This window comes from Nicotiana tomentosiformis, chromosome 4 (genome assembly GCF_000390325.3).
Source record: "Nicotiana tomentosiformis chromosome 4, ASM39032v3, whole genome shotgun sequence".
Lineage (NCBI taxonomy): Eukaryota > Viridiplantae > Streptophyta > Magnoliopsida > Solanales > Solanaceae > Nicotiana > Nicotiana tomentosiformis.
The window spans coordinates 83,919,013-83,991,101 of NC_090815.1; the positions used below are offsets into that span (position 1 = coordinate 83,919,013).

Below are 72,089 nucleotides of genomic sequence, written 5' to 3' on the forward strand. Positions count from 1 at the left end.
AATTTATGAGGCATTCTTTCCTTTTATTCTGTCCCAAAACAATGTCATACTTCCTTATTTAAAAACAATTTTAACTTTAAACTTCCCATTTTACCCTTAATGAAATAATTTATAGCCGCACAAATGTCTATGACTTGATGCAGACCACAAGTTTCAAAAGTTTATCTTTCTTAAACTTTGTGCTCAGTCAAACACGCCACATAAATTGGGGCAGAGGGAGTAATACTTTTCTTTCAAGATTTTAAGCTACTACGTGATATAGTATTATCATATTATAGCAGAAAAATTATATATTGTTTTTGTGTATAGATCGTCTCGTGCAAACTGAAGTTCACCCATTAAAAGAATACATACTAGATAGCTATCAGGTCTACAATTGTGGTTTTATGGAATATAATGGTCTTCTACGACTAATCTGTTCTTACTGCAAGTTTCTTATAGTATTTGAATGTTGAAATATTTGAGGTTTGCTAATGGATCTGCAAACTATTGTGGTTGTGCAAATGTGATGTTTGTTTTTTCCCAAGAGTTTGTTGCTTATATGTATCCCCTGTAACATTAAAGGACTTGTAAGGATAACTTGGATAGAGACTTTGCTGATTGCTCGATTGCACAAGAAAAATCAAATTCAGAAATTAATGCTGAGCTGGAAATATCGGATGCCTCTGGTGAGGAAGATGCCCTCAGTAGACACTTGAATTCAAATCAATCAGGACAGAAGAAGGCACTTGGTATTTAATGATTGTAGTATTGCAATGGCGCTGGTGTTGACTATGAGTAAATTTTCATTGAAGACATTTGTGCTAATTTTCTTATCTTCCTTGCATGTCTGCGTTGCAGTTGCCCATCAATCATCTTGGACTCTGATCAGGAGAAACTTATTCTTGCATCGTAGCCGCAAAAGTCAAACTATTGATGAGGTGAATGGTTGATCCACTCTGCATTATTACCTCATACACTCTGGGCCTGCATCTTGAATAAAAAATAACAGGAAAATAAAGGCCCATGTTGCAGTGGTTTTGGAGCAGACTAGTCTCTAAATATAAAAATTCATCAGGAAAGAGTAAATGTAAAGCTGGCTTTACCCTAACACGCACCAAATAATTAACCTACCACTTTTTCTCTTAAAAACTAAAGTTATTTTCAGCAGAGTTGCTTCACTCTTAGTAGAGTTGCTTCATTGTCACTGTTGTTGTCCATTTCACAAATTTAAAACATTTCCCTCTTCTCCAGGCGTGGCAAGATGATTAGATGTTGAAATAAGAATAATAATTCGGGGAGTCATGTTTTTGAAAACATATAGTTATGTGTATTAGGAAGGGGAGCCTTGGCGTAACTGGTAAAGTTTTTGCCATGTGACCAGGAGGTCATAGGTTCAAGCCGTGGAAACAGCCTCTTGCAGAAATGCAGGATAAGGCTGCGTATAATAGACTCTTGTGGTCCGGCCCTTCCCCTTATTGTTAACTTGCTTGATTTATAACTTTCTGCTTGCTTTGGAATTCTCCGGCCTTTGGAGTTGGTTATTCCTTGAGATTAGCTGTTGAATGTTGCTTCCTACATTACATAACTCTTATCAATCTTCTCCTTTAGCATTGTCGAAGTCTTCTTGAAAAATATTTGGTCAAATGTAACTCTAAACTACCAAAATCATTTCTATTTTGTCTCTTATATGCTCCTTTTCGCATTCTCTGTCTGTCTTTCCTTGATGTTGTCTTAGCTTTAAGCATACTTTTGGCTTGAAAAGCTGTTTTAGGTACTTAATTTGAAAGAATATTGTTTGTGCCTACTCTATGGTTCCCTAAAATAATGACCTGGTTAGTGGGGTGCCTCAATGTTTACGAAATCTTTAAAGCCGACAAAATTTAACCCTGGATGTAGACATTACTTGTATGAACTAGTTCACTTTAAGAATATTGCATGTTGACAAGGGGGCTGGTGCTTCTGGGTGTCCCTTCAATGATGTCATCAAAAGGCAGTCTTCGATATTATCAGTATCCTTAAGTTGAATGCTAAAATGCATTAAAAATAATAGAGCAGTAATTTACTTCTAAACGAAAGCAACTTCGATTCACACTCAGGATGTAAGAGTTATATAGTAGGTGCCCAAAAGAAAAGGACCGCAATCCCCGAGTTAATTTCTCCTTAGCAACACTCTTTTCTGGGTTGAGCTTTCCAACAAAAAGGTGTTTTGTACTCTTTCAGTATTAATTGTGGTTTCTTTGCATTTTCAAACTTATTATCTAGTATGAGGGAAGCAGGACTTCTGAGCATTGTGTTAGCAAGTTCGAGTTTGTAAAGATAGAAATTTTAAGGGTTTGTAAAGATTCCTTAGTGATTTCTGCAGCACCAAATCATTTGTTTATACTATTGCAGCTGAAAAATAAGAATTTTTAGTTGTCAATACAGAGGCGAAATACTTGACTGACATTTTATAGGCCTTTCGTGACCATTTTTAATCTGAATCAAAAGTATATGATGCACGACATTGTCATAGTTTGTCCTGCTCCTGAGGTAACATATTTGTACATGTCATAAGGAATCTTTAGCTTCTAACATCCTTACCTATCTGTATTTCTTTGCATAATGGCAAATTTATGAATATGTTCGGAGTTGCTTCCTTCTCTATCTTCTATATCTTCCCCTGTTATCCTTTTCTGTTAGATCATGGTCTGCCATTGCAACCCTCCTTCACATGGCCGAATGGGCTGCGGAGATGGATGCCTGAATCGGATGCTCAACGTTGAGTGTGTTCGAGGGTCTTGTCCATGTGGAGAGCGCTGTTCGAATCAGCAGGTTCTTAAACTTGCATGGCTTTCAAGTTTACTGTATATTGCTTATATTATGCAGGTTGTGTAACCTCCATTTATGTCTGCTTACAGTTCCAGAAGCGTAAGTATGCTAAATTGAAGTGCTTCAAATGTGGAAAGAAGGGTTATGGCCTGCAGCTGCTTGAGGATGTCTCCGAAGGGCAGTTTCTTATAGAATATGTTGGGGAGGTGAGTCTGCGATTCACAATATTTGACCATCTGTGCGAGGTAAAGATGGAAAAGGAGATATAAGACATTTGTTTTTCCCACACTAGTCTTAACGAGGTTATCCTATAATCACTTCTTTTATCTCTATAATATTGTCCTTAAGTCTTGGTTTTGCAATGGTTCTCTTCCTGCCATGTTTTATTATCCTACAATATAATTGTTTTGTCACTCTCTCTAACCTTTTCGCCTGTTCAGTTAGTCTCTTCTAGATACACGATATTATCTCTTCCTCTTTAGAGTATCTACTAACGTTCACTTTCCTGTGAACGAGCATATATATTCCAACTACCTATCTGAGTTCCAACTCTGTCGGACTAGCTTCTTTACCCTCTTACCCTCATCCGTCCATGATGCGGAAGCCTTTTATGTCTTATAGCAATTTGCAAATCCGAGTGTCAATGTGGTCGGATTGACTTTTCACTCTCACCGTCTCCGTGATGTGGAGACCATCGACTCATACTCCTGCACACCCAGATGTTGTAATGGAACCCTATGCCCATTTTGCAGCACACCATGGTATTGCTGTAGTGTGCACTCCTAGGACAGGGCATCCTGACACATTCATTATTATGGCATTCCTCATAACTTACCTTTTTTTAAGTTGGCACCAACCGCACCTTTATATGGTGTGGCCTCTTGGTGCTAGAGATGCAAAGCTAATAGGTTGTGAATTTCACATAGCAGAATTTATTCGTAATATAGTATTAAAAAGTAGGATTGGAAGAGGATACCAACCTGTTGGCTACCATCCATCTATGTTTTGGCAGGATAGCAATTTGATAATTCTTTTGACTTCTATATGTTGCCTGTTCATCTGTTTGTGTGAGGTAGCGCAGTTTCCCATTGCATATTTTATATATAACAGGTGTAATTATAACTTTTCTAGGTCCTGGATCTGCATGCGCACGAGGCAAGACAAAAGGAGTATGCCCTGAAGGGTCATAAGCATTTTTACTTTATGACACTTAATGGCAGTGAGGTATTAATGTTTGCCTTGGTTCTTTTTTTTTTTTTGTGTTTGGGGGGGGGGGGGGGGGGGGGAGATGAAGTTATGAATTGTCTTAACTGGGTACATATCCTGTTATCCAGTCGTCTATACTTTGTGACATTCTCTGTATGTACTAACTTAATCTTGCTATCACTTTCCAGTGACTAGTGTGGCATTTTAATTGTTCAGTTTTCTCTCACCTACATCACCTTATTGTGTAATGTTCTTTTCATGCCTCATATTTCAGGTTATAGATGCGTGTGCTAAAGGGAATTTGGGCCGTTTCATTAACCATAGCTGTGATCCTAATTGCCGTACAGAAAAGGTGATTGCAGTTTCAACTGCGCTTTACACTTTGTCCAAAATTTTGCTTTCATGTTCTATTCAGTTTTCGTAAAGTACGGCAATCTCTTCTAAAAAGGTTTTGTACGAAAACCAGGAATTCCTTTCCCTCTATTGGCCCTTCTGCTGCCTCATTTTGTGTATAGTTGCCTTGATTGGACATGTATTGTTTATATAGGAGATTAATATTAACCCTCAGGGTTAGCCTGGTAGCAATTGACTTGAGCCTTGGGGTTTGCTCCCTTTCAAGGTCTCAAGTTCGAAACCCACTGGGTGCAAACAATTTCTGAGGGCCATCGGACTGGGTAAAACCTGAATTAACCGTGGTGCACTTGCGGTAAACTCCTTGCCGAGGGCCTGTGCACCCCTGGGATTAGTCGGGGCTCAAAGAGACTCGGACACCCGGTGCAAATAAAAAATAAATAAATATAGGAGATTAATATTGTTTGTAAAGCTGAATGGTGCTTTTCTTTTATTTTTCATTGGGAAAAAAGTGCTGCAATATGCAAAAAAGGAAAAAGAGTTTTGTGCTAATGCATTTGGATTACATGATTTCAACTATGTCTATCTCGTGACATGTGCACTTTCAAGGCACATATTTTTACTTATATGAGATGCATTTTAGAATGAAATCGTCATTTATATGGTAGCAAATGTTCCCATGTATCATTTGGTTTGATTCAGTTCTAAATTACACCACCTGTAGAGTTCTTTGTCATTGGGGATACAATTCTCTTTGACTTCTTCTGTGGGTAATGCAATATTTGGCATTTTGCCCCAAGTTATTACAGTCACGAGCCAGACCTTTTCTAGTACCTGTTGCTGCTGAATTATATCCTCATTGTGGAATCATCCTTTGCTACTTACTGTCAGAGACCTGTAATGCCACTTTCTTATAGCTTTAGTGAAACATTGTACAGATGCTAACCTGTCTTGCTTTGGATTGAGCCTATGGTTGTGGATTTCTGTGGTTGTCACTTTAAGATCTGTATTATTAATTTTAACCATTCATTATATATTTTTCAAGCTTCCAGTGATGTACGGAAACCTAGTGTTCTTTTTCCTTTAGAACTATGTTTAATAGGTTAAACATGTGGGTGTATTCTTATAGTGTATCACCAGAGGATACAACCACCTCTATGCAAGTCACAAGCTCAAATAGTGAAATACAGAAAAATATGCAGAGAACTGTAAAAAATACCTTGAATGTTCTTTCAGAATTGTGCTAGTCCTGATAGGAATTCTGCTTCTCCATGAAGCGAGCAGAATGCGGAAGAAGTCAAACATCACGTAGGATTTAATTATAATAAGAGCAAAAATTTACTTGCCATGAAATGCCTCCATCTTCTTCCCATCGGATGTACCAAAATAGTCTTCCTGTAACATCATATCGCCACACTATATGCGGGTCCTAAGAGAAAATTGGATATTTTTCACCTGTGAAAAATTATCCATCCTCTTTTCTTTATTTTGTCTTGTATGTTCTGCTTATTACAGTGCGACACCAAAACCATCATCATGCACTTCTATAGTTCTACTTTAATGCTCGAGCAAATTAGCAACGTGATACTATTTTTTTCTAAAATATTCTGAAGTTTGCAGAGTTATTCATTGAAAGTAAAATTCTAGAGAAGTTTAAGTGCAGAACTGACAGGTTTAAATACCAAAAAATTGGATATAATATTACCATATATTTACTCTGATAAGGTACTATTCTAGTATCTGATGTACCTCTAATGAATTATGCTTCTAAATCAGTGCAGCTTAATTGATATTAATCATCATGATCTAATTCAGGAGTATTGCTTTGTTTACTCAGTCTACACATAAGTATAGTAGGCCACTTCTTATTGGCTATGGAATGGCTAATTATTGAAGCTAGGACTGTCATTGGCTGCTTACTGTAAAACAACGATAGGAATAGAGCTTTCTTATTAACATTTTCTATCTATTAGACTTGTATTGCAAAATACTAAGATTATTATTTTACCTTGTTGGTTGGTCTCTCAACTATCCGTGATTGACTACAGCCAATTTTGTGTTTGCAATTTCATCCTATATTCTATCACTGGTGATAAGTAGATAAGTGCATCTAAAGAGTGCACCTTAATGTGAATTAGATCTTTCGCTAATTGCATGAAGATCAGTCCAGTCCCGTCCCCCTCCACCCTCCACCCTCCCCCTGCTCTTAATGTCTTCAGCAGAAATGCTTGATATGTTTTTAAAGCTTGTTCTCTGTACACATTAACATAGATTGAGTACTGTTGTGACTCAACTTTCTTTCGTTGCTGAGACAGTGGATGGTCAATGGAGAGGTTTGCATTGGACTCTTTGCTCTAAGGGATATCAAGAAGGTAAAGTGTCTCGTTCTGATTGTGATTTTGCTGCAAATGTTTTACAATTTACAGGATGGTTGTTGCTTTTTCCTAGTTAGTGAAGTAGAAAAATGGATTCTTCTCATGTCTTACTGGACATTCCAGTTATATGTAAGGGCAACGAATACATAAGGAGTAGTTCTGAGATCTTTAACACCTAAGCTGGGGAATTTGCATTATGGTCCCCGTGGTAGTTATTGGCGTGTTGTTACAATCACCATAACATTCCATTATCACATTTAGCAAGTGCTTTGGAGATTGTTTATATACTTCTTATTTTAGTAGGTTGTCAGTGAATACATGCATACTGCTTGCAGAGAGAAGTTACTCTTCCAAAAAAGTACAATCAGCCAAAAAAGACATTGTTATGAATTAAGATTTGCCACTTAAAGGGCAATTCATGGTAGAATTGTTGGTAGAATCTGGGTCTAATTTTAGATGGGTCATTTAGTTGTTCTGGCCTTTGGGCCTTGATTATAGAGATGTGTTTGGGTTGCATTCCCTATTACTTTGTTCTTGTAAAAAAGGAATTTCATGTGGAAATATGTTGAGATTATGTTCACAGATAATGAGTTTCAAACTTCTGAAAACATTACTTATCTGCACGTGGACTCGATCCCTATTGCAGATTTGAACAGGGGATTGTGAAAACTCTATGTAGGCACTCTTGAAGAGGTGTATTAACTATTCTTAGTTGTGCTAAATGCATGGTTTTCGAGAGTTAGCACTCCCTTCTAAGCTGCAGATTAACTGTTAAAGCTTTTTAACCCAAGACTTGCCCTTCAGTTATGTTGCACTATTTATAGGATTTATATATTCCTATGAAATGAGTTCAAGTCTGTGTAGGTGCAATGAAGAGAGTCTTTTAACTATTGCCTGTTGCTAGGTAAGTACTTGTTGGTGTTTCGAAGTTCACTAAAAATGCTTTAATTTTCTATCCTAACTGTAGCAAGTGGCATCCATGTGTCAAAGAAACTGTAGCAAGTGGCATCTACGTATCAAAGAAACTGTAGCAAGTGGCATCTACTTATAAGTTTTGCTGTAGCAAAAGTGGCATATGAGCAAGCAATGTTCATTTGAACCCGGATCTTAGCACAATGAGAATAGTGATGCTTGAGCTTTCCTTACATAATCTAGTTAAGTTAATTTTACAGATAATTTCCCAGAAGAAAATTGTAGTCTAGGTCTAATTTGTTGAAAGCTACTTAATGGATGAACAGAAAGTTAAGTGCTTTCATTGGACACCGATAATTTTGTGATAGGTCATCTGCCTGTGATGATTTTAATAGTACTCCAGTTTTCACTTGTTATCAAGGAAAAGGTCTTATTTTTTCTCCTTCTGGAAAAAATAAATAACAATGTAGTTTTAGTAGTACACTTGTATTAGCTGCTGAATTCTTGAAGGAAGTTTAAGTAGTTTTGACTCGGAAATATAGTTTAGGTTTTTTCCTTTTCTTCTCCCCTACTCCCTCTATGGAAAAGGATTTACATTATATATACACGTTTCACTTTGTTTTTTTAGATGGGCGTTTCGCTTTGTTTTATCATCTAATTTTTTAACCAACATCGTTGAAGTGCAGCAAATTAAGTGCTTGGATATGGGCTATCACCTGCTACCCTTAAGTTTGTTAAATGCAATAAACCAAATGAAACCTCTTGGCCTCTTTCTACTGTTGGAATGTTTTCCATCTTTCTATTCTGCTCTCTTTTTTCTTTTTCGCCTTTTCCTTAGCAGAAGCCTGTTTCTTTCTCTGCTTTTCATGTTTCTGGTGAGAGGCGGGTGGGAGTGATGGGAAGAAGTAAATAGGCATGCTTATCCAACTGGTTCCTGGAATCTATTTGCTTCACAAGTTGCTAGCTGTTTCCTGACTAGGCATTTTGATTGTGTCACCTGTATGGATCACATCTTGAGTTGTCAAAAATTAGCAATCTATATAAATGTTTTTTAATTTGTTTCTGTTATGTTCCCAACTAATACGTGCTTTGGTTTGCTTATTCAGGGGGAGGAGGTTACATTTGACTACAATTATGTGCGTGTTTTCGGGGCTGCAGCGAAAAAATGTGTCTGTGGCTCGCCTCACTGTCGGGGCTATATAGGCGGCGACCTACTGAATGCAGAAGTGATAGTGCAGGATGATTCAGATGATGACTATCCTGAACCCGTTGTTTTCTGCGAGGATGGTGACATGGGTGATGAACTAAACAACATTATATCTGCAAGAAGTTCATTTAATGTCGCAGAAATTAGAACTAAAGAAACACCTAAAAACAAATATAAACTGGATGAACCTGTTACTGGAAACCTGGAGAATTCCACCCAAACACACACACGGGATATAATGGAACATGAAAATACCAAAATGGCTAACTCTGCTGCTGTTTTTAGCTTTAAAATCAATGAGGAAATCAACAAGTTCCATAATGAATCCCCTTCATCATCTCTGAAGAAGCTGGAATCATCTGAGGCAATAGAGGGGCTAGAAATCTTGTTGCATTCTTCTGTACGACCTGCAGGAAATTCCTTGCCTTCGGAAGATATGATCATTGAAACTATATCTGAAGTAAAAAAAGAGTGCTTAGATGCTGAAAAAGTTTCTTCTACACTGGACATGGCATTTCCATCACCAAATGCAATGCTTAGCAAGTCTTTGAGGAAGAAATCAGGCAATGGAGGAGCCAGTAATGAATCGTCAAAATCTTCTCGTCGATCTTCTTCAGTTAAAAAGGGAAAATCTAAGAATAGTGCTGTGAATTTAACATCACTATCTGATATGGACAACAAATTGCAAATTCCACAACCTAAATTCAGGAAACCACCTTATGATTCCTCAAATGCTCGTGCTGAAGCAGGTATATCATTTTTATCAAGTTTGTGGTATCTGTAGATTTGGAAGTATCATTGAATAAACACTTGCATCTGAATTTGCAGTCGAAGAGAAACTTAATGAGTTGCTGGATCATGATGGCGGAATAAGCAAACGCAGGGTAAGTAGTTCCAAGCTACAGGATGTACTCTATATTGCCTGCTTTTCTTCTTCTCAGTGATCGGAAGTAATGGCTGCTTTGTTTATTCGCCAGGTTCTGTTTCTAGTGCTTAGGTCATAGATTTTGGAAAAAAACTAATCATTTTGGAAGTCTTTTGTTTCCTTCTGGAGTGCACATTTTCCCAGCTTTCTGTCCATCCTTCCACTGCACTTTGGTGTGGCCTCTTTGTTGTGTATTAATGAAAAACCATAGACTAAACTGTGAAAGGAGGCCTGGAGGGTGCTCATAGAAGGGGGTGAAAGTAGGCTTATGATTTGGCACCTTTTTTTTTTTGTTTTTGCTAATGATGATTTGGCACTTGAGATAGGTTTAGTAACGTGTCCATATGCTATGGTTAATGTACGCGATTAATGATAGGTCACTCTACATTCGAATATGTCCTTTAAACTTTAACTTTTTTTTCCCAACCAGGATGCATCTAGGTGCTACTTGAAGCTCCTCCTTTTAACTGCTGCTTCAGGAGATAGCTGCAATGGTGAAGCTATTCAGAGGTAATAAATGGATATCCTATTGGAAACTCTTTCAGGTGCTAGAAGTTGCATGTTTAGTGGTGATACCTTTTGTTCATTAATCTATTTCTCTTCCTCCACACCTTTTGTTCATTAATCTATTTCTCTTCCTCCTCCTTTAATATATCTTTTTGTGCAGTAACCGGGATCTCTCTATGATCCTTGATGCGCTTTTGAAGACCAAGTCGCGCACTGTTTTGGTGGATATTATTAATAAGAATGGTAGTGATGTGGTGCATGCATGCTTCAATTCCTCCCACCCCCCCCACACACACACAAAACCCCCGCAACCCCCAAAATAGATTACTGATTGTTTCTTTGCTTGTTAGGTTTGCAGATGTTACACAACATAATGAAACGATACCGGAGGGAATTCAATAAGATCCCAATTCTCAGAAAGTTGCTTAAGGTAACTTCTTTAGAATTCTGCAGTCCTAGTAATTAAACTTACTGAATTGACGAACATGCTGTTTTAGCAGTACCAAATTTTGAGAGGCTGTGGAGAAAACTTTTTAACTGTTAGTTAATCTTGATGGAATTGGTGTGAGCAAAAGTTTAAGTCTCTTGAAAATGTATTCATTCACCATGCAGCCTCTTTAGATGTCAGTCTTATGTGCATATAAGTTCATATATGATGAAGCATCGAAGAGCCACCATAACAATTTAGGATATGCAATTGAGCACTGTATCTGTAGCTTCATTAGGTCACATTCTTCCAAAAGGGGAGGACAGAATTGTTTCTAGCATTTTATTTGGACTAAATTACTTCTGCTCAGAGTGTTCTTTGTAGAAATACTCAGTAGACTCGATGTGGCTTGAAGATGTATTCATTCACCATGCAGCCTCTTTGGATGTCAGTCTTATGTGCATATAAGTTCATATATGATGAAGCATTGAATAGCCAGCATAACAATTGAGGATATGTAATTGAGCATTGTACCCGTAGCTTCATTAGATCACATTCTTCCAGAAGGGGAGGACAGAATTGATTCTAGCATTTTTTATGGACGTGTCTGGTAAGATTTATCAAGCTTTTTTGCTACATAATATGTCAACTGTTGTCCTTTTGACAGGTTTTAGAGTATCTGGCTGTGAGAGAGATTCTTTCGCATGAGCACATTAACGGAGGTCCCTCTAGACCCGGAGTAGAGAGGTCGGTATATACTGTTGGATTTCACTTACATGGACCTTTTCACCTTTTGTCTTGATCTTTTGATTGGATGTTTTGCTTGTAGACTGTTGCTTTTTCAACTTACTCTATATTTATTACTGCATTGTTGGGGATTAAAGTAACTCCAGTTTAAACCTTACATGAATAACAGGATGAACAAAAAGCACAAAAATTTAACTAGACACTGCATAAATTGATCTCTTATATAGTTTTAAAAAATGGAAAGAGCTAAAAGCAGGATGACTACAGAACTCACTAGATCGGAGATTCTAAATATTCAAGGAGTTACCACTTGGATTGTTTATTAATTTTAAATTGGAGATGAACTGCTAAAATTGCATGTCTCACCCTTTGCTATATTATGCTCCTATTTGCAATAAACCTTAAGATGTCCATTCCCCCTCACCTGATTTCCCCATAAAATTGGAAAAGAAAAGAAAAAACAAAGAAGTGTTTCATAGTTGCAGCGTTGTTAAAAGCCATTGCATGATGAACCCTTGCAGTGCGAGGGCTTATCACTTCATAGGTGAAGCCATGTGCTTCAACGAAGTGCGATTCAAACAATGACGTGCAAAGTGATCCAAAAACAATTGCTACTTGAATCTCAACATTGAGCAATTGTAATAACATTGGCATTATTATATGTTGGAGTTTGGATGCCGAAATGGTTATTTCAGTTATAGTTTGATTTTTATATTGCTAAATTTAGATGTTTAATATTTTTAAATGCTCCGTGAGTTGTGCACTTCACTTCTAGCTTTTCGCTTCAAGTCCCATGAACCTTGTCGCCTTTCTGCATTGTTCGCTTTTAAAAACACTGTAATAGTTGACTTAAGTATTTAATCTGAAGATACTCACCAACCCCCAAGGAATAAAAATAGCAATTTTCGAGTTAAACATGTAGATAAATGATTTTGTATCTGGACTGCTTATATTGGTCACGTCTCATGGAAACAACTCGTTGTTCCTCTGAATGAATTCGTATTTCTATCTACTTTATTTTTTTTGGGGGGGGGGGGGATTTACTTTGATCCTCCCACGTGCATGTTAATTTTGTCCGGTGGAATGAGAGGAAAGCACTCGTGTTGAATAGATAATTGGTGTCATAGGCTATGTTTAATAATGTAAACAATTATTCTCCGACAGCTTTTGCCCAAAAAAATCTCCTACCGTACATAAAGTTATAGAATTACCTATGTGGATATTCTACCAAATATTTTCTGCTCACGATCGATAAATCTAGATATGTTGTAAATCTACTGGAATTTTAAAGTATAACTCCATTAAACCTCTTGAGTTCCAGCATGCCCCTCAAACTCAAGGTGGTGAAGCATGTGGCACTGATAATTGGAGGATGATGTGGTAGTGGACTAGAGAGTGGCATGGCGGTGTTGGGTGGACATTAATGTCCATTGAACGATAATCTGGCACCGGCTGAAATAATGTGGACTGTGGATTTGACAGGTTAACAGTCTTAGATTGTTATTCTAGACAAGTTAGCTGTGGGCTGGTAACTCAGCTTTTTATAGTGACATGTCACTGGATTGTGACACTGACGTGTTTTTACCAGCAAATTGGAGAATGTTGGTTTGACTGACTGATCAACATGCATACACTACTAACAGGACAGGTCAGCTATCCAGTGCTACTTTGAAAGGTCTGCTAACATGAACTGTGAATCAGTCGCAAAAAAAAAAAAAAAGAATATTGAAAGGTGAATATGCTGAGCTAGATAGGTCTGCTAAATTGAAACGTGAAAAAAAAACGTGAATGTGCTGCATGTGTCTCATGAATAATGACCAGAAGAGGATTAAGGCCTCATTTGTTTTTTTTAAGATTAAGACGTCTGAATCTGAATACACGTCTGAATATCAAAATGTGTATTAAGATAAAGATATCTGAATCTGAATACATGTCTGAATGTCAAGATGTGTATTAAGATCTGAATACTAAATGATTAAGACTGTTTGATTTTTAAGATCTGAATGTATAAAATTTACGTTTATTTGAAAATTAATAAACATAAAATTCAAATAAAATACTAATTAATCTAATATTACATCACTAAAATATATAGCATTTTAAAATATGATAGTTGCTGGTGGTGATGACTAACGGTAGTGCTTGTGAATGCCGACTAAAAGCGGTGGTTGGTGGTAGTTTAGGGTAGAAGCTAGTGGTGATTGGTAGCGGTAGCTATTATGATTGAGGATGGTGGTGGTGGTAGTGATATTTAATAATGGCGGGTGGTGGTGGTGTTAGTTGTGATTGAGGAAGATGGTGGTGAGTGGTGGTAGTTTATAATGATGAGCAGTGCCAACTTTGGTTGTTGATGGTGATGGGGTGGTTAGTTGTGGCAGTTGAGGTAGATGAGTGTTGGTTGTCGTTAATGATGGTGGTGGGAATGGTGGGGATGATGGGTGGTGGTAGTCGACAATGGTGGCGGCTATGATTGAGGATGATGGTGGTGGTGGGTGACATAGTGGTAGTTGATAATGGTAGGCGGCGACGGCAGTTAATAATGAATATGGATGATAGCATCTTAATGAAATTAAGTCTAATGATACAGACCTATTCAGACCCATTAAGTGGTTGTGAAGTTAAAAAAACAAACACACTTAACGATTAAGTTCTGAATAATTAAGATTCACACTTTGAAAACAAACGCACTTAATGTCTAAGATATGAATGATTAAGATTCAGACCTCCATTAAGTGCAAACAAATGAGGCCTAAGTCTCGAAGCTCTTATACCATGTGAGACAAGAGAAAAGAAGGGAAAAACTCTTTGCTGAGTTGCTTGTTTGGCAATTAACAGGACTCCCTATATAGTCATACATACGTACAATAAATTACATGATTTTCTCAAGTTACAAATAAAGTAATCTCCTATGTTAAGTACAAAATATTCTAGAGTACCTACAGAATCTGGTATTAGTATTCTTGGTGGTATATTGCAATAGTATCTTCAGCTATAGTTTCAATGAAGTATAACTTATTATCTCTTGACGTACAATAGTGCTTTGACCTTGGATAACATATTATGAATCTTCTTAATTCAAGTCATTCATGCAATGCATTTTTCAGAGTCGCAGAGCATAAAATCTCTTCAAATGCTGACTGCTAAGATAATATTGCTTCTTTCTTCTAGGACACTTCTTATTGTTAACCTCCTTTTGCATTTGATGTATATTCTATTCCATTTTTGTGCATATTTTATGAAGTGAAAACTTGAGATTTTGAAATTGACGTTTTTGTTACTCTTGCAGCTTTAGGGACTCAATTTTGCGATTGACAGATCACACAGACAAACAGGTAATCTATTCTTGCCTTACGCACCGTATCATTTCATCAAGTGGTTAAATGGTAATATCAATTATTCTAACAAAATATATTCAGTTTATTGACTCTTTTGTATTGCGCTCCCCCCCTTATTTTTCTTGCTTTAACGTGTGAGTTGAAATGCTTCCCATTTTGTGCTCGCGTGATGATTGGAGAGACCTATGGATGTATGATGTATGTGAAGAAAAAGGACCGAGTTCTTCTTGCCTAATTAACATTATAATCTATACAAAAGTTAATATCGAAATGAGGTGAATATAATAATAACCAAGGGTGTGGTCTAGTGGTCAATGAAGTGGGTTAAGAACCATGAGGTCTGAGGTTCAAATCCCAGCGGAGGCAAAAATCACTAGGCGATTTTTCTCATCTATCCAAGCCTAGTTGGACAAAATTTTCCTGTAAATTTACTGGTGGGAGGTAGCAGGTAAGCTGTGGAATTAGTTGAGGTGCGCGCAAGCTAGCCCGGACACCATGCTTATCCCAAAAAAAAAGGTGAATACAAAGGGGAGGGCACACATGACCAATGTCACCACTTCTTATCCGTCTGAGAAAATCTTTAGAAACTGTAGACCAACACCTAGACAGTACCCCGTATGACAAGCAGCTCTACTAATGTGACATTCAGGGGGAAGCATGCATAAGCCTATATTCTTTGTTCATCACCTTGTTTCAAGGGAGGTGACAGATATGAGATGCCTTACACCCTAAACAAGATTGTACCCATATTGTGTGTTGAGCTTGCTTTGTTTTTAAGTTGTCACAAATAACTGAGGCTACCGATGACCTATTCTCTAGTACAGGTTATGATTGAAAATATCTTGTTTATGTTAAAAAAAAAAGTGCATTTGGTGATGAGTAATTTGTTTACTGAAGAAAGTGTGATAATACTTCGCAAGTACTTAAATGAGAATTAGGGGGAGGGGAAGAGGCAACTCTAGCTTTTCCAGATTGAGCATTCTCCCAGAGCTGCCCCAAAAATTTATGGAGTGGTTGACAGAGAAAGAGAACTAGTTTTTAGAGAAAAGGATAGCCCCGGATCTTTCATGTCAATATTGATGAACAATATTTCCACTGATGATCTTAGTTAGAGAAAAATTTCGTTATTAGAACTTGATTAAGGAGATCAAGCTAACTTGGAATGGAGTCTTGGCTTTTCCAAAAATAGAAGGAAATTTCTAGAAAACGTGGAGACTATTTGCTTTCTTGTTGAGCTCCTTGCTTTAGATTGGGCTACAGGGTCTTATTGGCTCTTCTCTGGCAGGCTAGATCTATATTTTTATGTGAAGCGCGCTAGGTACTCCTATAGAGATTACATGCATATAACAATTGATTCTACTTTTTCCTTGGATCTTCCGTTGTTCTGCTAGTCTGATTACTACCATGAAAATGATTTTTCACGGGCTTGCAATGTTTCTGTTTTTTCTTTTTGTTTTATTTTTTGGGGGCTAATTCTAGTCTTTGAATCATCGGTAGCCTGAGATGGTGGTCTTGGTTTCATGTATATCACCATTGTGCCATAATGTTTTTGACAATAGTCTAATTGATTTACTGTGTTTACGGTGTCTCAGGTTCATCAAATTGCAAGGAACTTCAGAGATAGGTGGATACCTAGACCTCCCAGAAAAAGTAGCTGCATTGACAGAGATGACAGCCAGATTGAGCATCTTTCTTCACGGTACAATAGGTGTACACCATTACAAGACCATTGTGGTGATTGGAGTATGGAACCTTCAGAAACAGAAGAATGTACCTGCCATATAATGGTAGAATCTACTACAGCAGGTGCTGGTATCCTTGATGGCTCATCTACGTCATCTGTTGTTGGGGCACCCAATGGGGCAAGGAAACGTAAGCGTAAGAGTCGATGGGATCAGGAGGCAGAATCAAGTTTAGATCAAAGAACTGAAACCAACATGGCTGATGATCGAACACAGGACATAAATGATGTCCCCCCTGGATTTTCAGTCCCCATAAAGGCTTCTAGAGTCTCATGTGGTGCTTCCTCAGGTGCAGCTTGTAGTCTACAAGAACATAGTTGCAAGAAGCATCCACATCCAATGGTCACAGGGTATTTGCAGCAGAGGTTTATTTCACGATTGCCAGTCTCTTATGGAATTCCATTTTCCAAAGTGCAGCAGTTTGGGTCATTTCAAAAAGAAAGACGTGATGTTTGGGATGTTGCCCCAGGAGTACCTTTCCATCCTTTTCCTCCTTTGCCTACTTATCCCCGTGATAGAAGAGATTCCATGTCTTCTGTTGCTAGTGCTGGAATTTTTAGCGAGCCACCTCAAAATGCTGGACAAGATCGCCATTCTTGTTCTCCGGGCCACTCTGCTCATAATCCTCCATGCCTATCCGGGTCAAACCTCTCGCAAGACGTTGCAAATACCCAATTTGGTTTTGAACGAACTGGGGGATATCATAATTTGGGAAGGAAATATTTTCGGCAGCAAAAGTGTATTAACTCAAAAAGGCCTCCCTGGGGAAGAAGTGGCTGGGGGTGCACAGGAAACAACTTAAAAGATAGTATGTGCAGTGTAGGTGTAGCAAGCAAAGAGAATGAATCTAGGAGTTCCCATAACCCTAAAATGGAGAATTTGGGGCATACTTCTCAACAGAATAATTCACAACAGACATAGCTTTAACTTCCATAGGCAAAAGACCTCAGGAGCCTCCAAGTTTTTCTCCAGTGCTCCTTTGTACTTGTATTCTTTGCCACCAACAGAATTGTAAAGCACTTATTCACTTTTAGTTGTTAAGGTTAAGGATAAAAAGATACTCTGAACGACGATGTGCTGCATTGGCAATATCATTATTCATGCCTTACAGAGGTACCCTTCCTAATTCTTTTTATTATTACTTGATGGGAAGTACTGTCAGAGAAAATTGATTTATTTATGTTGCTACATTGTAATTGTTGCTGTAGTTTTGTGGGATGCCCAACTGGCTTATGGTATTGTGGAAATATATGTTGTTTACACTGAAAACTGATCCTGCTACAGGCATTTTAGTAGTATAATCTCAGTTGCAGTGCTTTCCTTTTCTTCTTTTATTCGAGAACTCATTCTAATGCTACAAATGTGGGTTACACTAGTAGAAGGGGGAAAGATCTCCTTTTAGATTGTTCCTTCAACCTGTACTTGCAGCGGGGCTAACTTGATTAGATATTGTTCTTTCATGCATCCTTGAAAAAGAGCACCAGGTAAATAAAACCTTCGATGAAGTGCACTAGTCAGCATATCAAGATGTTTCTATATTGCTATAACTTGATACGACCAGAATATTTTAGTCATTCTTGACGATGTTCGAAGAAGTCAGACTGTCTACATGTTATAGCAAAGAAGAATATTATAATCTCAACAATGAGCAGACTTTTCATATCTATTAACAATTGCAAAGAACTTTCTTTTCTCTGCTACAACAAAGTGCAAATGGAAACATCGCAAAATATTAGATCATCTTAACAATTATTGCCGTTACACTACCCCCTCCCAACCCAAAAAAAAGAAAAAAAAAAAGAGACAGTAAACTGACAACAAGAAAAGAGTTTAGCTGCACTATTCAAGTAATTTTCCCCTGTGACCTGCATATTGAGCTCTCAATATTTTCGCAGCATGCTTCTGATACGGATGAAACACCATGTTTTCAGCAATGTTTTCCGTCTTTTCCATCCATCAAAGTACCTGCCAATCACCTTCTTATAACTAGGTCTCTGCTTAACCAACATCCAATAATCTGCTGTGTTTGGACGACTATTTATGTACTCGTCTTCCAAGTTCAAGAGTTGTAATCTAGCCAGAACAGGAATGAGCACTACATCAGCTAGACTGAACTCTTCCCCGGCTAGATATGATGTTTCACCAAGTTTAACTTCTACCTCATCCAGAAGCCTTACTAGATGATCCTCACATCGTCTCAAAACGTCAGCATTCTTCAACTTGTCGTCGGTATCATATGCATCTCTTAACTTACAGTGGTAGGCACTTGCTAAGTCAGGAGATTCAGCCATTCGGGCAATTATTACACGTCTCAAGAATTTCGAAACATATAACCGATACTTGTCAGGGACATGGAAAAGGGTAAAGTACATTGAGTCCCATTCTTGTATTTTATGCATCCATTCAACAACTTCTCTGCTGCTGAGGTTTAGATTGTTTCCACCAGAAGACACTTTTTCTGCAATTCTTTCGATATACCTGTGCATGATGAAACAGTTTAACACTAAATATGATTAATGATAATAGGAAGCAACTGCACAAGTCCTTTTTAACTGTTGATGCTTACTGAATAATCTCAACTGTATCATATATGATGTGAGAACCATTCTGAAAGACAGGAATTTTTGCACTTGGATTCATACTGAAGAAAAATGTATCCATGTTCTTGCCCGTTAAAGGGTTCACATGATGCGACGTGTAATCAATGCCTTTCTCCTCCAAAGTAAGTCTCACCTTCTGACTGTCCAAGGACAAAGGATGATGATATAGCTGCATGTTACACCTGCACCTCATTACCATCTCTTAAACAACTTCTAAATGTCTTAAGAACCTTTCTCTAAAACTGAAACACAACGAAAATAATCTCCTAGGCAGATGCAACCACATAGATAACATAGTCTCAGATCATATCCTACCAATACGCTTACTTGTTTATTTCATCTGATGACTAATGACAACCCATTCTGCAATTAAATCACAGCAATATAGGATCACTTATGCAATTGTCTAAACTTCACAAGTTATTTCACATCCTCAATCTATACTTTCTAATTTCTATCTATAAGCAAAACTGATGCCACAAAGATGGATACACACACTAAGCTATTATAATTAAAAATCACTATTTCATTTTTTTTTAAATTTCTAGTACATAGGGAAAGAGGAAGGGAAGGGGGAAAGGGGCAGTGAGAATGAACCCACAACTATTGTGTAAAAAAGTTCAAATCAGTATCACTAAACTGTAAGCTTGAACAAAAATCAGAATTCAATTATCAGAACCCATAATTTCCAGAAACTAATAGAGCAATCCAGAAAACCCAGGAATCACAACATAAACCAATAAATTAGTAAACTTGGCCAATTGAATCACCATAAAAAGAAGAACTTTTAAAGGATTAAACTTAAAAGAAGCAAAAAGAAACAGAAACAGGACATACCAAAGAAACCTTATGGAATCAGTAGAGAATTCAAGACACAAACTTTGATTTTAGAGAATTGGGGTCACAAAGAAAAAGAGGACAAACTCTATGACGAAAGCTTAAAGGGGTTTATGCCTTTCTGTGGAGAGAGTGTGTGTGGAAAAAGGTTCTGTGAAAGAATTTGACAACTAAGAAAAGCAGTTTTTCGAGTTGCTTTTTTCAATTGATTTTTATGGAAATTGCAAAGGGACTGTTATTTAATTAATTTTTTCAAGCATGGTTTTATAAATTTCAGTGAAAAAGGTGTGAAAAGAAAAGAGAGTACTATCAAAAGTTATGATGAAATAACAAATATTCATTTTTTATTAAATATTTTGGGTTCTAGCTTTAAATATGCAATCCTTTACCCAAAATAAAAAATTTTCTACTCGAATTAGTTGAGCCCCAAAATGAATATAGCACCCAAAAAAAAAAAAAAAAAGAAGAGAGTAGAATATACCGTCAATAATGTAGTCAATTTCAAGTCTTGTGCCAACCTCCGCCGCCCACTGCCACTTTTTAATTATTTGTATTTGTATAAATATATTTGTTATATAAAAATAGAGACTTGCTTTATCCGTCAGCCACGCAGAATGGGGTGTGATATGTGAGGAAACAACTACTTGTCGGATTTGGCAAATTTTTCCTTGACAGGTTTTGAACAAACTTAACCCAAAGCGTTCACATGTGAATCAGATCTACGTAAGTATAACTATTTCTATAGAGTCAAACAAGAAGATTTGTCAAATTTTATACACAAAGTTTTCGAATAACTTGTCTTGTCCGAAGGAGCAAAGAAGATTTTAATATTGAAAATTCACTGCCTTGGGCCTATGACTTCATTTTCGTGAGATTTTGATGAGGTTAGTGGTCATATCTGTTTGTGTAACTTTTAATGACAATTGCTTTACTACTTACTAGTAGTTAAAAATTTAGAGTAAATTTCACTTGACCTTTAATAATTAGGAAATAATACCCCTTCGCAGCTCTGTCTTTTGAATGGATTTACAACCGCTTGAACAATATTTTTCGATAAGGTGCTTATATTTGCTAAACTTTAAATGACTCTAGGAAGCCGCTTTGAGCACTCCTATTTGAAATATATTTAGTAAATTATTTAAAGTCACTGTCATTTAAATATATTTTTAATTCTTTTTACTCTTAGCCAAGAGCTCACCACTTTGCTATTAGGTGATTCGAAATTGCAACCTTAGCCTTGGAGGTCGAGGTACTTACCACTCGAGCACCTTTTTTTTTTCAATTCAAATTTACAGTCTGAATTAGAACTACATTTAAAAATTAGAACTACAGCAGGAAAAAAGTGTTCCCCTTTTTATTTAATGAATCAAGTGTGGACAAAAATACTATTCATATTAAACCACCAGCTCTTAAATATCCGCACAACAACACCTTACACTTACAGAGGCCGATTTGAAATTTTAACTTGATCAGCTTAATTTTTATGATTTTATCATTGAACCCATTGTACTTTTAAAATTATGAGTTTAAAACATACAAAATAAAATCTAGTGTATCCCACAAATAGGGGGTTTGGGAGGGTATTATGTATGCAACCTTACCCCTGCCTTATGCAGGTAGAGATGCTGTTTCCGGTAGACCCTCGGCTCCAAGCAACCATGCAAATCACAACAGTATAGAGAGAAAAAAATACAGTAGTGTAAAAATCAAAAAAATATTAACAGCTGGAAAGTAGAGCAACCAAAACACAGTCGATACCAGGTAGTGATCAAATTTTAAACATATGAAAAATACTAAAATACGCAACCACTAATGAAAGGAAAAGGGGAACGTGCACTGTCTACTAGCCTTCTACCGTAATTCTCGCCCTCCACGTACGCCTATCACGTGTCATGTCCTCGGTGAGCTGAAGATGCACCATGTCATGTCTAATCACCTCACCCTAATACTTCTTCGGCCTACCTCAACCTTTTCTCAGACCCGCCATCGTTAATCTCTCACACCTCCTCACTGGAGCGTTCGAACACCTCCTCATCACATGTCCGAACCATCTCAACCTCGCTTCCCTCATCTTCTCATCGACGGATGCTACGCCTACCTTTTCTCGAATATCTCTAGTCCTAATCATGTCTCTCATGTTATGCCCACACATCCATCTCAACATCCTCATCTCCGCAATCTTCATCTTTTGGACAACTAGCCAATACTCCGCCCCATACAACATAGTTGGTCTAACCACCACCTTGTAGAACTTACCTTTAAGTCTTGGTGGCACGTTCTTATCACACAAAACACCGGATGCAAGCTTCCATTTCATCCACACCGCTCCAATACGATGTGTGATATCATCGTCGATCTCCCTATTGCCTTGGATTACTGACCCAAGGTGCTTGAAGCTGCCTCTCTTAGGGATGACTTGTTAATCCAGCCTCACTTCCACGTCAATTTCCTGGGTGGTATTGCTGAACTTGCACTCCGAGTAGTCTGTCTTAGTCCTGCTCAACTTGAAACCTTTAGACTCCAGGGTCTGTCTCAAAACTTCCAGCCTAGTGTTGACCCCGCCCCGCGTCTCGTCAATCAGTACTATATCATCTGCAAATAATATACACCACGACACCTCCCCTTGGATGTGGCGCATCAATACATCCATCACCAAGGCAAACAAAAATTGACTAAGAGCTGAACCCTGGTGTAAACCCATCATGACAGAAAAGTGTCTCGAGTCACCTCTTACTGTCCTAACCCGGGTTTTGGTTCCATCATACCTGTCCTTAATCACCCTAATATAAGCTACAAATACACTTTTTGCCTCCAAAATTTTTCATAAAACCTCTCCAGGGATTTGTCGTATGCTTTTTCTAGGTCAATAAATACCATATGCAAATCCTTCTTCCTCTCCCTATACCGCTCCACCAATCTCCTCACCAGATGAATGGCTTCCATCGTCGACCCCCCCGGGCATGAATCTGAATTGATTCTCGAAAATGGACACACTTCTCCTCACCCGGGTCTCCACCACCCTTTTCCAAACCTTTATAGTATGGCTTAGCAACTTGATGCCCCTATAGTTGTTATAATTTTGAATATCACCCTTGTTTTTGTACAACGTGACCATCGTACTCCACCTCCATTATTCGGTCATCATCGCCGTGCTAAAAATGATATTAAACAACCTGGTCAACCACTCCAAACCTGCCCTACCTGTGCTTTTCTAAAATTCCACCGGAATCTCTTTTGGCCCGGTCGCTTTTCCCTTGCCCATCTTGCACATTGCCTCCTCCACCTTCTTGACCTTAATACACATACAATACCCAAAGTCATGTCGACTCTCGGAGTGCTCCAAATCACCTAGAGCAATTATCTTGTTTCCCTCTTCATTTAAGAGTTTATGGAAGTATGCCTGCCATCTTCCTCTAATATGTGCCTCCTCCAGTAGCACTTTACCTTCCTCGTCTTTGATGCACTTCACTTGATCCAAGTAACTAGCCTTCTCCTCTCTCTCCCTAGCTAGCATGTACAACTTCTTGTCCCCAAGTGCTTTATACAAGCATTCGAACGCTGTTGTCTTAGCTGCCGTAATCGCTAACTTTGCCTTCTTCTTCGCGGTCTTGTATCTCTCCTGATTCGCCCTCCTCTTTTACTCGTCTTTGCTCTCCCTTACCTTCAAATATGCCGCCTTCTTCGCCTCCACTTTCCTCTGCACCTCCTTATTCCACCACCAGTCCTCTTTATACCCGTCACGGTAATTCTTCGAGGCCTCTAACACCTCTCTAGCTACTTCCCTAATGCAGTCCGATGTCCTAGCCCATATACAACTCGCAGTCCGATGATTTAAAACATAATACTTATTAAAATTTTAGCAATTTTACAAACATATCTAAACATCGTAAAAATTATTGGATTCAATTAAACCCGTAGCTTGGTAGCTATATTTGTCCCTGCGCTCTTAGCCAACGAAGGAATGTATGAAGCTGATAAAGGTTAAATGAAGACTCTATAGACACGTACAGCAAAAATAGAAAGAATTTTAGCCTATTAAATTCCATACTACAATCAAGTCTCTTCTGTATTGAATCTCACTTTCCTTGTTGATTGATAGCTTGCGAAAATCATCTACTCCAGTAGCCATAGCATTTGCAGTGCCACTGTTCCTTGTCGCAAATTCGCCCTCTTTTTTTGTTTTGTTTTGATTCCACACGAGTCACATTATCCTTTTAATTCTTGTTTATAAATGATTAGTATGACTTTGTGCTAGACTTATTTTACTTATATTATTCAATTGTTTATAAATTTTATAGGATTGCCATGACTTTGTGCTAGACCCATTTTGTCTATATTATTCAATTGTTCATAAATTCTACCGAATTTGCATGACTTTGTGCTTGTTAAATTATTCACAAAATCCTTATGAATTGGTATGACTTTTGTGCTATATCCATTCTGCATATATAGTTTAATTGTTTGTAAATTTTATCGGATTAGCATGGCTTTGTGATTGTTCAATAGTTCACAAAATTCTACCAGATTAGCATAAATTTTTGCTATATTCATTCTACCTATATTATTCAATTGTTCACAAATCCTAGCGGATTAGCTTGACTTTGTACTTATTTAATTGTTCACACCAGATTGGCATGATTTGTGCTATATTTATTTTGTTTATTTAAATTGATCACAAATCCTATCGGATTGGCAAAACTTTGTGTTTGTTCAATTGTTCTTAATATACTACCGGATTGACATAATTTTATGCTTTATTCATTCTACCGATGGAGAAGTAACTACCCCTTTATTATCTAAAATAAGATATATCTACCATGCATTTTAGTTTTTTATTAAACGGCAAATGACCAAATATACCCCTCTACTTTCGAAAATGGTCTAAGAATACCCCTCGTTATACTATTGGATTATCTATACCCCTGCAGTCATACTTTGGGCTCAAATATACCCCTAATTTAAACGGAGGGACACGTGTCATCGTCCTGTTGGTCAATTCTAAATATCTCCTAATTAATTAAAAAGACCCATTATCCATACCGAAAAATATTTATTTTTTGTAAAAACTGGAAAAAACAAAAAAAATATTTTTACTAAAAATTGAAAAAACGAAAATATTTTTTTTTTCAGTTTTTACAAAAAACTACTTTAAAAAAAGTGAAAAATATTTTCTAAAACAATATTTTTGTAAAAACTGAAAAAAAAACTGAAAAGCAATTTTCTAAAACAATTAAAAACTGAAAAAAACTGAAATATTTTAAACTAAAAACAGAAAAAAAGAAGAAAAAAATTATTTTTTCAGTTTTTACAAAAGCACTGCTTTAGAAATTTTCTTTTTAGTTTTTTTTTTTTTTTCAGTTTTTACAAAAATATTATTTTAGAAAATATTTTTTAGCTTTTTTGAAAGCAATTTTTTTGTAAAAACTGAAAAAAAGCATTTTCTTTTTTTCCAGTTTTTAGTAAAAAACTTTCAGTTTTTACCAAAAATAATGCTTTAGAAAATTGATTTTCAGCTTTTTTTTTTTCAGTTTTTTTCAAAAACATTGTTTTAGAAAATATTTTTCAGTTTTTTCTAAAGCAGTTTTTTTGTAAAAACTGGAAAAAAAAATATTTTGGCTTTTTCCAGTTTTTACTTTAAAAAATTACTTTTCGAGTATGATTAATGAGTCTTTTTAATTAATTAAAAGATATTTACAATTGACCAACATGACGATGACACGTGTCTCTCCGTTTAAATGAGGGATATATTTGAACTCAAAGTATGGCTATAGGGGTATAAATAACCCAATAGTATAACGATGAGTATTCTTAGACCATTTGCAAAAGTAGAAAAGTATATTTGGCCTTTGCCGTTTATTAAAAGTACTCCGGCCCTTGTACTTCGGGTTATAAATTGGCCCTCGGGCGTTAAATCCGCATTCAAAATGGCACGACCTGATTGAGCGTAAAAGACCATCCCACTTTCTATTTAACCAACCCGATCCAACATATTTACCCGCCCCACCCCAAACCCCTCACATGTTCCCGTCCCACCCAAATCCCCACTCGAAGGAAACACCTGATCTTCAATTTATCAACAATGATGGTCTCGAAATCTAACAACCAAACTCTCCAAAAGTAATAACCATTTTTCTCTTTCTAAGTTCAATAAGTGATTCTCACTCAATTTTCTATCTTCAAAACACCAGAGATCTTAAATCTCAAAATTCAATTGTCATACCAAATTTCAAAGATTGCAATGATGATGGTGTCATTTTCTATTCTCTCTTTTAAATACAAACTCATAGCAACAATTACTTCGCAAAGGAGAGTTGTGAGTTTCAACCAAACAATTAAAGGTTGAACTTTTCTTCCTCAATAAGTTCTTCGTCTTTGCTTCAAATTTTTCGGTCCAAACTCAACCAAAATTTTCATTAAACTGATTCAAATCGTAACAACAACGTCTCAATATTAATCCCAACAAACCCCAGCCACCAGTTTGGCTCAAACTTGATCAAATTACAATATTCATTTTATGTTCGCAAGCTTTCTTATAAATCCTTTAATGGTGATTTTTTTTTTCTTCAAATCTTTGAATACCAATGTTATTCTTTTCGGTTTATGTAACGATCCGATCGGTCGTTTGAACTCTAGCACGTTGTTCGGCGGTTTGATACCTCGAGTAGGTTCACTTCATGATTTATGACTTGTACGCGTAGTCAGAATCGAATTTCGGGAAGTTCAGAGTTGATTTCGGATGGAAAAAATTCTAATTTTGAAAGTTTTAAGTTGGAAGAATTAGCTAAGATTTGACTTTTGAGTAAATGAAATCGGAATTAGGATTTGAAGGTTCCAATATATTTGTATGATGATTTCTGACTTGGGCGTATGTTCGGGTTGAGTGTCAGGTGGTCCGGGAGCATTTCAACGCTTATTATGGAAAGTTGGCATTTTGAAGGATTTAAAAATTTCTTAAGTTTGGTTTGAAGTGGACTTTGGTGTTATCGATGCCCGATTGAGGTTCCGAGACTTGGAATAGGTTCGTATCGTGATTTGTAACTTGTACGTAAAGTTTGGCGTCATTCCGGAATATTTTGATATGATTCAGACGCGTTCGTCGAAATTTGGAAGTTTAAAATTTGAAAGAAAGATTTTGATTGTCGATTCATGATTTTGATATTATTTGTGGCATTTCGAGCCATTGGATAAGTTTGTATAAAGTATTGAGACTTGTTGGTGTGATTGGACGAGGTCCCTAGGGCCTCGGGTGTGATTCGGGATGGTTTCAGATCAAGTTTGGGTGTTTTGATGCCGCTGGTTGATGGTGCTGGTGTCATGCTTCGTGATCGCGAAGAAGAATTTTTGGACGGTTGGGAAATGTTCATCGCGAACGTGACGAGGAGGTCGCGAACGCGGAGAAGGCGCTGAGTTTCCCTTCGCGAACGCGATAGGGAGTCGCGAATGCGTAGAAGGATGAGGGCTGGGGGACCTGGAGCCGTTAAGCCTTCGCGAACGCGGATCTTTTACCGCGAACATGAAGTAGTAGGATCTGAAAGCATCGCGAACACGGCTTAGGTGATGCGAACGCGAAGAGGAATTTTGGAGGCAGTGATTTTAAGCCTTCGCGATCGCGAAGATGCTCCCGCGATTGCGATGATTTTAAGTCGGGGTTTTTTCCCATTTCAGCCATTTTTTACTTGGTTGGGCGACTTTTGGAGTTCTTGAAGAGGAGATTTTTGTCATCTATTATGAGGTAATCTATTCCCACCTATTGTGAGTTAAATACATGAGTTATATATGTATTTATACATGAAAATTTATGAAAATTATGGAATTTTGAAAGAAATCTAGAAATTAGTATTTTTGGATTTTGACCACGAAATTGGATATGAACTTGGGAATAAATCATATATTTGAGTTCGTAATGTTATAGGTAAATTTTATCTTCGAAAATTTTCAAAATCCGGGTATGTGGGCCCGAGGGTTGACTTTATTGACTTTTCGAGCGAAGTTGGGAATTGTTATAAATTAATTAATTATTGGTAATAGAGTATATATTTATGAATTTGTACATTGTTTGATTAGTTTTGGAGAGACGCACATCGGTTTGAAGTGTTTGAGTGGCATTGGAGACGATTATGGAGTTTCAGAGCGAGGTAAGTCTCATGTCTAACTTTGTGAGGGGAAAACTACCCCATAGGTGATGTAATTGTTACGTGCTAATAGTTGTGGGTGCTACGCACGTACGAGGTGACGAGAGTCCGTATGTAGCTAAAGCATGTTTATGTCCGGGTAGACTTAGAACCTTACCATGTAATATTTGAAATACTTGAATCCATCCTGATGGCTTAATTAATTGAAATTATAATCGAATTGATTTAGACATACATGCATATAGGCCGAGCCTTATTACCTTGAATTGTTGGCAAATTATTTGAGAAACGGTAAGGGTTGTATTCACTTTGTGCTCATGTACTATATTATAAATGCGTGTCTCGTAATTCAATAATTTTCTTCCTGTCTTGTGGAGCGGGCTGAATACCTCAGCAGTATAATAGATGCATCTATGGTTCGTGCCGCTCGACCCTCGATAGTGTACACATTATTCTGGATCGAGCTGAACGACCTCGGCATAATCGTGCGTTATATCGCTGGTAGTCCGAACATTCACGAGATTACCTTTCCATTGATGACCGGCATTTTGCATGGTACTTCTTATCCGTTTGTTACTACTAGTACTTAATACTTCTGAGCTGATGAGGCAGATTACAAGACCGAGAAATTTATACTTTAAAAGAAATATTTGGAAGATTAGGTAACTTATAGATTTACCCATTATGGCTGCGTGCTTCACATCTGCTTATTATTTTATTATATTACTTTGTTGGACATCTAGTAAATGTCGATGTCGATCCATCGTCACTACTTCTCCGGGGTTAGGCTAGATACTTACTGGGTACGCGTTGATTTACGTACTCATGCTGCACTTCATCACTAAATGTGCAGGATCTGACAGGTTCATTTGGGGATCATCTTGGCGCATAGGCGCAACTGTTGAGGAGACTTTACGTGAGCTGCATCTCAGACTACGTATCGCAGTCCACAGAGTCTCTATCGTACTATTTATCTTATCCTGTTTCATTTACATTCTAGACAAGTGTTGTATTATTATTGTACTCCTTAGTAAATGCTCATGCACTAGTGATACCGGATTTTGAGATATACTAGTTGGTGCTTACGGTTATGTATATTAGCATCACCTTTCATTTCTCTTACAAACTATAAATTTTGTACATTCCCGCAGATTTAAAAGTGTAAATTTCCTTTCTTATTAAAACTTATGATTTTAAAAGTAATAAAAATGAGCAATTAAGTTGATCAATCACCGTTGGCTTGCATGCCGGCGGCGTTAGGCGCCATCACGACCTCTAGTGGATTTTGGATCGTGATAATTTAAACTCCAATACTTGGTTTTTTCACTCGTTTCAGTAGGAAATAAGCAACAAAATTTCATGTTCTTGTGTCCTTTTTTATCAATGCTTCCAACTTCTACTAGTATGACATTTATTTATATTGTTCAACAATATATTTTTTAAATTTACAATTTTATTTTCGATAAAACCACCATAAATTTGTGCTAAATAATCTCAAATTTAAAATAAATCCCACCCACCAACATAAATGATCCCTAATCACCAATTGAGTTAAACAACACCAAACCAAAAAGATCCACTGAAAATGCTACTGGTTAGAGAGGGAATTAAGGAGATTTTATTATTCTAATAAAGCTTCCGTAAGCTCTTCTGATAGCTTTATTTCTATTTCGATAAAAAAATGTGAAAGAAGTACAAATAAACTTTTTATATATTGGTCTTTGTTATTCACGAGAACTTGTACCAGTCTTCTTCTTCTGGACAAGCAATAAATGATCAAAATCAAAGATGAAAACTTTAACCATGATTAGTTGAAGAGAAAAATGTAGAAGAAATAAGAGCCATAGTATGAGGTCCAACCCCATATCCTATGTGTGAAAGTTTGAAGAAAATTGTGTGCGTTCCTTGAATATAGAAGAATAGAAGATAAACTTTTCTTCTGTTTATACTATAGTTCACACAAGATGTGATGTCATGGATGACATTTTGTGAGTCGTTGCATTGTTATAAATAGCAAGCTTTTGTTTCAGTTGAGTACACACCAAACAGATATAGTAAGAGAGAGTTCACAGAGTAAGAAGAAAAATACTCTGTAAGAAAATCAATATAGAGAGTTTGGCGGTATTATTGTGAGGTGGAAAAATTAAAAGTTATTTCTCTTGAGTGTGTAGTGATTGTAAAGTATTTTATTCCATACCACAAATTGTAAAATGCTTGCTATAGTAAAATTTATTGTTCCTCTCGGGTCGTGGTTTTTTCATGTAAAAATCTTGGTGTCCTTATTTCTCTTATTATTATCGTCGATTACTGTATTTTAGTAATCCACATTTATTATAATTGTATACCATGAATATTATTTCTATGAGAATTATTTTTTCAACAATTGGTATCAGAGCACATGTTCTGTTTGTTCACAGAAATACTCTTCACGGTCGGTAGTACTATACGCGGTGGAAAAATAAAATGTCCAAGTAAAGTACGAAGTAGTAAAATCAACGGAGATAGCGGTTTCTCAACATGGCAAAGAAGGATGAGGGATCTGCTCATCCAACAAGAATTACACAAGGTATTATATAGTGATGCCAAGAAGCTTGATACCATGAAAGCTAAAAATTGGACTGACTTGAATGAAAAGGCTGCTAGTGCAATCAGGTTGCACTTATCAGATGATGTGGTAAATAACATAACTGATGAAGACGCTGTATGTAGCATTTGGACAAGGTTATAAAGCTTATACATGTCCAAAATGCTGACAAATAAAATTGTACCTGAAGAAGCAATTATATGCCATGCATATGGGTAAAGGTACAAATTTTTGTCACATTTAAATTTGTTTAACGGACTAATCACGCAACTTGCCAACCTCAGAGTAAAGATCGAGGAAGAGGAAAAATCCATCTTGCTCTTGAACTCATTTACATCTTCGTACGATAATTTGTCAACAACCATCATGCACGGTAAAATCACTATCGAGTTGAAGGACGTCACATTGACTTTTCTACTCAATGAGAAGATGAGGAAGAAGCCTGAAAATCAAGGACATTCTCTCATCATAGAAGGTAGAGGCTGGAGTTACCAAAGGAGTTCGAGCAATTATTGTAGATTTGGAGGTCGTGGGAAGTCCAAGAACCGTTCCAAATCAAAAGCCAAAAATTGCTACAAGTGCGATCAACTGGATCACTTCAAAAGCAATTGTCCAAATCTAAGAAAGGTCAAAGGTGAAAGCAGTGGTCAGAAGAATGACGACTACACAACTACCATGGTGCAAGACAATGATAATGTTATGATCTCTTTATAAATGAAGAAAAGGAATGCATGCACTTGACAGGTCCAAAGTCTGAATGGAACCACACACCGATATCTTACCATGCCATACCAGTAAGATAATGTTTTTACAGATATATAGCAGGTAATTTTTGCACTGTGAGAATAGGTAACATGAGTTACTCAAAGACTGCGGGGATCAGTGACATTTGTATCAAGAAAAATATCGAATGCACATTTGTTCTAAGGGACGTGCGACATGTACCTGATTTGTGAATAAAATTAATCTCGGGATAGCTTTGGACCGAGATGTATATGAGAACTATTTTGCTAATCAAAAGTGAAGATTCACCAAGGGATCTTTGGTGATTGCAAAGGGAATTGCTCGTGGCACTTTGTACAGGACAAATGCATAAATATGCTGAGGTGAATTGAACGTGGCACAACATGATATTTCTGCAGATTTATGGCACAAAATAATGGGCCATATGAGTGAAAAGGAATTATAGATTCTTATCAGGAAATTACTGATCTCTTTTGCCAAAGGTACAAAGGTAAAACCTTGTGACTATTGTTTATTTGGTAAGCAACATAGAATCTCATTGCAGACATCGTCTGAAAGAAATTGAATATACTTGATTTGGTATATTCTGATGTTTGTGGTCCAATAAAAATTGAATTGTTGGGAGGTAATAATTATTTTATTACTTTTATTGATGATGCTTCACGAAATTTGTAGGTTTATAGCTTAAAAACCAAATATATGTGTTTTAAGTTTACTAGAAGTTTTATGTTCTAGTAGAAAGGGAGACAGGTCGAAAGCTAAAGTGTCTCCGAACTGGCAATAGAGATGAGTATACTTCAAGGGAATTTGAAGAGTACTATTTGATCCATGGGATCAGACATGAAAAGACAGTTCCTGAAACCCCGCAACACAATAGTGTAACTGAGAGAATGAACACCACCATTGTTGAGAAAGTGAGAAGCATGTTCAGAATAGCTAAACTGCCTAAGTCATTCGGGGGTGAAGCAATTCAGATAGCCTATAACTTATCAATAGGAGTCCATTAGTTCCATTAGAGTTTGACATCCTAGAGAGAGCTTGGGCCAACATGGAGGTATTCTACTCACATATAAAGATGTTCGGTTGCAGAGTTTTTGCACATGTACCAAAGGAGCAAAGAACAAAGCTAGATGATAAATTTGTTCCCTGCATATTCATCGGGTATGAAGATGAAGAGTTCGGGTACATATTATGAGATTCTATGAAGAAGAAGTTCATCAGAAGTAGAGATGTAATCTTTCGAGAAAGTGAAGTTGGAACTGCAGATGATCATTCAAAGAAAGCCAAAAATGGTATAATCCCTAACCTTGTTACTATTCCTTCTACTTCTAACAATCCCACAAGTGCAAAAAGTAGAAACGATGAGGATGCCGAGCAGGGGGAGCAACCTGGTGATTTTATTGAGCAGGGGGAGCAACTTAATAATGATGTTGAGCACGTGGAGTACCTCAATTAGGGAGAAGAACAAACTCAGCCTTTGAGGAGATCAGAAAGGCAAGGGTAGAGTCATGCAGACACCCTTTCACAAAGTATGTCCTCATTAGTAATGAGGGAGAGCCAGAAGGTCTTAAGGAGGTGTTGTCCTATCCAGAAAGAACCAGGGGATGAAATCCATGCAAGAAGAGATGAAATCTCTACAGAAAAATGGCACGTACAAATTGGTTGAACTTCCAAAGGGTAAAAGACCACTTAAATGCAAATGGATATTTAAACTTAAGAAATATGGAAATGGCAAACTGGTTAGATACAAAGCTCGATTGGTGGTAAAAGGTTTCGAACAAAAGAAAGGTATTAATTTTGACAAAATTTTCTCACTTGTTGTCAAAATGACTTCTAGTCAAACAATTTTGAGCTTGGTAGCTAGCCTAGATCTTGAAGTGGAGCAGTTGGACGTAAAAATTGCATTTCTGCATGGAGATTTGGAAGAAGAGATCTATATGGAGCAACCAGAAGGTTTTGAAGTAAAGGCGAAGAAATACATGATGTGCAAGTTGAAAAAGAGTCTTTTTGGGGTTAAATTAGGCACCAAGGCAGTGGTACAAAAAGTTTGACTCATTCATGAAAAGTCAAACTTACATGAAGACCTATTCCGATCCATGTGTATACTTCAAAAGATTTTTTGACAACTACTATATTATTTTGTTGTTGTACTTGGATGATATGTTAATTGTAGAAAAAGATAAGGAGCTGATTGTAGAGTTGAAGATAGATTTATCCAAGTCATTTGATATGAAAGTTTGGGCCCAACACAATAAATTATGCGGATAAAGATAGTTCGAGAGCGAACAAACAGAAAGTTTTGGTTGTCTCAAGAAAAGTACATTGAACGTGTACTGGAATGCTTCAACATGAAGAGTGCTAAGCCAGTCAGCACACCTCTTTCTAGTTATCTGAAGTTGAGCAAGAATATGTATTCTACAACAAATGAGGAAAAAGAGAGCATAGTTAGAGTTTCTTATTCTTTAGTAGTCGGAAGCCCGATGTATGCAATGACAAGCACTAGACTTGATATAGTTCAGGCAGTTGGTGTTGTTAGCAGATTTCTTGAAAATCCTGGAAAAGAACACTGAAAAGCAGTCAAGTGGATAATCAGGTACCTGAGAGGTGCCATAGGAGACTGTTTGTGTTTTGGAGGATCTGATCCATTCTTAAAGGGCTATGTAGACGCTGATATGGCAGGTGATATTGATAATAAAAAATTCACTCCTGGATATTTATTTACATTTTCAGGGGAAGCTATATTATGGAAATCGAGGTTGCAGAAGTGTGTCGCACTCTCTACAACTGAAGCAGAGTACATTAATGATACTGAAGCTGGCAAGGAGATGATATGGCTTAAATGGTTTCTTCAAGAGCTTGAATTGTATCAAAAGGAGTATGTCGTCTATTGTGACAGTCAAAATTCAATAGACTTGAGCAAGAACTCCATGTACCATGTAAGAACAAAACATATCGACGTGAGATATTATTGGATTCGTGAGTAGGTAAAGAGCGAATCTTTGCATGTCAAAAAGATTCACACGAGTGAAAAACCTGAGGATATATTGACCCAGACGATACCAAGAGACAAGTTCGATCTATGCAAAGAACTTGTCGGAATGAGCTCTATATGAGAAATTGGAAATTCCTCCTTCAGGTAAATGGGATTGGAGGAGGAGATTTGTGGGGTCCAGTCCCATATATTATGTATGAAAGTTTGAAGGAAAGAGAGTTATTTCTTTTGAGTGTGTAGTGGTTTTAGAGTATTTTACTCGGTACCACAAATTGTAAAATCCTTGCTATAGTGAAATCAGTTGCTCATCTCGTACCGTGATTTTTCCCTTGTCAGAAGGGTTGTCCGCGTAAAAGTCACGATATCCTTTTTTCTCTTATTATTACCCTTGATTACTGTATTTTAGTAATCCACAGTTATTATAGTTGCATACCGTAAATATTATTTCTGTAGGGATTATTTTCCAACACGTAGAAGAACAAACGTGGAAGAAAAAGCTGACAGAGTTAGAGAAGGAGGAGGAGAGTGGTAGGGTAATAAGGTTATTTTTGTCTATAAGAATAAAGGAGCCTATTTTGTACTACTTTTAAAAATGGAGACAAAAATTTAATATCAGCCCCTCAAAGGGACACGGGGCACATAATTAATCAAATCTATCACTTAATAATTTATATGAGAAGAAATAAATTATACAAAAACTTTCAATATATAATAATCGGTTTGACGTGTGGATATAGTATCTATTATGGTAGTTAATGTTTTCAATATAAGAAATGTCATAAATTCTTTAAGTTGTTCCTTTGAGTTCATTTTTTCAACCATAATTCAATTAATTAAAACACTCACATATCTTATAGATAACTTTGTCTACTTTGGAAAAACATTAGATTTCGGATTGAGAAAAATATAATCTTGAGTAAAATTATATCTAAAGGTTTCGGAGGAAAAACTCTTTAAAAGATACCTCATGAAATACGGTTAAAACCGACCCTCGATCATGAAGATCGATCGAGGATGGCATTTCAGTCAAGGAGTATCTTCATGGAGAACCCGAACGAATTCCGAGATGGGAACGTCGAGCTCGGGGTGTCCGAATCGACCGAGGTAATATCGACCGATACAGGTCCCGAATATCGATGCCCGAAAGTGATCACCAAGCTCGAAACCAAGGCCGAGGTTCCGATCCGACACCGAGCTCGAGTCGGTATCGAGCTCACAGACAAAAAGCTGTTACAACCGCACCAAAGGAGAGAATCTTGGCGGGAATTAAGGAGGAGACACACCATCATGGGTCCTCCACTAGTAATATTATTCCATTATGTTGCTATAGATAAAGTAGTGATCCTTGGCTATAAAAGGCAAGATAGATTGTAATAGAAGACATCTTCCTTGGGATTAAGAATTCATTATGTTTATCTTTCTAAAGTTCACTAAGTATCTTTGTTCATCATTTTCTATTTTGCATCATAAATACGTGTATTGTTATCTTCAGATCAAAGGAATCTACTTACCCTTAGAACCATACATAAATTCAACGTTATTCGATTTTTCGGGTAAACAGTTTGGCGCTCACCGTGGGGCTAAGGATAACAAGTGATTATTTGATACAAATATACAGTACACTCCAGCTTACAACTTCATACCTGCAATGGCTCTGCCAATCGACCTCGAAGCCGGCCTTCAGGTTGAAACCAACAACTTGGTGCCCGTGGCCGAAAGGCTACCCAACAACGGCAACGAGGCTCGAATCGAGGAACCCGAAATTCGAGCCGAAGTACCAGTAGATATCAATTCACGAATAGCTCTAGAAGGGAATCAGCGTTCCGAGCAGGAAAAAAGCGTTCAGGGTGGCGCTCGACCCATAGCCCGAGACACCCACAACACGGGGGAAATCGGGGTCAGCTTGCGTATGATTTTCGAAATGCTACAAGCCCAACAAGTAGCGATAGCTCAGTTGCAGAGCCAAACTCATATGCAAAGTAATCCAAACTCCAATCCACTTCTTCGAGAAGTAACCCCCAGAACGGAGCCCGACACAGTGAAATCGAACGAGCGAGAATCAGGAACCGCTCTTGAAATTGCTAAACTGCTCGAGGAACTCACAAAACGAGTCGAAGCCAACGACAAAAAATTCGAAACATATGATGCTAGGATCGATCAGATCCCGGGGGCTCCGCCCATGATGAAAGGGCTAGATTCGAAGAAATTCATACAAAAGCCTTTTCCATCGAGCGCGGCCCCGAAACCGATCCCCAAAAAGTTCTGTATGCCCGTAATTCCCAAATATAACGGTACGACCGATCCTAACGAACATCTCACCTCTTATACATGTGCCATCAAAGGAAACAATTTGGAAGATGATGAGATCGAGTCCGTATTATTGAAAACGTTCGGAGAGACCCTCGCAAAAAGAGTAATGATCTGGTATCACAACTTGCCACCAAATTCTATCGATTCTTTTGCCATGTTAGCAGATTCGTTCGTAAAAGCACATGCTGGTGCCATAAAGGTCGCAACGAGGAAATCAGATCTATTCAAAGTAAAACAAAGGGGTGACGAAATACTGAGGGAATTCATATCCCGGCTTCAAATGGAACGCATGGATTTGCCACCAGTCACAGACGACTGAGTCGTACAAGCTTTCACCCAAGGGTTGAACGGACTGAGTTCGACAGCATCACGTCAGCTGAAACAAAGCTTGATCGAATACCCTGCAATAACTTGGGCGGATATACACAATCGGTATCAATCGAAAATCAGGGTCGAAGATGATCAATTGGGATTTCCGTATAAACCCAGGCGTCAGAACCGCGCAACCACTAAAATTCTGAAGGAAACCAACAGAGAACAAAGGTCAAACAGAGACCGATACCAGCCGTACGTCACAGATCGGGTGAACCACGGTTCGGCACATGAGACAGTTAGGAATAACCGCAGGTATGATCGGGGGGCAAAATTCTCGGGGACTTATGAGCAAGAGAGGCTTTGATAAATATGCCGATCATATAGAAGTTCCTCGATTATCGGAATATAACTTCAACATCGATGCATCCGCCCTCGTATCGGCTATCGGACGCATCAAAGATACCAGATGGCTTCGACCCATGCAGACCGATCCGGCCCAAAGGAATCCCAATAAAATATGCGAGTATCATGGCACCCATGGCCACAAAACGGAAGAATGCAGACAACTAAGAGATGAAGTAGCCTGCTTGTTCAACAAAGGGCACCTTAGGGAATTTTTGAGTGATAGGGCGAAGAACCATTTTAAAAACAAGGACTTCGGCAAGCAAAACGAAGAAGAAGAACCACAGCACATCATTCACATGATCATCGGCGGCGTTGATACCCCTCAGGTACCTATGCTCAAACGCACTAAAACGTCGATTGTGAGGGAAAATCGATCTCGAATTCAAGATTACACTCCCTCAGGGACTTTATCGTTCAATGATGAAGATGCAGAGGGAATCATCCAACTCCATAACGATGCACTGGTAATATCCGTACTCATGAATAAAATTAAAATTAAGCGTGTGGTAATTGATCCAGGTAGCTCGGCCAATATCATCAGATCGAAGGTCGTAAAACAGCTCGGCCTACAAAACCGGGTCGTATCCACAACTTTGGTTTTAAACGGATTCAATATGGCATACAAGGCGAGATAAACCTACCGATAAACGTCGCCGGAACAATTCAGGAAACAAAGTTTCACGTGATCGAAGGCGATATGAGATATAACGCCCTTTTCGGAAGGCCGTGGATCCATAACATGAGAGCTGTACCTTCGACCCTACACCAGGTCCTCAAATTCCCAACACCGATAGGTGTCAAAATAGTGTACGGAGAACAACCAGCCGCAAAGGAAATGTTCTCCGTTGAGGAAGCAAAACCAACATCTTCGTCTTCGCCGGTGAATGGATCGGGTTCAAAAGGAGGCACAGTCGAAGACCGGAACGCCAAATAGCAACCAAAGACATCAACCTCGACCCAGCCAGATAAGCAGAGCATCGAAGACGATAATGATCAGTGGATCCCTCGATCCTTCGTGACCCCCGATGACTCTGATGCCACCAAATCAACTATTGAGGAATTGGAGCAAATCATTTTGATCGAACACTGGCCCGAACGAAAGGTATACCTGGGAAGGGGTTTGAGCCCCGAACTCACGAAGAAAATCATTCAATTTCTTATCGATAACATCGATTGATTTGCTTGGTCCCATTTAGATATAACAGGAATCCCGCCGGACATAACGACACATCGACTAAGTGTGCCCTAGATTCAGACTGGTGAAGCAAAAAAGAAGACCCCAATCGGAGGTGAAGTACACATTCATAAAAGATGAGGAGCTACTTATCAACGCCTAGTAAATAGAATGTTCGAAGAACAAATAGGTAAATCAATGGAAGTCTATATTGATGACATGCTAGTCAAGTCCCTGCGCGCAGAGGACCATTTGACCCATTTGCAGGAAACATTCGATATTCTGAGGAAATACAACATGAGGCTCAACCCCGAAAAATGTGCTTTTGGAGTCGGCTCGGGTAAGTTCCTCGGCTTCATGGTGTCAAATCGGGGAATCGAGATTAACCCAGACAAAATCAAGTCCATTGAAGACATCACCATCGTGAACATCGTGAAAGCTGTACAAAGGTTAATAGGAAGAATAGTAGCCTTAGGCCGATTCATTTCGAGATCATCAAATCGAAGCCACAAATATTTCTCTCTACTCAAAAAGAAGAACGACTTCGCTTGGACACCGGAATGCCAACTAGAGTTACAAGAACTGAAATGATATCTATCGAACCCACCAGTACTGCACACTCCAAAAACCGACAAAAAACTTTACCTGTACTTGGCAGTATCAGAAGTCGCCATAAGCAGTGTCCTGGTTTGAGAAGAGGAAGGTACACAATTTCCTGTTTACTACGTAAGTCGGACCTTAGGGGAAGCGGAAACTAGATATCCGCACTTGGAAAAATTGGCGCTTGCGCTGATTAGCGCCTCTAGGAAGTTACGACCGTACTTCCAATGCCACCCCATAAGCGTATTAACAACCTGCCCACTTCGTAATATTTTACATAGGCCTGAACTATCGGGCCGATTGGCCAAATGGGCCATCGAACTCAGCGGGTATGATATCGAATATCGACCTCGAACGGCCATCAAGTCTCAAATTTTAGCAGACTTCGTGGCCGATTTCACGCCGACCCTTGTACCCGAAGTCGAAAAAGAACTACTGTTAAAATCAAATTTATCGACGAGGGCATGGATCCTCTTTACGGACGGAGCTTCGAACGTAAAGGGGTCCGGGCTAAGCATAGTTTTAAAATCTCCCACGGGTAACATTATAAGGCAAGCTATTAAAACTATCAGGTTAACTAACAACGAGGCCGAGTATGAAGCCATAATTGCAGGTCTCGAGCTAGCTAGAAATTTGGGAGCGGAGGTCGTTGAGGCCAGTTGCGACTCTTTGCTGGTGGTGAGTCAAGTAAACAAAACCTTCGAAGTCCGAGAAGGCAGAATGCAAAGGTATTTTGACAAACTGCTTATCACTTTGAACTATTTCAAACAATGGAGTCTACGACATGTTCCACGAGAACAGAATAACGAGGCCGATGTGCTTGCTAATTTTAGATCATCGGTCGAGGTGAATGATTTGAACTCGGAAACCGTCGTTCAACTTTCAAGATCTGTAATCGAAGAAGGGTACGCCGAAATAAATTCTACTAGCTTAACCTGGAATTGGAGAAACAAGTATATTGAATACTTAAAAAACGGAAAGTTCCCTTCAGACCACAAAGAGTCCAGGACCTTTCGAGCTAAAGCTGCTCGATTTACTTTGACTGCGAACAAAACGTTATATCGAAGAACATTCGATGGATCGATGGCGGTATGCATAGGTCCGGGAGATACCAATTACATCCTCCGGGAAGTACATGAGGGCACTTGTGGCAATCACTCCGGTGCCAACATGTTAGTTCGAAAAGTGATCAGAGCAGGGTATTATCGGATCGATATGAGCAAAGACGCAAAAGAATTTGTTCGTAAATGCGATAAATGTCAAAAGTTTGCTCCAATGATCCATCAACTCGGAGAACAACTTCACTCGATCCTATCCCCATGGCCATTCATGAAATGGGGAATGGACATCGTCGGCCCCCTACCATCGACCCCAGGTAAAGCTAGATTTATTTTGTTTATGGACTATTTTTCTAAATGGGTTGAAGCGCAGGCGTTCGAGAAAGTAAGAGAAAAAGAGGTTATCGACTTTTTGTGGGATCATATCATATGTCGATTCGGGATACCATCCGAAATAGTATGTGATAATGGGAAGCAATTCATTGGCAACAAAATCACAAAATTCTTCAAAGACTACAAAATAAGAAGGATACTAGCAACCCCGTACCACCCCAGCGGAAACGGACAAGCCGAATCAACAAACAAAACTATTCTTCAAAACCTGAAGAAGAGATTGAACGACGCTAAGGGAAAATGGAGAGAAATCCTGCCCGAAGTCCTTTGGGCATACCGAACAACATCGAAATCCAGTACAGGGGCGACCCCATTCTCCTTAGTATATGGCTCCGAGGCATTGATACCAGTCGAAGTCGGAGAGCCTAGTCTCAGATTTCGATTCATGATGGAAGAATCAAATAACAAGGCTATGAACACCAGCCTTGAATTATCGGACGAAGGACGAGAAGCTGCCCTCATCCGGTTGGCCGCACAAAAGCAACGAATTGAAAGGTATTACAATCAAAGAACTAAACTTCGCCACTTCAAGCTAGGGGACTTGTTCGAACAAAGAACAGAAGTATTCTTTTACTCAAAAGCACGTGTTGCACTTTTTTTTCCTTAGACTGGTTTTTTCCCAAATGGGTTTTCGCGGCAAGGTTTTTAATGAGGCAACCATCGATCGTGCTGCGCTTTTAAAATAGTATCCGAGGCTTTTGACCCTTAGCCCGAACAGCCTCGAATACCGGGGGGCACCAGGCCCTCAAATACATCGAGTTCAGATGCAACAAAGTCTTCTCACAACAATAGAGGAAAAATTGTAAGAGCCAAAATGGTCAAAATGAACCATGCTCATATAGATTGCCCCAAAACATATGTACAATGACTTGAGATTTATTATGCAACCAGCCTACGGGCATATCGAGTTATCTCGAGTTCGAAATAAACACTCGAATATTAAGCTTACGGGCTACTTCTATATCGAGTTCGAAATACTCAATCGACCGTTGAGCCTACGGGCTACTTCAACATCGAGTTCAAAATAATCACTCGAATATTAAACCTACGGGCTTCCACATTATCTCGAGTTCAAAATAATCACTCGAATATTAAGCCTACGGGCTACCACATTATCTCGAGTTCGAAATAAACACTTGAATATTAAGCCCACGGGCTACTTCTATATCGAGTTCGAAATAAACACTCAAATGTTAAAGCCTACGGGCTGCCGAGTTCGAACAAGGACCCAATCGAGTTTGAAACATTGAAAAAGCTACGTTTACTCAGAGTTTACGTTAACCACCACATTATCATCAACTCAACAAGCAAAACGTCACTCCAAATCTGATCGATCAAAATCGACCTTGTTATATATATACAAAATTGCCTACGAAATTAATTTATAGATATAGAGAATTAGACTCTTAAGCTTTTGGGTCGGGGTCTTCCCCACCCTAGGACCCACTTTTGCTACCATCATCGTTATCATCGTCATCATCATCAGAAGCCAAGGCTTCAGCTTTCGCTTCAAGCTCTTTTGCCTTTCTTACCTCTTCGGTAAGGTCGAAACCTCGAGCATGTATCTCCTCGAGGGTCTCCCTCCGAGATCTACACTTAACAAGTTCGGCAACCCAATGAGCTCGAGCATCGGCAATCTTCACCGCTTCCCGGGCCTCCACCTGAGTGGCCTCAGCATCAACTCGATATACAGCAATAGACTTATCTGCCAAAACTTTTGACGACTCAACCTCCACCTTAGCCTCAGCAAGTCGTATCTCAAGCTCATCGATTTTCTTAGCCTGAACCGACACCTTTTGCTTGACGTTTCAAAGCTGAACGTCGGCTGATAATAACTTTGTTAAGATGGTTTCTTTCTCCACTGCCAGGCGGTCAATAGTCTCCTTCCACTGGTTGCATTCGGCCCGGATTTGATCGACCTCCTCTCGAAGTAGCCCGATCTTCTCGATCTTTTGCTGCAACTGAGACAACGAAGGGTTAACTTCCACTGTCGAGTCGAATCTATACTTTAACAGAACGAGGCTCACCTGCTGATCTAGCTCGACCCTTTCTTCACGAACCTTAGCCAAATCCGCTTGAAGATCCTTTATAGCCTCCTCCTTTTTGCTACGAAAAAGCCGAAGGTCATCTCTTTCACTTAGGACCTTCCGGAGTTTGGCCTCACACTGGCTAAGATCAACTCGAAACCTACTGATGGCCTGCATAGTTAGAAACTGTCATCAACACCAATAAAACAAAGAAGGATCACCGATATCAGAACCGTCAAGTATGGAAAAGAACAAAGAAGCCAAGTATGGAAGAATCATTACCCGAGTAATAAAACGCCGAGCTTCCTCTAACAAAAGAGAAGCATCATCGATATCGGAACTGTCATCAACACTAGTAAAACAATCCTTAAAAGGATCCGCTACACCTGAGCCAGCACCAATATCGGGATTCTTCAGCTCTCGAGCCTCCTTCAACGTCTCCTCAGAAAAAGACGAAGAGAAGGTGAATGACCCATTGCCATTGCCCCGAGAAAATCACTCGGAGTACTCCGATCGAGACTTAGGTCTTCGGAACCAACCCCGATGGGCACGACCGCCATCGGCTCAGCAGCTCTAGCAACCTCGACTGCCTCTGTAGGTCGGACTACCAAAGTCGAGGAGCTATATTCTTTTTCTTTTTCCTCCCTCAGTTGTTGGACCGAGTCAATCGAAAGGACAATGATTTTTCTCCTCACCTTTCGAGTTTTGGGCTTAGGGTCCTCCGCCCGAGAGGAAGCCCTTTGTTTCTTTTCTTTTCCCTGTTCCAGGACCAGGGACTTGTTTCCTTCATCATCGCTTGAAGGCCTCGAAACGGCATCCCTAGTTACACCTATATACAAAGGAAAAATTGATAACGAAATGAACGCAGAATATAACTCGAGGGAAATAGGAACCAAACCTCACCATTCTTGGCCTCCCATCTACCTTTAGCCAAATCACGCCAAGCGTGCTCGGCATAGGACAAAGTCGAGGCTAACTTTCGAACCCAATCCTCGAGATCAGTCACAGCTTGTGGCATCCAAGGTGCAGCTGGACATCAGAAAATAATATTAACAAAAATAGAAAAAGACACGAAAAGCAAACAAGAATCACTTACGGTCGAAATTCCATTTTTCAGAAAATGACATATTTTCCTCCGGGATAAGATCACGAGTCCTCACTCGAATATATCGACCCATCCAACCTCGATCCTTATCTTCATCGATGCTCGACATCAAAGCCTTCGATGCTCGACGATGTAGCCTAATTAGTCCACGATAAATCTGAGGCTGATACAGTCGTATAAAGTGGTCCAGAGAAAAATCCAACCCCCCGGCTTTGATAGAGAAGAAACGCAATAAGATGGCTATACGCCATAAAGAAGGATGAATTTGGCCGAGGGTGACCTGTTATCTCCTGCAGAAATAAAAAATCATGGGATCGACAACTCCCAACGTAAAGGGATAGGTGTAAACGCTTAAAAATCCCTCCACGTAGGTAGTGACGCCCTCATTGGAGGATGGGATTTGTAACACAACCTTAGAACCCCAGCCGCAGTCTTTTCTGACGGCCTCGAGGTGAACCTCCGCTATAGAGCACGTATACATCGATACGTGCTCACACCGACCCGGAACGGACGAAGGGTTCTCCACCCTAAAATCAGTTTTTAAAATACACGGGCCGGGAATATAATCTTGAACGGACGGCTCCGTCGGCGCCTTATCGTTACACGGCCGTGAGGAGGAAGCTTTCTCCTTGTGAGGTATGATTTTTGAAGTTTTCGCCATCAATATGAGAAGAAAAAGTCGCAAAGGAAGGTGAAAGAGGGGACATCACCAAAACTCTGGTATAAGCGGCACTAAAGCAACGAAGTAGAGAAAATAATCATAGGGAATTTGGGAAAAGAGGATGCACAAAAGTGGAAAACATTATATGGGAAAACTATTTATAAGGCATGGCGATTCGTTTCTAGCGGTGACCGACCACCGACTGACACACATTAAATGCCTCGATAAAACCAAATCGATGGGACAACTATCACGCACGTCATAGCCAAAGTCGATAGAAACTTCATCATTGATTCGGTCGAACCTTAGGGAAATCACATCGTTTCTCGTCATCTCCTTTCCAAGAAACGAGGGGGCTATCTGTATACGGTTAAAACCGATCATCGATCATGAAGATCGATCGAGGATGGCATCTCAGTCAAGGGGTATCTTCATGGAGAACCCGAACGAATTCCGAGATGGGGGCGTCGAGCTCGGGGTGTCCGAATCGACCGAGGTAATATCGACCGATACAGGTCCCGAATATTGATGCCCGAAAGTGATCACCAAGCTCGAAACCAAGGCCGAGGTTCCGATCCGACACCAAGCTCGAGTCGGTATCGAGCTCACAGACAAAAAGCTGTTACAACCGCACCAAAGGAGAGAATCTTGGCGGGAATTAAGGAGGAGACACACCATCATGGGTCCTCCACTAGTAATATTATTCTATTATGTTGCTATAGATAAAGTAGTGATCCTTGACCATAAAAGGCAAGATAGATTGTAATAGAAGACATCTTCCTTGGGATTAAGAATTCATTGTGTTTATCTTTCTAAAGTTCACTAAGTATCTTTGTTCATCATTTTCTATTTTGTATCATAAATACGTGTATTGTTATCTTCAGATCAAAGGAATCTACTTACCCTTAGAACCATACATAAATTCAACGTTATCCGATTTTTCGGGTAAACAACTATGTATTCTTCTAAAACCCTAATAAATCTTCTCTTCTTTTTTCAATCGGCCACACCCAAATAGTTCCAGTTAATCGATGTCGTCTGCTCGCAATAAGCGCCAACGAAATCATGTCATTGTTGATAGGATCAGCGATTTGCCTGACTTAATTTTGTGTCACATTCTCTCTTTTCTTCCAACTCATTATGCTGTGTGGACAAGTTTACTATCAAAAAGATGGAAAAATCTACGGAACAATGTTGACACTTTGTACTTCGATTGCTTTAACAAAAAGTGGAGAAAACGTAACTTTACCCGATTTGCTAACAGGGTTTTGATGTACCAGTTATTTTTGAACAAGTTGAAAAAGTTCTCCCTTTTGTGGACCAAAATATGTGACAAGGATGATATCCATGCATGGGTACGTTGGGCTATTGCTAACGGAGTTGAAGACTTTAATTTGCAAAAAATTGGTGAAACTAGTCGCCGAGTGAATTTGCCTATTAGCTTATACTTCTGCAAAACGCTAGGGGTTCTTGAATTGCGCGGCCAATTACTCATCAATTGTCCAGGAAATATTTGTCTTCCAAGATTAAAAACTCTTAGTTTAGTTACGGTTCATTATGAAGGTGGCGAACGTGATGTTCGTAAGCTTATATCTAGTTGTCCCATGTTGCAATCTCTTTATATTTAAACGAAGGGGTATGATAATGTATCTAAGTTTGTTATAAGCTCTCGTGTGTTGAAAAATCTCAAGGTTAAAATTTCTGATGATGGATCCTTTGAACGTAAAAGAAGAAAGGAAAAAATTAGTGAGTTGTGTTTGGAAGTAAATACCCATAAACTTGAGTATCTAGATTTGGTGGATGACGTGTCTGAGATTTATTCTATGGTAGACGTATCGTCCTTAGTTGGAGCAAATGTCAATCTTAAAATTCCATTGCGATGCTCAGGTGAACAAAGAGATGATAGAGTCAAGTCTATTGCAAGATTGATGCAAGAACTTCACAAAGTGGAGGATTTACACATCGACGTTCCAACTCCCGTGTACGCGGCACAACATATTCTCTTTGTTTTTATTCCTATTTATGTTGTTAGCTACTATTGGTGATCATTTATTACTGTACGTTGATATCCTCTGATAGTATTTGGTTTTATGTATAATGATCAATATTTTTTGAAGTTCAATTCTATTTCTGGAATCAAGATGTATTAATCTTTATGTTAGTTTTGTGAAAGCAAAGAGTAGAAAATCCTCATTTGTTCAATATTCGCCTAACTGAATATAGTAATTTCCCATAGCTTTCCGTTAGTGTCCCATGTGTATTTCTTTAATTTGGAGGTAAAGTTTATATCCCCTATTTTGTTTTCGAAAAAGAAAAAAGAGTAGAACAGATTGCTACAATTTTGAACAGTTGAAAAGTAACTTTAGAATTTTGTGGTTATAATGCCGATTGCAATAACATTTCTGGAAAACGAGTTACTCTATTGTTTCAACAGCAATTGCATTTTTTGTTCTTTTTTTTTTTTTTTTTTGGTTCAGTTCAGTTAACTTGCACACTTGCACATATATAGTAAAAGATAACACTTAGATACTCTTTGCCTCTTTGGTTCGCCAACACACAAGACTTCTCTAGGAAGTTTTAGAATAGTCTTAGGACTACATTCAACTTAAAATAGAAAGCAACACATTAAAGTCAAAATATATAGCGCTGTAACAAAGAACTTCTATCAGTCTCATTATTGCTTTGATAACATATCTAGAAAACTAATCCTTTATACAAGAAAATAGTAGTACAACTATAAATGCTCAATGTACTAGTTTTGCTAGGGGATTGGCGCCTTCTTGATGCCATTCTTATACTCTGTTATCTTTAACCGATCACAGATGAACCTGAAATATAAGCATGCAATGGTTTTACGGAGGTGTTGACACTTGAGGATAAAAAAACACAAGGTCGCTTAAGATGGTTTGGTCATGTCCTACGTCGACCTACAGATGCACCAGTCCGTAGGCGTAAAACTATGGTAGGAGAAGGTGTATAAAGGGGATGTGGTAGATCTAAAATCACGTGGAAGGAAGTTGTCTCGAAAGACCTACATATATCCTTGGAATATGTAGATTTAGCTAAAGATACGACACAATGGAAGGAAAAAATCCATATAGGTGATACCTACTAGTTGTGAACATGTTTTAGACTTGATAGAAAATTTCTAATAGTTACTACTATCGTTATTTAAATACATACACACACCCCTCTCTTTATATATATATATATATATATATATATATATATATATATATAAATAAATACTTGCACTTAATTTTATTTTGGTAATGACGATGATATGAGTTGAGTTAAATGAAAGGAATGAGGATACATATTACCGACACTGACTTGTTTGGAATGGAGGCGTAGTTATTATTGACAAAAGTGGGTTGCTCTAGTGGTGAGCACCCTCCACTTCCAACCAAGTGGTTGTGAGTTTGAGTCACCCCAAGAACAAGGTGAGGAGTTCTTGGAGGGAGGGAGCCGAGGGTCTATCGGAAACAGCCTCTCTACCCCAGGGTAGGGGTAAGGTCTGCGTACACACTACCCTCCCCAGACCCCACTAATGAAATTATACTGGGTTGTTGTTGTTGTAAAGAGCAGTGTTTTAAAAGGCATTTCTGGGACTCGCCGCCCCGGGGCTCATGTATGGGGCTTAGTTCTGTGAGGCTTACGCCCCAAGCGCCCAACTGTGCGCCCTAAACACGCCTAACGCCCAATGCTCGGGGCTCGCCTAACAGTTCTAACACAAATCACGTGTCGAATTTCCTAATTAATATCGTTGACCTTCAAAATTCTTTAACAAATTAATGATAAAAGTTCTATTCATAGATAGAAATATGAAGCTTGAGCATAATGAGACATAGTATTGCGAATTTATATCTTCACTTATTATTGGTCGTGTCTTAGTTCATTTGTCCCTCCTTGTTATACACTTTTATTAATTTGATATTTTAAACTAATTTGTATTTATTTATGAAGGAGTAATATTTTAATTATCGTACTAATAAAATTTTATTAATTATTTACTTTTAGGAAGGTAAAATTTGGAGTTTGATCATTTTTTTAAAGAAATTGTAAGTTTTTAATTATTTAAAAGTTAAAGACGTTATACGTGATTTGTATGCATTAGTTATACTTAAGAATCATGCTAGATATTTTTTTTTCTATGAGTTCCTTTAATTTTTAACTTTTAATTTATATTTTATATTTTTTTGTGTTATTATATTATTTTATTAATTTATAAATTAAAATTTTTAAAGATCCATGGGGCTTATGCCCCCCCCCCTCCCCTCCCCCCGCCTCCAGGCTTACGCCTCGCCCCATATCAAGTAAAACGCCAAGCCTTTTAAAACATGTGCTTCTAAGTAGCGTATAATAAATTGTTTTGACTAGTTTTTTGTGGGGATGGAGTACATATATATATATATATATATATATATCACATATTTATAGTTTTCTTCAATTTTTATGCAATTTTACATGTTTATAAATATTTACTGTTATTATATTATTTTATAAAATATTAAAAATTAAATATCTATGGGGCTTACGCCTCGCTGAGGCATATATAAAATGCCTCGCCTTACGCCCATGTCTTTTAAAACACCGGTAAAGAGAGATATTACATTGGTGAAATAAATAGATAGTCCCTTAAAGTCGTTACAAATTGGCAAGTAGAAACCTTAATTATGGTAGTGAACAATTTGAAACACAGGTATGTCTATCATGTATCCCCGAGACATCGCGCCTTCTTCACTATTTCTTCTCCCCTGAGCCATCTCCCAAAGCCATTTCTCTGTTTCTTCTCCTCTTAAAAGATTTAACAACTCAAAGGACAATAATATATCATGATCTCATTCATTAAAAGGTCCTCCATTTGATTTGCTACAGCCAACATTCTATCTAAAGGTCAACTTTTAAAAGTTGGTACAACTGAGTCCTGACTGCAAGTTTAGTTTATGAGTGATCAAATATAACTGTGCTGCTATCTATAAACTATTTTCACATTGATCTTGGAAGCAATGGCAACATCTCACTTCTAGTGTACAAATTCAACACAATGTTGGAGATAAGAGGGTTCTGTTGTAATCTACAGATATTTGCAGCTCTTTGCCTTGACGGGTGGCCGTTGGTATTGGAAGGAGTACTGTGAAGAGGAGGGTGCAAATTTGAGTGTGGAAATACATATTTTTCTGTCATGTCGTGTTGAATTTACGAAATATTTCTGCCAAAGAAAAGTGTCTATTTGGTTGTTGGTATAGTTAAGTATCTGTCTAGCAGTTCATATGTATATTGCCTATATATTACAAACTTGATTGCACGATGATAGTATATATGTTATATATGAGTTTTATGAAGGTTTCATAAATAGGATTGCAAATTTCTGCTGAATGTGTGACATGCTCTTGTACATCACTGTTTAAATTGTAGCGCGACAATGTATTTAACAAATTTTCCAATATTTTGAGTCACTCGCTCGGGTGTTTATATCAGTTCATGATCATGATTGAGTGATTTAACAAAGTAAAAAATATTGGTATTATTTGATTTGTGGAGAATTTAAATTTAAACACTATCTTTAAACACGTTTTGCATCGAGTAAAGATAACAAAACCAGAGAGAATTACTCACACTATTAACATTTGGGCTACATAACGTGTGGGTATTTTATTGTTCGGCTCGGGGTTCAGCGTATTAAGGCTCATTAAAGGAGAAATGCTCTCTACCAGTAATTGTTTTTATATCTGAAACCTCTAATTAAGCATAAAAGGATTTTATCCATCTCACCACAATTGTTAGCGGTGTGACGAGTCATTATTATTCTTGTATATGAACCATCTGCCAGTAGCTTCCAATTTATTAAAAAGATTAGGCCAAAATCCTTGCCTTCACTGATCAACAACATTATCTGGGCGAGTAGACTGAAAACGATACAAGTTACAGAATCATGGTTGTATAGTATTTGGGCATGGATATTTTTTTGGTAGGCAGAAGTCTTTTACCTTTTTCCCTAACTTCATATTAGAATCCACATCACCAATAGTCTGTTAAAATTTTGGAAAGGAGTAAAGTCAGTCACTCAAACGTAGTTGAAGACAAGTAGAGGAAACTATTACTTTTTTAGTTTTATCAGTTTGACTTGAATAAGATGACTATTGACTAGCATATGGCCTCAAAAAGGGCTATTTGTGTAAATCCGCCCTTCATTGAGCCCGCTTATGATTGAAGGTGAAAAGGCTTTCAGCCCATCCGTATCGGCCCAAATATTCTGTCTAATTCACAAGTATTTTGTATGGTCTTCTCAGTTTTTTTCATGTAATATGGCAAAAACATCTTAAATTGCCTTTAGAAAAGATATCTCTACCTCATCCTATAATATATATTTGCCTGTTATCTTATGATAATGTTTTCCTGTGAGATACTGTTGTTGGTTACTAAAATTAAGAAATTGGCATTATTTTATACGGCTTTTTGTTCGCATTTTATTTCAATTGGTATAAATTTATATTAGCAATTTCGATATATTTTTAGGCCAAGTCCAACATAGGACAATTTATACGGAAATAAAAACCTAAAAGCCCAAAATAATTTAAGAACATATGAAAGAAATTATTTACTACTTGTACATCACACAATTGAGTTTTAAAGGTATTTTCTATTTTCGTCTTTCAACACAAAAATGGAATATTCATGCACTGAAACCTAAGATCGGTTTTCAAAAATTTCAACATAAGGTTCAATAACAATATAAGGTTCAGACTTTGACATTCTTCTTTGAATCTTGTAGTTAAAATTCTCAAAACATTTTTTAATATCTCAAACGTGAATACACTACAAAAAGCCAGACATTTTGTTTGGTGACTTTAGTCGCCATAAAAACAAGGACTCTTTTTATTTTCTTTCTGAAAAACACCTTCAGAGTCCTTCTACAAACAAAACAACTGCTCTACAATCTTTTTATAAAAATTTCTTGAAAGAAACAAACACACGTTTTGCAATAAAAAGTTTCAAAAATTCTCAACAAAGAAACAATATCAGGCAGATCATAAGAAGATATGATTAAGCTGAATAGTTATACAAGGCTTTGTCTTTATTGCGTGTTTTTATCTTATTAAGGACTTGAAATTACTTGTTTTCAATATTTAAGCGATAATTTATAATAAAAAAAAGAAGAAGGTAAATTCACTTGCTCCTCTTAATTAATGATGCGAGATGGAAAAAAGCGCTAAAAGAGAAAGATAGTATAACAATTATTATATTAGGCAACAATCATAACTGTTGTTCCAAAGCTAACATAAGTAGTATAAATATCGTAAATAACTAACAATTCTTACCAAAATAAAATAACAGTACTGTTATACTAAGAGAAATAAAAGAAGCAAATGAAAGAACGTAACTCCAGAGAATTAAATGAACAAGGCCTCACTTATAAGAATATCTTAGAAAACTCACATGCTTGGATAAGGAGATGTAGCGTACGTCGGTTTGGTTTTGTAGAAGTTCTATTTGGTTTTTTAGGTTTTTGGTTTGCGATATTAATAACCAAAATCAAACCAAAGTATTTTCGGTTCGGTTCAGTTTTCTTGCGGTTTGGTGCGGTTATTTCAGTTTGATTTTTTAATTTTAAGCTTGTCAAATTAGACTTCTTTCTTAAGCAATAAATGAGCCTCAGAATTAATTCTTACAAAGTTTCTAAGGCTCAATGCATGTGCTTAGCAAATTGTCCTTCTGTAATCTACTATAACATAAAATTTAACTAGAAAATAATAAAATATATACTAAGAATATATGCTTATTGTAATTGCTAAGAATCTGTACTAATGAGTATTTTTTTATTGTTGAATTTGCAATTCAATAATTTCTTAGTAATAGCAGTTATGATTTACACGAAAGTAACAAAAGAGATTTATGTTATCATCGGGAAACCAATAAATATCATAGTATATTGAATAATGATCATGGTGGTAATTAATTTTTGGATAGCGTGGCTTTGGAGTTGGATGAACTTCTAAAAAGTGTGGTATTTTGGGGTTTGGGCTTCAACATTCACTAACAATTAATAAATAGGAATTTTCACAGACCACTATTGTTTAGTGGTTATTAATTTCCTATAGCTTCCATATATATATAATTACTTTCTATAGCTACTATTCGGTTGTTACGGTAATGTATTCACATGTATTCGCGCTACTGTATTCATGAATACAGAAGCAAAAGGCGCCTAAAATCAGGGCAGTCCAGTTGTACGCGCATGTATTCACATGTATTCGCGCCATGTATTCATGAATACAACAGTAAAAAGCGCCTAAAATCAGGGCAGTCCAGCTGTACGCGCATGTATTCACATGTATTCGCGCTACTGTATTCATGAATACAGCAGTAAAAAGCGCCTAAAATCATGGCAGTCTAGCTGTACGCGCATGTATTCACATGTATTCGCGCCATGCATTCATGAATACAGCAGCAAAAAGCGTCTAAAATCAGGGCAGTCCAACTGTACGTGCATGCATTCACATGTATTCGCGTTGTTGTATTCATGAATGCAGTTGTACGCGCATATATTCACATGTATTCCCGCCATGTATTCATAAATACAGTGACGGTAATCCCTTAAAAATAGGTATGTCCTGCTGTATAAGAGAGAGGAAAAACATAAATAGCGTATGTCATGCCTCAATGGTAATATATACCATAAAATACTTATTTTGCTATAAAATATAAAAGGTAGCTATAGAAAATAATATTTTAAAATAATTTTGGTTGATAATAAATAGAATGTATACATTTGCTATAGGAGGTAAAATTTTCATTAATAAATGATTGGGCCCATATTTAACATGTTAGACTTAAGAGTTAAGATAAGCAAAAGAGGCTACATGACTCATACTTAAAAAAAATCGAACACCAAACTTTTAAAAAATATAAACTGCAAACTGACAGAAAAATCGAACAAATCAAACCGTATAAATCGAAATTATCGGATCGATCAATTTTTTCGATTCGGTTGGTATTATGCCCATCCCTATATGCACCAACCTTTTGGGACACAGCATTAAGTATTGAAAATAATCTGACCTATGCATTAATTAGAATGCTAATTAAATTAACCTTCATTGTGACCTTTCGATTTCAATTCCAAAAAAACGTGAATATGTTGTCAATTCGCATCACCATTGGTCTCTATATATTTGCAAAAAATAAACTAGCTTTTTAATACTTGTGATTTGATATAGTACTATTTTTTTCAATCTTTATATTCAATCATGTGGATATCATAATTGTGGCTCTTAAAAGAACGCTTATACAATTCTGGCATTAGGCTCATCTTCATACTTTTAGGTAAATCTTGACAAGCGACTGTTTTGAGCTTAAGCACGCCATGTGTTGAGAAAATCTGTTCAGTTTAAATGTGTTGCCTTGTAACAACAAGAATAAGAAAGAACGATTGACAAAAAATATGAACAGAGGCTTAGCCATCCATGAATGTGTAGGGTTTGGATTTGTTTAGGTTTTAGTTTCTAGAAGAAATATATCAATTATTTACTGTTATACACATATTATATATGAACTAGACCTATATGTATTTTTAATTTTAGCGGTTAGATTATAAGACAACTATTTAGGTTAATTCTTTTTTTGAGAAAAGTCTTTTTTTCAAATATTTTGCCAATATTTGTGTAAGTTCTCGGAAGAGAACCCGGGATATTGGTTGTTAGCATATTATGTTGGAAAAATCTTTTCTTCTTTTGAAAAAAATTCAAATGGTTTTGAGAACTATTTCTAAACGGAAATGGCCCAAGTAATAAAGGCAAGCAACTGTTACAGATGCCAAACAATTAGAGTTTGAGCACGCATTCTTCAGAATAAAAGCAAATAACAGCACAAAAGTGCTAACGGCCAAAAACTAACAGTACTCGATGAATGTAACACACCAAATTAAATCTCCTTAACTAGAAAACTTCTTTAAACAACTATTAATTCTTATAATGGACCAATATTAGGAATCTAGCATTTCTATACACCTAAAGAAGACAATATTCTTCGTGATAAGTTATGTGTCCTATTATGTTTTGATGATCTAACAAACTTAATGTTAAGAACCAGATGAAAAACCTGCTCCACATTCTCATATTGCTCAAGATCAACAAGTCTCAAGTCTGGGACATACTCCAACACTCAGAGTCAAAGAAACTACAGAGGGAACAGATGGACATCAGTTCTTTTGCTGACTGTACCAGTCAACCCCACAGTTGTAAAGTCGCTGCAGCTGTTCCTCCGCACACACGCAACTATGCAAACAGTGCAGCAGTCACTTTATGGGGAATGCCCTTGTACCAAATATGCTTACATCATTCAAGTGATGTCACTTATGTAATATTAACATGAAGCAAAGGCAAAACATCACACTTGTACATTCCAGAATTGATCAAGCTTTCTCTCAAGTGTGCTGCCAACTTGCAAGTGACATTCAAGGCGTCAAGAACAAAGAACAATATAACGAAGGACCAGTTCCCTGCATTGAGTCATTATATATCCTTAGTTGTGTTGCACCTTTGTTAAAGTGATTTACTTGTAATTCTTGCTTAGCTTAGTTAGAAGCATTGTGTAGGAAAACTTTTGTAAAACTATAAACCTTGTGTCTGTATCTTGGCTAGAGTTAGTCGAGTTGTAAGCTTTGTAATAGAGTTATTACAAAGGGGCTTGTAATAGAGTTATTACAAGTTAGTGAGGGATTAAGAGGTTAATTCCTAGGTTACAATAGTTTGTAATCTGAAGTTGCTCAGTAGTGAAATTGAAATCCTATGAGTGTAGGTCGTGATTTTTAATTCCGTGAGCTGGGAGTTTTCGACGTAAAACTCTATTGTGTTATTTACTTACTGTTGTGTGTGTGTGTGTTCTGTGGGAACTAATAGAGAACCCGTTTCACTATGTAGTTTGGTGGACCCTTAGTTTCTTTTAATTGGTATCAGAGCAGGTTCTTTCTATCAGTCTAACACCTAGAAAGGATCCTCATGGTTGCTCCACCAAACTTTGAAGAAGGTCAATCTACCTACAGACCACCAAGATTCAATGACCAATACTACGGATGATGGAAGACAGGGATGCATGATTTTATCATGGCTGAAGATTTAGAGCTCTAGGATGTTATCTGCGATGGTCCCTTCGTTCCTATGAAAACCATTGGGGGAACCAGCAGTGACAGTTCCCAAGACTAGAAAGGAGTACAACGATGATGGCCGTAAGGCTATAAAGAAGAAATTTTGAGCAAAAGAAATCCTCATCTGTGGTATTGGGCCAGATGAATACAACAAGATTTCTGCTTGTCAATCTGCCAAGGAGATCTGGGAAGCTCTCCAAACAGCACACGAAGGGACAACTCAAATCAAGCAATCAAAGATTGATATGCTAACCATTGAGCATGAATTCTTCATAATGAAGGACGATGAGTCCATTCAAGACATGCACACTAGTTTCACCTCTATCATCAATGAGCTCCATTCTCTGGGAGAAATTATTCCAAGGAACAAACTCGTCAGGAAAATACTCAGCGTATTACCTAGTTCCTGGGAAAGCAAAGTAAATGCTATCACGGAGGCAAAGGATCTACAAAAGCTGATCATTGATGAACTCATTGGTAATCTGAAAACTTATGAAATGAAGAAGAAAAACGATCATGAGAGAAGAGAGCCCAAAAGGGAGAAGAACCTGGTCCTCAAGACAGGCAACAATGAATCAAGTGGTGAGGATGTTGATATGGCTTACTTGACAAAGAGATTTCAGAACATGGTTCACAGAAATTGAGGTATTTCAAAGAAGGGTAGCTCCAACAAGCCAAGAGGATATGACTTATGTCATACGTGCGGGAAGCCAAAACATTTCATCAAGGATTGTCCCATCCTTAAGAAAGACCAATACAAGCACAACACCGATAAAGTAGCCAAGAGGAATCCAGTTCCTGACAAAAGATTTAAAAGAAAAGAAGTCGCTGACAATGTTGTGAAACAAGCTCTTGCTGCATGGGGAAACTCTTCCAGCGAATCTGGAGAAGATAATGCACAGGGTGACACTTCCATGATGGCAGTTGATAGTGAAGCAGATGATTATGATTCTATCTTTGCCCTGATGGCAAAATCTAACGATGATGATGATGAGGTAAACTTTCTAGATGTTCAAAGAAATCTGAAGTCTTATTCTCAGAAAAAGCTTATATCTTTGGTAAATGTTTTAATTGATGCTTATCACAATCTTATAAAAGATAAAAAATGCTTTACCTATGGAACTAGGAGAGGTAGAAAATGAGAGATGATTTGGTAATCATAGTGGCTGACCTTAAAGAGACCATCAAGGATCTAATGAAAGAAAATAATGTTTTGATTAAAAAGGTGGTTCCTATACCTGCTGACAGAACTGTTATAGGAACCAGGTGGGTATTCAGAAACAAACTTGATGAGTTTGGAAACACAACAGGGAACAAGGCAAGGCTAGTAGTTCAAGGCTACAATCAAGAAGAATCGACTATGATGAAACTTTTGCTCTAGTTGCTCGAATTGAAGCCATCAGAATCCTCATAGCCTTTGCATATCATATGGAATTTAAATTGTTCCAAATGGATATCAAAAGTACATTTCTGAATGGTTTTCTAAAAGAAGAAGTCTTCGTCAAGCAACCACCTGTCTTCAAATGTCATGATCATCTTGAGCATGTTTTAAACTTGAAAAGGCTCTATATAGGCTGAAGCAGGCTCCTCGTGCATGGTATGAAATGTTGTCTAAATGTCTCCTAGAAAATGACTTTACAAGAGGAAAAATAGACAACACCCTATTTTTGAAGAAACGAGGAGGAACCTTCTCATTGTGCAAGTTTATGTTGACGACATCATCTTTGGTGCAACAAATGATTCTCTGTGTGAGGAGTTTGCAAAGCTCATAGGAAGTGAGTTTGAAATTAGCATAATGGGGGATTTGAATTTCTTCTTGGGTCTGCAAGTCAAGCAAACTCCTAAGGGCACAATGATAAGTCAGAAGAAGTACATCAAAAAGCTTCTGAAGAGATTTGAAATGGAAAGCTCAAAAATCATTGATACTCTTATTGCCACTGCCACTTGTTTGGACATGAATGAACCTGGTTCCCCTATGAACGAGACCATGTACAGAGGTATCATTGAGTCATTCTTGTATCTCACAGCAAGCAGACCAGATATCGTTTTCAGTGTGGGACTATGTGCCAGGTTTCAATCCAATACAAAGGAATCTCATCTGAAGGTTTCCAAGAGAATCCTTAGGTATCTAAAATGAACGCATGACCTGGTCCTGTACTATCCCTCAGGAGACAATTTCGACTTGATCGGGTATGATGACGTTGATTATGCTAGTTATCTGGTCGATATGAAAAGTACTTATGGCATGACACACTTTCTGTGATCGTGTCTAATTTCATGGAGTGCAAGAAAACAAAACTCAATGGCTCTTTCAACTGCAGAAGCTGAGTATGTGGTAGCTGCCTCTTGTTGTGTTCAATTGTTTTGGATCAAGCAGCAGTTAGAGGATTTTTGGCATATTTTCTGATTGTGTGCCATTATTGTATGATAACACCAGTGCTCTCAACATATCAAAGAACCCAGTTCAGCATAAGAGAACAAAGCACATTGATGTGCGACATAATTTTTTCAGAGACAATGTTTAAAAAGGGCTTGTTTGCATGAAGTTTTGCAGCACAGAAGATCAAATTGCAGACATTTTCACCAAAGCACTGAGCAGAGAGCACTTTGAAAAGAATCGTATGCACTTAGGTTGATAAAATCAAGCTGAGAACCTGGTCCCTTGATGATTGGCTATCAAAGAAATGAACAGGTAAAATATCTAAAAAGTATTTTCTAGTAAGGTCTAACTCATTTCTATACCATTACGGGTAGACACGCATGGTGATTATAGAGCAAACAAGGAGCTAATGGTATTGCACTTTGGTAAAAGGATGGGGCTTACATTTACAAAATCTGTCAGGGAACCTGGTTCCGATGACATAGGTTAGTAGTTCTTTTGTACTCCCATGCACAACTTTTTAAACAGTTAAAAAAGGTGCCACGTCATTAAAATGTTAGTTTCTCATTTTTTCCTTTTTAGAACCCAAGCGTCCTACCCGTTACGAAACGACCCGTCTACCCAAAAAATCAATACCCGTTCCTAATCGGTCCCTCCCCCCTTTAAATAAATCCAAACACTTTTACTCTCATAATTGTTCCCATCAAAAGCCAAAATTTCCCTTTTCTCTCAACAACCAAATACTCTCTTCTTCCATAAACTCTCACTATTCTCCACCGTGTCTAAGAATCTCGAAGCCTCAAATATCCCCAGTATCCTCCCTATTGTGTCTTCATCTCTTGAAGCACCGGTGACAGAGTCTAAGTACCCTACACCACCAAGTCCAAACCCTAAAAAAGATTCCCAACCACCCACTGCCTCTTCTCCAACCCAATTAAGTTCTGGTCTTCATCGGAGTTGCAAAACTTCGAATCCCAAGAGGTTTGTGGCTATGACCTCTCCTTCTGCCTTGTCGAAAAAAATAGCTGAGGGAGAAACAGTAGAGGGAGGAGAAAATCATGAAGTCTCCAGTCTGCAAGTGGGAGAGAGTTCTGAGGCACAACAGGGTGTGGTTCGTAATGGTAACAAATCGATTCTATAGGTAATATTCTCCTTGTACCTTCAGAGTTTACTTTGGGGTTATAAGAACAAGAGGCTATAGAGAATATGTTGTCAATAGCTACTGAGGGAAGTTTGGTTGGTGGTTATGAAGGTGTGTCTGAAACCAATGAGTCTCAGGGGGAAGGTGATAGTCTATAGGAAGAGGGTAGAGAACTGGTGCCTGTAAAAAATCTGGCACCTGAAAGTACTACTGGGGAACCACATGAGGGACCTGATCCCTCTGCCTAAGAAGAGCCCTCTGCTCCTACTTGGGAAGAAATCCCATGTTCTACAAAAGAACCCAGGTCGGTACTGATTCCCCCCCCCCCACCCATTTCTATGCTGAGCCATTGGCCATTGTTGCTCCTAAGATGAAATCTCTGTCTGAGGAAGAGAATGAGGATAGTGAAGAAGACTATGAAAAAGTGGATCTTGCAAGGTTTATTAGTGCTATGAGTAGAAGAGCAACTCCCAAAATGCCCACTCCTAAAAGACCTACTACTAGGCTGCAAAAGAAGGAAGCTCTCGAGTCAGTTCTGAAGAAAAATAAGGAAGAAAAGAAGATGAGGAGGTTGGTGTTGGGTGGAAAGTTAGTACATGAAGAGGTAGTGCCTACATCACATGTTGTTGACGTTGATGACGAGGTGAATGAAGAACACAGTCCCTTAATTCGTAAGTCCTCTAAGAAACCTACTGTTCCAAAATTTGGGAAAAAGTCATCTGTGAGAGTGATGGAGGTTAGCAATGTTGAAGTGGGAAAGTCTGGCGAGAAAGTGGCTGAGGAGTCTGGTGAGAAAGTGTCTGAGAAATCTGCAGAGAAAGGGAAAAGTGTGAGACAATCAGTGAAACGGAAGGCTGGTGCCAATGAGGAACCTGGTTGCTCCTAGAAGGCCAAGGTGGGTGTGGCCAAGAATGAAGGGAAAATCTGAGAAACCAGAAGGTGCTGTGGGGCAGAACATTTGCCCCTGATATTCTTGACATGACAGGAATGCGCCAACTGGTTGATATCTGTGAATTTAAACAGTGGACACATTTGTTCACAAATGAGAGTCTTAAGGTGTATGAGGCTGAGGTGCGCAGTTTCTATGCCGACTTTTTCACAGTCGAGGATGACAACATCTGCATGAAGGTGAATGGTGTCGACTTTGTGATGGATGAGGCGGTGTTGGGAACCATCTTGGGAGTGACTACTGACGGAATATCCTCCATTGAGGGGACTTTTTCTTCAAATTTCAGAAATGCCATTTTGAAGGATGATGCAGTACAACAAGGGGAACGGGTACACAAGAAGGCCCTCCTTCCAGTATACCAATTTTTATTCGAGATGGTGAACAAGGTTTTGCTCCCTCGTGCAGAAAGACGTTCCATTATATCCTCATAGAAGCACTGGATGCATACTCAACTATCAATCTGTCGGGTATCATGATTGAGCATATGAATAAAGTGGCAGATTTCAAGGATAGTAATCATGGGCTGCCCTACGGGTTTTCACTCACCAAAGTATTTGAGTTCTTCAAAATCCCTTTAGAATAGGCTGTAGTGGGTAATCGCAAGCAGACCTTCTCCAAAACCACCTTAGAAGAGTGTGAGTGCATCGATAAGAAAGAAGGGGTTGACAACAACTCCAATATCTCTCAACTGATTGAATCTCAGAATATTGCCAATGAAGATATAAGGAAGATGAAGGCACGAAATGTTATTATTAAGGGATAACTTAGTCAGGCCTATGAGGCACCTGGTTCCAGCAGCACACAAGGCGTAGAGGTTGCCCGCCTGACCAAGGAGAATGCTGATCTCAAGAAATATGTCGAGAACCTAAAGGAGAGGTTACTCAATGAGCAAGGGTCCGCAAATGCTCGAATGGATATCCTCCTTAGAACTCTTGCGCCTTCCTCTCTGCCTCCCCCTTCCAGTGCTCCTTAAAATCGTTCCCTTCCTAATGTCAAGTTCAAGTTGTATGTCCTCTATTTTGGTCTCCTTTGTTTCGATATGTTTAGTGGCTGATACCCTTTTTGTTGTTTTATTTTGTGGATGATTATGTAACAAATGGCACTGCTCTCTATTTATTTCCAAAGTTAATGAATATCCCGTCCTTTTGCTATGCATGCTTTGCTCTTCTACTCGGGTTTTTGTCATGTTTGTGTGCACACATGTGGCATGAGTTAACCAGGCTAGACTTCTTTTTGCTTACTGCTTATGACTAATCTTTTTTTGATGCCAAAAGGGGGAAAATTAATTGAGGGGGAATAGGCTCAGGGGGAATATTTATGGTACTTTGGTTCTCAGAGGGTATTTCAATTACAAGTTTGTCATCATCAAAAAGGGGGAAATTGATTAGTTATGTGTCCTGTTATGTTTTGATGATCTAACAAACTTAGTGTTAAGAACCAGATGGGGAACCTGCTCCACATCCTCATAGTGCTCAAGATCAACAAGTCTGAAGTCTGGGACATGCTCCAACACTCAGAGTCAAAGAAACTACAGAGGGAACAGATGGACATCAGTTCCCTTGCTGACTGTATCAGTCAACCCCACAACTGTAAAGTCGCTGCAACTGTTCCTCTGCACACACGCAACCGTGCAAACAGTGCAGCAGTCACTTTATGGGGAATGCCCTTGTACTAAACATGCTTACATCATTCAAGTGATGTCACTTATGTAATATTAAAATGAAGCAAAGGCAAAACATCACACTTACACATTCCAGAATTGATCAAGCTTTCTCTCAAGTGTGATGCCAACTTGCAAGTGACATTCAAGGCATCAAGAACAAAGAACAACATAACGAATGACCAGTTCCTTGCATTGAGTCATTATATGTCCTTAGTTGTGTTGCGCCTTAGTTAGAAGCATTGTGTAGGAAACCTTTTGTAAAACCATAAACCTTGTGTTTGTATCTTGGCTAGAGTTAGTCGAGTTGTAAGCTTTGTAATAGAGTTGTTACAAATGGGGCTTGTAATAGAGTTATTACAGGTTAGTGAGGGATTAAGAGGTTAATTTCTAGGTTACAATAGTTTGTAATCTGAAGTTGCTCAGTAGTGAAGTTGAAATCCTACGAGTGTAGGTCGTGATTTTTAATCCCGTGAGCTGAGAGTTTTCTACGTAAAACTCTATTGTGTCATTCTCTTACTGTTGTATGTGTGTGTTCTGTGGGAACTAATAGAGAGTCTGTTTCTCTATATAGTTTGGTGGACCCTTAGTTTCTTTCCCATCATATGATTAATAAATCTACAAGAAATCTTTAGGTTCTTTTTGTAACTAAACATTAATATAAGTAATCCTACATACTGAAACAGTAAAAAGTTCTTCTACATATGTATTGGACACCTAGCAATAATATCTGGTAAATGCTAGAAAATAAATACTCAAGGATCATACCTACCAAGAATTACATAGGTATCAAATTACATGGTAGTTTTTAAAGTTTCACAAATTTATGAAGATGTAATTAAGCAATACTACCTAGGACGTGCTAGAAAACTAATACTCAGAGAGCGTACGAACTTAATAAATGCCATAACAAGAAAATTCGATCATCTAAGTTCAAACTTATAATTTTGCCTAAAAATTAATTTAAAGAATTGAAGTTCTATTGATAGCTCATGTACTATATTCTTACTCTACAGTTTCTCATAGACCCATGTGTAATCTAAGTAAATGCCATGCATTTAGACATGGCCAAACAAATAGGGGAATAGTACTTTAATAGGAACTCTAATCTCCCCTAAAATGCTCCATGACATGTTTTATTTTTACCTTTTTTTTACTACTAGTTTTTCATTTTTGCTCCCTTGGTGTCTGGTGACTGGAACTGTGCTCATCAATTGAGCAACTATGTCTTGTCATGGCATATATAGTTTATTAGATCTTAAATGCAGTTCCAATTTACAACAAATTCCTCCGCTATGTTGGTTGTGACAGTTTCTCAAGGCACATCACATAGGGTACGTAGCATGATATATAATTAGAGGCCTCTAAAACCTAAACATAGTCGTACGAGTCTAAAATATTTGTTTATGTTTAAATAATTAGTATAACTTTTATAGGTCATTAAATGTATGTATGAAAATTGAGGGTTAGAGTGTTTAATTATGGAAGAGTTTTCATCTTTAATTTCTTTTTCTTTTACAATAATAAATTGGGAAGGTTTGTTGCAGAGTCATTCCAAAGTTAAGACTTCATTTTCAGTAAGCTAAATATTCAGATGTCAGTTACATTTAAAAGAGGCGGGAAAATACTCCATTTCACTAGAAAAACTCGATCGCCCCTAATTAAAGTTTTATTTCCCACTTCTCTTTTCTTTTTCTTTCTTTTCTTCTCAGTCATATGCAACAAAAGCCTAGGGTTAGAAATACAGTATAATTTATAAACTTGTTATGATAATATGTGATCGCATGAAAATATTGGTTTGAGAGTGCTATATATGGGGCCAATAATGATGTAATCTTTAATTTCTACTTTTAGGCAAAGCTCGACAAATGAGTGGTTTTGAGCTTAAGCACGCCATCATGTGTTGAGAAAATCTTTTTCAATTGAAAATGTTCTCTTAATTGCAAACATATTTTATATGCACTTTACAGTAACTCATTTGCTAAACAAGCTGGGGAAATATTAATGTTAGAGCTGTGTTTGCGGTTTGAGATGGTCTCGGATAACTACAAAGATCTTTTCTCTTATTCTTTATTTTAGTACTCACTTCCTAAAGATGATCAAGAGAAACAACTTTTAGGTACAGTAACATGAGGATCTACCTGTAAAATACCAACTCTTTTCTAGATATCGATGACTCACTCTAAACTCTCCAAGTGACTCAAATTTCCTTACTCGATTTGTTCCGGTTTATCAACCTATTTTCTTTTTGGTATGTTCCAAAAAGAATGATCGCTTTCTAAATTTGGAAACAATTTAGCTTAAACATTCAATTCTATCTTTAATGAGAAACTTTTATAACCACACAAATACTCTGAACCCCTTTTTTACTTGTTTAGGATCACAAATTCAAAGAGTCTTCATTTTTTTCTTAAACTCCGTGCCCAATCAAACAAGTTCACATAAATTGGGACGGAGCTAGTATTATTTTATTCTGTTGGCAATCATGTGAGCCAACCTATAATTGTTGTAATAAATTGTGGGTAGACTGTGGAACCACTTTCTGTGCAAAAGCATTCTGAGAACCCCAAATTAAAGAGAAAATGAGAAGAAATTGTCAAACGATGGATACAGTATGGTGGTACCATAAGTTTGGGATATTTATTCACACGTGAAGAGTCGGTGGAAATGTGGGATTGTCATAATCTAAAATCTACCGACAATACTTCACGCTCTGCACAATTTAATGGAAAGAAAAGTAATGGTTATAAAGAGCCACAAAAGGAAGGTCGAATTCCTAACACATTACAATGCTCAAAAATGGCATAATGTGCAATTTAATTAGATAGTTTGATTTTCGTACTTCGAATCGTGTCACATAAAGTGGGACAAAAATGAGCTAGGATAATTAAGGGGCATGCAGATTCAGTACCCAAGGCCCCAAACAAGATTATTAGGCAGAGAGCATATTTGTAGATACTTAGTTTCAATGTAATTGATGAATTTGTGTTAAATAATCTTTATTTATTGTTACACAGACTTATACCTGCATATATATAGTGTAGCTCATTTTATATTTCCGAACTGTGAAAATAGCAGTCAAGTAACTAAAGGAAAATCACATTTTGTACAACTAACCTTATTTGGTCCCACCATTTTGGAAGACATTGTTACTCACCTTTGGGTCTATTCCAAGAATAGGAATTTGACCTAACATTATTATTTACAAAATCCGAGTAAATCTAACGCATAATAGTGTATGAAAGTTTCGAGACCAAAAAGAAGTTACAATACCACTGAAGTCTGTACTAATAAATAATTGTGACAATGTATAGAAGATCTTCAGCTAATTATTCGGCCTTTTCATGAAATTGGAGGTAAGTTGTTAAGGCCGGAGAAAATATCAATTAACTCTATATCTCATAAGTGATTATTAATTGTATTAAGGCCGGTGCAGTCAGACGCTTTGGGGCATATATAAGTCTTGTGAGGCAAGTGCTTTTGGTCCAAGGCATGCCTCAAAACAGTGTTTTAAAGACAAGATAACGATTCTCTTACATCTCCATATTATGGAGTAATAGAGTTAGATTGCTTGCGTAACCTCATAGTTTTCAATATTTCTACAGGGTTCTTGAGAAATTTAGTATCTCGGAGGAATTAGCTAGGTTGAGAAATTAATAAGTACTTGTAAAATGAAAGTATTAAAGACTTAAGCTTTCATTGCAAAATACTACAGAAATTATCAATGTGTTGATGATCAAGTTAAATTTCGTAATTTCGATCGCCAAGGTCAACTTAAAACATAACTTTGGAATGTAAGGAGTGTTTCGAAAATATTTATTTTGGTTCCAAAAGAAAAGGATAAATAAATTATAAGTTAAGAATAGATTTTATTGGCTCCGTTTTCTTGAAGCTTCATTAAGATTGTGTTTGATTGTGTTTGTAACTGAACTTGATATTTGTATAGGGTAAAATATGCTATGACACGTGGCCGTCCAAAAAAGGGACACATGGAACCCAAGACGGGGATGGCCAAACACCGAAGGCAACTGTTTTGTTTGTTACCGGAAAGAATAACGCTCATAAAGATGTGATAAATGCTCTTCGCCCTGTAGCATTTAATAGAGAATATTCTATGGCATTAAGAGCAATTATCCATTACAGGGAATTTGACATTTATGTTCACTGTTACATCTTCATCAATGTCCCTTATAATTGAGATTAAAGAAGGGCACGATCATAGGACCTCCTTCATAGCTATAAATAGTGAGCTCAGTTATCATTGTAAAGGACACGAATTTTCTAGCAAACTTATGCTACATTCTATACAAACCTCAAGACAATCTTATCTTCTTACCTTTTTATTTCGTTGTTGTTGTGCCCGAAAAACATGTTCCCGAAACTATTGCTTCTGCTGTTTCGTCTATATCCTAAGGCTAAATATTGCATAATTCTTCAATTATTTTATTATTTCAGGATCAAATTAATTCATTTGTCTAGAAACCATGTATAAATTCAACTGTACCATTTTATGGGTAAATAATTTGGCGCCCACCGTGGGACCTAGATAGCCGTGTAATTAAATTGATCTTTGCCTTTTTTACTAACGTGTTTTGATTATTTTGTCTTAGAAAAAATCATAAGAAACGGCAGATAACACTGTTAACGGCATGCACAATCCCAAGATTTGAGGGGATCAACCTCATTTCGAGGACTCAATCAGTGACACCCATAATAACGGGAATGGCGCTACACAGGTGCATGACATGCAATATGCTCGACATGTTCGTGAGACCACTCCCGATGATGCTGATGAGGAACATGTCGTTGATGCGGAAAGGGTCTTGCAAGAGCAATATGCGATCATTCTAGGCCACTTCACGCGACAGGATATGGTTATGACGGAGTTGAAGCAGGCGTTGTCAGGAGCTTCAAATAATGCAAACAGATGAGATCTGGTTCCTCTCGGGATTCCCACGAATCAAACGACGCAGAGGGTCGACAACAACATTCCCAGGGGTGAAATTGGCTCTGATGGGGTAGGGGGAGCGGATTCGGCCTCAACAACGAGAATGATCCTTTCAAGAATGAACTTTTACAGTTTATGAGGGAAGTGAATGCCCGCACGGACCAGATCCCGGGCGCGCCACCAGTGCTGAAAGGTCTGGACTCGAAAATATATACTCAATTACCCTACAAGCCAAGTGCGGAAATAGAGTTAATCCCGAAGCGGTTCAAAATGCCCGAAGTGCCAAAGTATGACGGAACTTCACACCCCAGGAGCATATTACCACCTACATAATGGCGGTAAAAGGAAATAATTTAGCTCCTCACAAAATTGAATCTTTGCTGCTAAAGAAATTTGGAGAAACCCTCACGAGAGGAGCCTTGACGTGGTATTCGTTGTTACCCGAGCATTCCATAGACTCCTTTGAAATGCTCGCAGATTCTTTCATCAAGGTTCATGCCGGGGCTAGAAAAGTACAGCCCCGAAAGGCTGACATATTCAGAATTGTGCAAGAAGAGTCCGAGCTGCTACGAGAGTTCGTTACCCGATTCTAGAAGGAGAGAATGTTGCTCCCGACTGTCCCAGATAAATGGATGGCTGAAGCATTCACCAAGGGATGTAATCCGAAGAGTTCAGACGCTTCCCGAAAATTGAAGGAAAGCCTACTCGAGTTTCAAGCAACGACTTGGGCGGATGTTCACAGTCGGAATGAATCAAAAATAAGGATCGAAGATGATCAGGTTGGTTTTCCATCGTCGACCAGAGGACGAGAAAAAATAGAGAAAAATCAAAGGATGATTATGACGCGAACAACCGGACATCGAGGGGCCGAATTTTGCCCTACGAATGGACCGAAGGCCATAACAGAGGTTTTAGGGTAGCGAACAAGTTTTCCATTGATAGGAGGATTGATCGCGGTCGGAACAATCGATCACTGCAGGATAAAGAAGTGTCAGGATCACAAGATCCTTCTTACCCCCAAGTTATTGGAATACAACTTCAACGTCAGTATAGTGGAGTTGGTGTCGACCGTGAAAAATATCAGAGAAGCACGGTTCCCGAAACCGATGAGATTTGATCCCAGCCAGAGGGAGCCCAACTTGTGGTGTGAATATCACGGGACGAATGGCCACCGGATAGGGGACTGTCGACACTTTCGGGAAGAAGTGGCAACATTATTAAAGAATGGTCGCCTCAGAGAATTCTTGAGTGACCGAGCTAAGAACAATTATGGTTGTAACCGGGACAATGCGGAACCCTCAAAAGCAGGAGAAGATCCCTCGCGTCAAATAATCAATATGATCTTCGGAGGGAACAAGATTAACGGGGTCACCTTTTCAGCAGCAAAGAAGATCAAACTATCAATAACGCATAGCAAAAGGCTTTGGGAAGACGATATCACTTTTACGGAGGAGGACGCAGACGGATTGCTGTTACCACACAAAGCATTATTATGGCCACAAAGCTCCTCGCCGGATTCAATCTCGCAAGTGTGACAACCCGGGGAGAAATTGTATTACTCACGAATGCTGAAGGAGTAATAAAAATAACTCTTTTCGAAGTAGTAGATGGTGATATGGGATACAACATTATTCTGGGAAGACCATGGTTGCATAAGATGAAAGTTGTACCATCAATGTATAATCAATTGATGAAGTTTCCAACGCCCGAAGGAATTAAGCCGATAAGGGGTGATCAACCGGCGGCAAGGGAGATGAATGCAATTTTGGTCTCTAGTAGCAAAGGAAAGGAACACGTGGCATAGCAATTATAGGGACCGACACCTACTCCCGAACTAGATGAAGTTAGCCCGGGGGGCAGAGGCGTCGGAATATTATCAGGTGCTGAGATATTTCCAAGTTCCAGAAGAGACCGATGCAACGAAGTCCACAACAGAATAGCTGGAGCAAGTGGCATTGTTCGAAGAATTTCTAGAAAGGAAATTCCACTTGGGGACAGGACTGCACCCAGAACTCAGGTCCAAATTTATTAAATTCCTTAAATCTAGCGCCGATTATTTTGCATGATCGCATGAGGATATGACAGGCATCCCGGCAGAGGTAACTGTACACAAGTTAATCTTGGATCCCAGCATACCTCAAGTAAGACAAAAGAAACGCCTGATTGCCGAAGCCAGGAATAAATTCATCAAAGAATAGGTAACCCGCTTGCTTAATATCGGTTCGATCCGAGAGGTAATATATCCAGACTAGATAGCCAATGTAGTAGTAGTTCCTAAAAAGAACAATAAGTTTTGCATGTGTGTAGATTATAAAGATATTAACAAGGCGTGCCCGAAAGACTCGTTCCCATTGCCAAACATCGATCAGATGATTGATGCCACGACTGGGCATGAGTTAATGAGTTTTCTCGATGCTTATTCCGGGTACAACTAAATTAAGATGAACCCAGAGGATCAGGAAAAAACTTTGTTTATAGCAAATTTCGGTATATATTGCTACAATATGATGCCATTCGGGTTAACAAACGCCGGAGCCACTTATCAACGGCTCGTGAACAAGATGTTTGAAAATCAAATAGAAAAAACTATGGAAGTTTATATAGATAATATGCTCGTTAAGTTTTTAAATATAATTGATCATCTTAAACATCTGCAAGAAACTTTTGACATCCTAAGGAAGCATAATATGAAACTTAATCCCGAGAAATGTGTGTTCGTGGTCAGCTCTGGAAAGTTTCTGGGATTTCTGGTATCCCAAAGGGGAATTGAGGTAAACCCCGTTAAGATCGAGGCTATAGATGATATCCTGGACCAACTATCAAACGTGAAGGAAGTCCAAAGGCTTATGGGGAGATTGGCAACTTTGAGCAGGTTCATTTCCCAGTCATCGAAAATGTGTCATCGTTTCTTCGTACTCCTCAAAAAGAAAAATAATTTTGAATGGACCCCGGAGTGCCAGCAGGCTTTGAGGGAATTAAAGAAATACTTGTCAAGCCATCCATTGCTTTCACAACCAAAAGAAGGTGAAACGTTGCTAGTTTTTCTCGCGGTCTCGAATGTTATGGTAAGTGCGGTTTTAGTCCGAGAGAACGAAGGTATGCAATCTCCCATTTACTATGTTAGTAAAATTTTAACGGGAGCAGAAACTCGTTACCCACGTTTGGAGAAACTGGCCTTAGCTCTCGTAGTCCCCGCTCGGAAGCTAAGGCCCTACTTCCAATGCCACCTGATAGCCATGGTGACTACTTTCCCTTTGCAGAACATCCTCCATAAACCCGAGCTCTCGGGTAGATTGGCCAAATGGGTCGTCGAAATGATTGAATTCGATATAGAATATAAACCAAGGACTGCAATTAAGTCTCAAGTCTTGGCTGACCTCATGTCCGATTTAAGTCCGGATTATTTCCTCTGGCAACCAAGGAGGTAGTAATGGTGTCGGAATCGACATCAAGTGTTTGGATCATATTTACGGACGGATCTTCCAACGTAAAAGGGTCTGGGCTCGGTATAGTCTTAATCACGCCTTCGGGAGAAACCCTAACGTAAGCTATCAAGACGGTCCATTTAACTAATAATGAAGAAGAGTATGAAGTTTTGATTGCAGGGCTCGAATTGTCCTGGGGACTTGACTCCAAGGTCATCGAAATCAAATGTGACTCACAGCTGGTGGTAAATCATTTATACGGGATCTTTGAGACCAAAGAGGAGCGCATGCAACAATACGTGGTAAAGGTTCAGGCTCTGTTGGCGCGATTCCGGGAATGGTCAATTACTCATATCTCAAGGGAAGATAACGCAGAAGCAGATGCATAGGCAAACTAGAATCATCGACGAAAATAAAGGGATCGGAATCCAGGACGGTAGTACAACTGATGAACTCAGTCCTGGATACAAATGGTTACTATGAAGTAAATTCGACTCATCTGGTCTGGGACTGGAGGAATGAAATCATTGATTATCTCGAACACTGGAAGCTACCTAAAGACCCCAAACTATCCCGGGTGTTGCGTGCCAAAGCAGCGCGATATAGCTTCAAGAGAGGCCAATTGTATAGAAAATCTTTTCAAGGCTCACTAGCCCGATGCTTAGGGGCATCCGAAGCAAACTATGTCATGAGAGAGGTTCACGAAAGGATATGCGGCAACCACTCGGGCGCAGATTTCTTAGTGCTGAAGTTGGTAATGGCAGGATATTATTGGCCCCGCATGGAACAAGACGCCAAAGACTTCATACGAAAATGTGATAAGTGTCAACGCTATGCACCACTGGTGCATTAATCGGCAGAACCCTTACATTCGGTTCTGTCCCTGTGGCTGTTCATGAAATGGGGGATGGACATCGTCAGACCACTACCACCGTCTCCCGGAAAGGTAAGATTTCTTTTAATTTTGACTGACTATATTTCTAAGTGGGTGTAAGCAGGTCCTTATCAGAAGATCGGAGAACGCGAAGTGGTGGATTTCTTGTGGGAAAATATAATTTGCTGGTTCGAAATACCAAAAGAGATAGCATACGACAATGGGCCAAAGTTTATCGGTGCAAAAATTAAAAGTTCCTCCAAGATTTAAAATTAAAGAGGATCAAATCTTTACCCTATCATCCGAGCTCAAACGGTCAAGCAGATTCGAGCAATAAAGTGATTATTCAAAACCTCAAGTAAAGGTTGGAAGTAGCTAAGGGTAACTAGCCTGAGGAATTACCCGGAGTTCTATGGGCATACCAAACTACGGCCAAGTCAAGCATAGGGGAAACCATATTTTCCCTCGTGTACGGTACATAAGTTTTAATCCTGGTGGAAGTAGGGGAACCCACCTTGAGATATTTCCAGGCAGATGAAGAATCGAACAATGAAGCAATGTTAGTCAACTTGGAACTGCTCGATGAATGCAGGGACTTGGCACATGTAAGAATGGTAGCTCAAAAGCAGAGAATGGAGCGGTATTATAATCGAAGAGCCAACCTCCATTATTTCAAAGTAGAAGACTTGGTCCTAAGGAAAGTAACTCAAAAAACCCGGGAGCTCAACGCTGGGAAGCTAAGTCTAATGTGGGAAGGACCCTACCAGGTTTCGGCTATCACCGGGAAAGGTTCATATGAGTTGGAAAACCAAAATGGAGAAATGTTGACCAGCAATTGGAATGTGGCACACCTCAAAAGATATTATTGCTGATGAATATTATCCGATCAGAAAGTATATGCTACACTCTTTTTCCCTTCGTTCAGTTTTTGTCCCAATTGGATTTTTCTGGCAAGGTTTTTAACGAGGCAGCAACAGAAAGCATACTACGAAGACATCAACAATAAGACCTTTAATATCAAGGCACACAAGCAAAGATCCACTCGGGGATTGTTAGATAATCTTTTGCTTTATAGCAAATTCCCACTGGGAAGTTAACTTTGCTA

At 38.2% G+C, this 72,089-nt stretch overlaps 3 protein-coding genes across 10 annotated transcripts in view; 2 read left to right on the plus strand and 1 right to left on the minus strand.

Moving 5' to 3' along the window:
• Positions 1 to 17,466, plus strand: part of LOC104088551 (histone-lysine N-methyltransferase ASHH2-like) — a 21,343-nt gene extending 3,877 nt beyond the window's left edge. For 4 of the 5 annotated variants that reach the window (XM_070199929.1, XM_070199932.1, XM_070199930.1 and 1 more), the window contains 15 exons: positions 565 to 731; positions 841 to 920; positions 2,662 to 2,793; positions 2,880 to 2,996; positions 3,922 to 4,014; positions 4,271 to 4,348; positions 6,663 to 6,719; positions 8,741 to 9,590; positions 9,670 to 9,725; positions 10,197 to 10,276; positions 10,434 to 10,516; positions 10,624 to 10,703; positions 11,368 to 11,447; positions 14,734 to 14,779; positions 16,375 to 17,466. In XM_070199929.1, the coding sequence (XP_070056030.1) occupies positions 565 to 731; positions 841 to 920; positions 2,662 to 2,793; positions 2,880 to 2,996; positions 3,922 to 4,014; positions 4,271 to 4,348; positions 6,663 to 6,719; positions 8,741 to 9,590; positions 9,670 to 9,725; positions 10,197 to 10,276; positions 10,434 to 10,516; positions 10,624 to 10,703; positions 11,368 to 11,447; positions 14,734 to 14,779; positions 16,375 to 17,445 (3,070 nt within the window). In that variant the 3' untranslated portion in view covers positions 17,446 to 17,466. The other variant, XM_070199933.1, reaches the window with a different exon arrangement.
• Positions 17,467 to 18,154: 688 nt separating this feature from the next.
• Positions 18,155 to 20,175, minus strand: LOC104088550 (glutathione S-transferase TCHQD). Of its 4 annotated transcripts, none has more exons than XM_070199934.1 (3): positions 19,962 to 20,175; positions 19,078 to 19,293; positions 18,155 to 19,002 (listed from the first exon to the last, which is right to left on the minus strand). In XM_070199934.1, exons 2-3 carry the CDS (start codon positions 19,128 to 19,130, stop codon positions 18,405 to 18,407), a joined length of 651 nt encoding a protein of 216 aa, XP_070056035.1. In that variant the 5' UTR covers positions 19,131 to 19,293; positions 19,962 to 20,175; the 3' UTR covers positions 18,155 to 18,404. The 4 variants fall into 4 exon arrangements, with proteins under 4 accessions (XP_070056035.1, XP_009591545.1, XP_009591544.1 ...); XM_009593250.4 differs by having other exon boundaries at positions 19,091 to 19,306; positions 19,962 to 20,169; XM_009593249.4 differs by having other exon boundaries at positions 19,091 to 19,487; positions 19,962 to 20,169.
• A 25,317-nt stretch (positions 20,176 to 45,492) lies between these two features.
• Positions 45,493 to 46,119, plus strand: LOC104111469 (F-box protein At4g09920-like). The gene has a single exon (XM_009621173.2). It carries the CDS (start codon positions 45,493 to 45,495, stop codon positions 46,087 to 46,089), a length of 597 nt encoding a protein of 198 aa, XP_009619468.1. The 3' UTR covers positions 46,090 to 46,119.
• Positions 46,120 to 72,089: the final 25,970 nt, after the last annotated feature.

What these genes read in the sequence shown, in the direction of transcription:
- LOC104088550 (XM_009593249.4), bottom strand. Translation starts at nt 19,323, where the DNA reads ATGGTAATGAGGTGCAGGTGTAACATGCAGCTATATCATCATCCTTTG. An exon ending in GATACAGTTGAGATTATTCA is followed by an intron (nt 19,003 to 19,090) that starts GTAAGCATCAAC and finishes CATCATGCACAG; the next exon opens with GTATATCGAAAGAATTGCAG.
- LOC104111469 (XM_009621173.2), top strand. Translation starts at nt 45,493, where the DNA reads ATGTCGTCTGCTCGCAATAAGCGCCAACGAAATCATGTCATTGTTGAT.